At 35.4% G+C, this 72,089-nt stretch overlaps 2 protein-coding genes across 6 annotated transcripts; one reads left to right on the top strand and one right to left on the bottom strand.

Moving 5' to 3' along the window:
* The first annotated feature begins 26,377 nt into the window (after positions 1–26,377).
* Positions 26,378–35,702, top strand: LOC114185334 (transcription factor MYB3R-3-like). Of its 3 annotated transcripts, XR_003604781.2 has the most exons (11): positions 26,378–26,547; positions 27,000–27,169; positions 27,373–27,424; positions 27,655–27,712; positions 28,945–29,039; positions 29,116–29,219; positions 29,462–29,590; positions 30,192–31,299; positions 32,949–33,163; positions 33,283–33,431; positions 35,263–35,702. XR_003604781.2 is itself a non-coding variant. In XM_028073002.2 (9 exons), exons 2-8 carry the CDS (start codon positions 27,021–27,023, stop codon positions 31,285–31,287), a joined length of 1,683 nt encoding a protein of 560 aa, XP_027928803.1. In that variant the 5' UTR covers positions 26,378–26,547; positions 27,000–27,020; the 3' UTR covers positions 31,288–31,299; positions 35,263–35,702. The 3 variants fall into 3 exon arrangements, 1 of the variants encoding a protein (XP_027928803.1); XR_003604780.2 differs by having other exon boundaries at positions 32,949–33,431; XM_028073002.2 differs by lacking the exons at positions 32,949–33,163; positions 33,283–33,431.
* A 4,698-nt stretch (positions 35,703–40,400) lies between these two features.
* Positions 40,401–65,145, bottom strand: PRT6 (proteolysis 6). 3 transcript variants are annotated; one of them, XM_028070901.2, is made up of 19 exons: positions 64,778–65,145; positions 63,473–64,540; positions 62,091–63,259; positions 61,857–62,003; positions 57,433–57,676; positions 56,644–57,354; positions 53,488–53,682; positions 52,671–53,356; positions 51,249–51,300; positions 50,513–51,152; positions 49,677–49,882; positions 49,054–49,595; positions 48,870–48,974; positions 43,240–43,306; positions 42,972–43,049; positions 42,396–42,464; positions 42,200–42,306; positions 41,979–42,110; positions 40,401–41,031 (listed from the first exon to the last, which is right to left on the bottom strand). In XM_028070901.2, exons 1-17 carry the CDS (start codon positions 64,847–64,849, stop codon positions 42,232–42,234), a joined length of 6,126 nt encoding a protein of 2,041 aa, XP_027926702.1. In that variant the 5' UTR covers positions 64,850–65,145; the 3' UTR covers positions 40,401–41,031; positions 41,979–42,110; positions 42,200–42,231. The 3 variants fall into 3 exon arrangements, with proteins under 3 accessions (XP_027926702.1, XP_027926703.1, XP_027926705.1); XM_028070902.2 differs by having other exon boundaries at positions 40,401–41,028; XM_028070904.2 differs by having other exon boundaries at positions 61,857–61,997.
* Between the last annotated feature and the right edge of the window lie 6,944 nt (positions 65,146–72,089).

Genomic DNA, 72,089 nt, shown 5'->3' with positions numbered 1-72,089 from the left:
GGAGCTTGAGCAACGCGATTTGGAGAGCTTGGAGGAGTGCTAGGGCTTGTGGGAACAACTCCATCTTCCTCTTTGTATCTCTTTCTCTTCCATTTTCCATTTTGTAAGCTTGAGCTCTCCATGACAATGGAGAGCTAAACCCATTTTTGTTGGGGTTAGATGTAGCCACTGAACTTTCATGTATTTTTGAATGGTTTGAATATATATATGCTTCTTCCATTGATTTCTAGTATCTTTGTTTATGCATTTAAAGCTTGCTTTGTTTTACCCATTCATTGCATGATATTTGGGTCATTAGGTATTGGAAAATATCTCTTGAAACCTTGAATTGGAACAAGATACCTAATGGAACTTGTATCTAGGAATGGAACTTGACCCATTAGTTGTCTTAAACCCTAATTTGTAAAGCGAGTTTGTTTATTTAGGGATTCAAGGAATTGACTCTAAATAAGGAAACCTAGGCTCATTCAACTAAGGGATTAGAGTTTGAGTAAACTTGTGGGTTGACATTAGTAATTAATGGAGAAGAGTCTTATTGCTTAATATACATGAGAGTGAAGTAGGTGAAGTCTAACTCCAACAATATCAATCCATTGCATTTCTAGTCTTTACCATTTCCTAGAGTCTTCAAATATCCAAGTTCAATTTTAATTATTTAGGCAAAATTTATTTTCATACAAAAACCCAAATTATGAATTTATTCATTAGTTTAAATTAGTCACTAATTACGCAAATATTTAGTATACACGAGTCTCTTGGGAAACGATATCCCGGTCTTACCGGTTACTACTTGCGCGACTTGGTACACTTGCCAAAGTCTTAACAAGTTTTTGGCGCCGTTGCCGGGGACCCGTGTCTAATACTAGACTTTTGTGTGATTTTTGACTTATTTAGATTAAATTCTTTTATTCATATTTATTGCTTTCGGTTTACTTATAGATACACATTATTTGGGCTAACTTGTAGTTCGAGCTTTTTTTTGTGGTTGTTCTATAGTTTATGCAGGGTAGGATCCGTACAAAGATGACTGCATCTTCAGAACCACTCCTTGTTGATCCCGAGATAGAGAAAACTGCCCGCAGAAACAATAGTGCCACAAGGAGAAGACGAGCTCAAGCACAACAAGTTGCCCATCACTCTTCTACTTCAGACACTCTTCTGTCTACTTCTCAGAATCTTGACTCTTTTCCAGAAGAAGAAATGGCTGAAAATCCTAATGGGGATGGTAGAGGTCATGAAAGACACACTTTGGAAGATTATGCAGCGTTCACAAGCCATATCAACTTCAACAATATTGCTAGGCCAAACGTCAATGCCACCAACATGGAGATGAAGCCAACTCTCATTCATCTGGTGCAGAGTAATCAGTTCAACGGCCTGTCTCATGAGAATCCTTACACTCATCTGGCTACATTCTTAGAGATATGCAATATTGTGAAGATCCATCAAGTTCCTGATGAAGCCATACGAGTGAGTCTCTTCCCGTTCTCACTAGCAGGACCTGCAAAAGCCTAGCTGAATTCATTTCTTGAAAATAGCCTCACTAACTGGGATGATGTGGTTGCAAAGTTCTTGAGCAAATATTTTTCCCATTCCAAGGTTAATAAGGGAAAATAAGAAATCTCGATTTTTCAACAAGATATGGACGAGTCCTTGGGCCAAGCATGGGATAGATTCAAGGGACTGCTGAGGAAAACTCCCATTCATGGGTTCGATCAGCCTACATAACTCACTCTTTTCTTAGCAGGTCTTAAATCCCAATCAAAGCTGATGTTAGATGCCTCTGCCGGTGGGAGTATCAAGTGGAAGACGCCAGAGGAAGCTTATGAGTTAATAGAGAATATGGCAGCCAATAATAATGAAGCTTATACTGAGAGAGCCCATTCTCAAAAGAAGGGTATTCTGGAGCTTCAATCTCAAGAAGCTCTATTGGCTCAAAACAAGATTATGACTCAGCAGTTGGAGACCCTCATGAAGAAACTGTCACAACTTTCTCAAGAGCTTCAAAATGCCTCTATAGCTCAACTCCAACAAGTGCAAAGTTGTGAGTTATGTGGAGGAAACCATACCAATGGGCAATGTGCTATGCCAAGCACATCTCAAGAGGAAGTTAGTTATATGGGCAATCAAGGCCGACCAGGGAACTATAATCAAGGATGGAAACCTCACCAAAACATGGGCCAAGCAGGACCTTCCAATAGGCCCCCACATCAACAAACTTACCAACATCCCTCTTTGACTGACAGAACCTCAAAGCTTGAGGACATGATGCAATAGTTCTTGCAAATATCAATTCAAAATCAAAAGAACACTGATGCATCAATAAAAAACTTGGAGGTGCAAGTGGGGCAATTAGCCAAGCAATTGGCTGATCAACAAGGAAGTTCTTTTTCCGCCAACACCGAAGCCAACCCCAAAGAGCAATGTAAGGCCATCTTCACTAGAAGCGGAAAGGAGGTTGGACTAGGTTGTAAAGAAAAGGTGGGGGCTAGAGAAAAGAGAAAGAATGAAGAAAAGATTCAAGAGGAAGAAGTTGATGAAGAGATTTTTGAGGAAGAAGGAAAGAATAAAAGTGAAGAGAAGGATAAAGAGAAAAGACAAAAAGAGAAAGTTGTTTGAAACCCCTTCCCTATCCTCAAAATCCTTCAAGAAAAGAGAAAGAGAGACAGTTAGCTCGGTTCAAAGACATATTCAAACAACTTGAGATCAAGATCCCGTTCTCTGAAGCACTGCAACAAATACCCTTTTATTCAAAGTTCATGAAGGAGTTCCTTGGCAAAAAGAAGAAGTACATAGAAGAGGAAACCATTGAAGTGCAAGGGAATTGTAGTGCCATTATTCAAAAAAATCTTCCTCCAAAATTCAAGGATCCGGGTAGCTTCACCATCCCCTGTACCATTGGAAATCAAGATATGGGGAAAGCTCTTGTTGACTTAGGGGCTAGCATTAATTTGATGCCCATATCTATGCTTAGAAATATTGGTGGTCTCGAAGCCAATCCAACAAGGATGACCTTGCAACTAGCAGATAGCTCCATCAAATACCCTTATGGCGTGGTGGAAGATGTGGTGGTGCAGATAGATAAGCTCAAGTTCCCGGTTGATTTTGTGGTGATGGAAATGGAGAAAGATGAAGGGGTACCACTCATTCTTGGGAGGCCATTCATGAAGACAGCCAAGGTTGTCATCAATGTGGATGAGGGAACGCTGAAATTGAAGGACCAAGATGAGGAAGTGAATTTCAACGTTCTTGAAGCTGTGCAAGAACCGACTAATGAACAAACTAGTCTTAAGGGTGTCAATGAAGTCTTATCTGTGACTAGTAGACCTTGGCAAGCTTCAAAGTTGCTTGAAAACTGCGCCAATTGCTTCTCTGCGAAGGTGAATGAAGAGAGGGAAGAGAAAGATGATGCTCTAGTTCACCACCACTCTTTGATGGGGACTAATGGGCTTAGACCCGGCCAACCAATTGTGATGAGAAAGGAAAATTTGAAGATTTCTCCTAGAAGATTCAAATCAAAATGGTCAAGGTTGTGGGTTATTAGAGACATCAAAGTTGATGGAAGGATTGAAATTGAAGCTCCTTATTCTAGAAGGACTAAATTGGTGACTAGTGCTCAATTGAAGTTGTATAGGTGTGAGGTTGGGAAGGAGCACACCAAAAGCACCAACCAAGCTTAAGCGCCTTATCTGTCAGGCTCGTGACGTTAAACAAACACTTCCTGGGAGGCAACCCAGTGCTCTAAACTCATTTTAGCTTTTAATTTTCTTTTTTAAGATAGCTTTGTGTTTTTATGCATGTGTGAAGTGTGTTAGCATAGATTGTTGTGCTTGAATTGATGTTTGAACTTTGTGCTAATTTTGTTGCATGCATTTGTGAATTTGTGGAAGTATAGCCTAGAATGTTGTTAAGCATGTTTAGTTTTAGGATGTGATAACATGTGCTTGTTGTTGCATTTTAGATGGAATTCAACCTTTGTGCATCGTAGAATGTGGTAGTCTAAAATTGGTTGTTTGTGAGAATAATAGTAGCATAGCTTGTGTAGTGAATTTGTGTTTTTAAGTTAAGTGTGCATGTGTTATGTGAATTGAATGTTTTGCTTGAGTGTGAATGCTTGATTTAAAGTTGGAAAAGTTTGAAAAAGATGCTTGCAAGAGTTAAATGTTGGGTGGAGTACAATAGAGTCAAAACCAACCCAACCAATAGCCAAAAACACAAAAATCTCCACCACTGCAGTAGTCGCCTGGCGCTACACTCCCTCCTGCCTGGCGATATATATGAAATTGACCACTGGAAGCACTGCAGAAGCATAGCGCCTGGCGGCTCCCTAGCGCCCGCCTGGCGCCACACCAGAAAACATCCCTAGAGTGATTTTACCGGTATACCGCCTGGCGGCTCGTGACCTACCGCCAGGCGGTAACGTTGCGCGAGGTCTGTTTGGGCTTTTTAATCGTGTTTTTCAACTGGCCCAACCCCTCACCTTAACTTCCACTCACGCTTGGCACCATTGCCCTCACACTCTCACCTTGCAAAACCCTAAGTCTCTATCTCACTCTCATTTTCCCAACTCCTCTCCTAATTTCAAATCGCTAACCCCCAATCTGAACTCACTCTCTTGCCAAACCCCATTCCCGTGCCTTACTCACTCTCACTCACACTCCACCTTTGCTCTCGCCAGGCGCTGCCCTACACAAACCACGACCCAATCTCTTTCACGAAAACTCCAATCTCTCTTCTTGCAGCACTTCCTCTTGCACTCCACTCAAGTAAAATGGCTTTCTTGCGCTCTCTTCATTTTAGCATTTTTGCTTTTTGTGTTGTTACTCCTTTGTTGATTCATCAGCTTAGGGTTTATTTTGCTTTCATATACTTGTTGTTTCTGTTGATATTTGTCATACATGCTCTTGTTTTCTGTTCTTGTGCTGCCATTGTAATTGTTCCTTGTTGTTCTGTGCTCGTTGACCACATTTTATGGCTGTCCTGTTATGTACTGCCTGGCGGTGGTCATTTTGACCTGTTTTACCGCCAGGCGGTGGCGCCTAGCAGTGCCCACTGCTGCAAGCTGGCGCCTGGCGGCTGTTTTGGAAGGGCCAGGCGGTGGCCCCTGTTTTTGCTCTTTTTTTCCCATTTTCATTCAATTTCTTTTTAGATTGTCAAACTTTAGAGCTGCAATAGTTTTGGCATCTGAATGAATCTATGTTTTGTTGTCTAGTTTAGTCTTTAGATGCAATTAACTCTCTTTTTGATTGAATCTCTCACTCCAATGCTAACTTTAAATTGCCTCTTTGTACCAATGTTTATTTTGCAGATGGCATCCTCCTTAAATCCCAAAAGAATGAAGACCATCGTTGGCAACCCTTCAAAAGGGCAAAAGCGAAAGGAGAGAATTTACTCTCACTACTTCCTCACAAAGGATAATGAGGACTGCTTCCAAGTGGTCATGCAACGAAAGTTGGTGGTAGAGAGGAAAGTGATTCTCAAGCCCGGGGAGGTCAACAAATTTCAATTGGAGTTGATCAGGCATGGCTGGGAAATGCTGGGTAGCTATCCTAGCACTTTTAGTGTAACCTTGGTAAAAGAATTCTATGCTAATGCCAAGGTTACCACCTCACCAGCTCCCACCTTTCTCAGCTATGTGCGGGGGAAAAGGGTGCCCTTTGATGCGGACATGATCAATGAATTTTTGGGCACCCAGCTGGCTGATGATGTGGAGTGCCAGTTTTCAGTGTTGGATGATGAGGGCGTGGCGTCTGGAGAGTTGATCCAAGCACTCTGCTTGGCGGGTGAAGGATTTCACAGGGGCACGATTCTGAGAGGTTCCCTTCACCCCTTGGCCCGTTTCTGGTCAGCATTTGTGCACGCCAACATCTCCCCGTGCTCCCATGTGTCTGATCATACAGAGGGACGCGCCACCATTATGTATACCATCCTGACAGGTCGGGTGATGGATGTAGGGCAGTTTATTGCAAATGAGATCCACCGGTGTGCTAACGCCGCTGGCAAGGCCGCTCTTGGCCATCCCTCTCTCATCACCCATCTTTGTAGCTTGGCAGGGGTGGATATTTCTGTACCCCCGTTGGAGAAAGCAACACAGGACCTTGACTTTTCATATTTTTAGAGGTTCTGTTCAGTTGCTCCCAAACCAAGGAGGCGCCATCAGCCAGAGCCAGAGCCTGAGCCTGAGCCCGAGGCAACTCCCACCATTGACATGAGGCTGCAGGCTTTAGAGGCCAAGCTTGATCACCTTCAGCTCCTGGAACCCCAGATGCAAGCCTTATACCGGCTGGGGATGGCTAATGCAGACATGCTTAAGGGCATCTCCCTAACGATTCCCGAGTTGCACACCCCATCAGCTGAGGATTTTTCTGGCACTGTTGCTTGGCCTGGGGCCTAGGCCACTACTACTGGAGGAGGTGGAGCCTCAACTGCTGCAGATGATGAGGATGATGATCTAGACGAAGAGGGCGAGGATGAAGCCTAAGCACTTGGAGAGAGTGATTCACTTTTTGCAGGACTTGTTTTGTTGATAGTCCTGATTTATTTATGCTTTTAGTTTTCAGTCTTAACTTTCTTTTGATAGTATTTAACTTTGTAGCTTAGTATAGAACTTTGTAACTTGGTTGTGGTGAACTAATCTTTTGCATTGAATTAGTACTTTTCATGATCATCTTTTGTGCTTGTTATGAAATGATGTTGAATTGGCTTGTGAGCATGAGCTTGTGGTTGTTCTCATTTTGATATAGTGATGCTTGAGTTTAATTGTGATCAATGATTTGGCATATGTTGACAATTGTGGAACCCAAATACCCTGTGAGAGGTTGTGCCCCATAGTTGAATTGTGTGAATGCTATCAAGGAATTGACTCTAAATAAGGAAACCTAGGCTCATTCAACTAAGGGATTAGAGTTTGAGTAAACTTGTGGGTTGACATTAGTAATTAATGGAGAAGAGTCTTATTGCTTAATATACATGAGAGTGAAGTAGGTGAAGTCTAACTCCAACAATATCAATCCATTGCATTTCTAGTTGTTCCTGCAGAAGAACAAATAAGATAGGTTAGGCACAAGCGTCACCTTATCATGTAGTCCGTTATCTCTTCAGTTGGCCTCTTCCCGGTCGATACATGTCAACTTGAACCCAGGAGGGGTTACCTGCAGAAGAGTCTCCGAAGCTCAAGTAAGTCAAAGCTCTTAGAGAGTCAAATCAGTGATTAATGAATGCGTACCTTTAAATGATGGGGTCCACGTGTATTTATAGAACATTAATGACGTTTGACCATTTCATGGGCTGGGTCTTGACCTGGGCTCTAGTTTGGGCCATGAGTGGGCCTGGGCCCTAACCCAGGCCCTTGAGACCTATTGAATGCGGGGGCTTCGATTTTCGCTTAAGTTTATTGGAGTAGTCGGCCTGGGCTTTAACCTTACCAAATATGCTCGAGTAGTCGGTCTAGACCGACTACTTGCCTAGATGGCTTATGTTGGTGATATGAAGTGCTAACTCGGCCTAGCCTGGGTACTTGACGGTCTCGATATGCACACTGTTTACTTGGTCGAGTTTGGCTAGGTACGGTACACCAGTCCCCAGCCTTGTCCGATATGGGTTGTCGGTCAAGGATGATATGTGTTGATAAGCTAGCAGAACCGGCTAGGTGTGATACACCAGTCCCCCAGCCTTTAAGTGTGGTGAACAATGTTAAGGCTTAGAATTTGTAACCGTCAGAAGGTAGGTGAAAGGGTGCCAGTTGGTCAAATCGAAAAAGTTTTGGCGCCGTCGTTTTGAAGTGTCATATCTTTTGCAATGATGGTGTCTATTGGTCTGTGGTATGGTGTTGGCGGGAAGAGGTTCGTCGTTTGGGATTGTGGGCTATAAATATGTGTTTGCAAACAGATGAGGGGTTACTTGTTTCATTTGTGAATTCTGAATTTAAAGACCTTGTGCGCGTAAAAGTGTCCGACTAGTCCTCAATTTCGACCGGGTGCGCGTAAAAAATGAAATCAGGTATGTCCAGTAGTGGTAGCGTGTCTTCGTCTAGTAGTAGTGAAAGTACTGAGTCAGATAGAAGTAAGGATGGACGACTTGGCGGAGAGGGTACAAGTTCTGGAGTTGTTACGAGCGGGATGCCGATGGAGGTAGTGAGGGAGGTTTGAGAGGATTCTCCCAAAGAGTTGGAGGAGAGTAACTGGCCGGCGAAAGGCGGTTATGGGTGGGTTGCTGCTGATGTCCGTGATCAATCATCTTTATTCAGGTGGTCTCGTCTGTTTAACTCTTGGCTGAACTGCACACCCGTCATGTCCAAGGGTGTCAGTGGAGACATTGTTTCGCTGGAGAGGGTGAGTGTCGTCGACCGGGTATGCCACGGGCAGGAGGGGGCTACCGAAAAATTCTTCTACATGTATATGTACCACTTCTCTCAGCTTCACGTGCGACTGCCTTTAGACGATTTCACTATGGGTGTGCTGCGGGCGTTGAATGTGGCACCTACCCAACTACATCCTAATAGTTGGGCCTACTTGCAGGCCTTCTGCATTCTGTGCAAGTCCTTATATTTGGAGCCTACTCCCTATGCTTTCTTATATTTTTATGACACCAGACCCCAGAGACCGACTACTTGGCTCTCTTTAATCAGTCGCCCCAACATCAGCAGAATGGATGCTTTCTCCCAGTCATTCAAGCATTTCAAGGACGGGTACTTCAAAGTCATCGTCAAGGAAGGGGGTAAATCTCATTTTTTGAATGTGGATGGGAGTACCAAGTTTCCCTTTAGCTGGACCAACAATCCTTCTCGATATAAAGACATGGGAGTGGAGGAGTTGTCGGCTAGTGATAGGGAGGTGGTGGGGGTGTTGTTGAAGTTTGTGGATAAGTTGCCCACTAAGGGTCTAGTTAGGGTTTATAATTCGGTGCATCCGATAATAGATATTGAAGGTATATGTTTATTACTTAAGTTGTGTTAATAATGCTAAGTTGTTTTGATCTGAGTTGTGATATGTTATTGCAGGGCATATGGCGCAATCTGGCAAGAAGAATTTGACGCTCTTTCAATCACTGAGGAAGGAAATGGCCGCTAAGGCCAAGGCGGCTGGGAAAGCTGACGTTCCCAACCTGCAGGAATCGGTTGTGGAGGTGCATGTACACGGCGGGACGAAAAGGAAAGCTGAGCTTCCGCCTCGACCCGAGAAGGGCAAAGACGTGAAGAAGATAAGGGCAGCTCTTCTTGGGACGGCTAGCGGGGCGGGGTCAGCTAGTGGAGAGAAGTTGCCTGAGGCCGGGTTGATCGAGTTGTCAGAGATATCCGTTAGGAAGGATATCTCGATCGACCTTCCGGATACCGTTGTTAACTCTATTGATAACATGGAGGTGGATCATATTGTGAGAACAATGGTAGAGTTTGGAAGCAAGGCCTTAGTCCTGAGTCGTCGTGTAGGGTCTCTTTACAGAAGGGAAGTAAAGGAGGTGGGGGAGTTGCAGGGTAAGGTGGATAAGCTTGAGGAGGAGAAGGCGGCTTTAGAAAAGGAGAAAGAAGGCTGGGAAGCGGAAAGGAAAAGGTTGGCAACATGGAAGGTGCGTTGCTTGGACTCTGAGGAAAAGCTAAACAAGCGTATAGGGGAGTTGGAAGAAGACTATTAAGATTTGAAGGATAAGTATGATGGGGCTGTTGGGGAGCTTGACGATTTGAAGAATAGCGTCATCCAAGAGCATATTAATGGTTTCGAGAAGGGGTTGCGGTAGGCGGCCTTCTTCCATCCAGATGTGGATGTCTTGGATTCTAGATTTGACGTAGATAAGGACGTAGTTGGTGGGAAGTTGGTGAGGGAGGATGAGGGGGATGTTGAGCAGGTGGAGGAGAAGGCGGCAGAGGAGGAGAAGGATGCGGGAGCTGCCATGGGGGGTGATGAGAACAAGGGGATGTAGGAACTTCATATTTTTATAATTTGGAACTTGAATTCTGTTTGTAATAATGCGTACATTATTTTACTTTGCCCTTAATATGATGAATGCCTTGTGTATGCTATATTTGTTATTAGATGCCGATAACTTGTATGATAGTGTTGCGTTAGCGGTATGGTATAATTATGAGCGGGTGTTTTGATGTATGTGATGTTTGGCGAATTCGTTTTATTATTGAGGTTGTTCGACTCTGACCGTTTTATTTGAACTTAAACGAATGAACCAAGATTAAAGGGTGTTCGACCCAGGCCGCTTACCTGGGGTAAGGATGGGGAACTTAAACGAATGAACCAAGATTAAAGGGTGTTCGATCCAGGTCGCTTACTTGGGGTAAGGGTGGGGAACTTAAACGAATGAACCAAGATTAAAGGGTGTTCGACCCAGAACGCTTACTTGGGGTAAGGATGGGGAACTTAAACGAATGAACCAAGATTAAAGGGTGTTCGACCCAGGCCGCTTACTTGGGGTAAGGGTGGGGAACTTAAACGAATGAACCATGATTAAAGGGTGTTTGACCCAGGCCGCTTACTTGGGGTAAGGGTGGGGAACTTAAACGAATGAACCAAGATTAAAGGGTGTTCGACTCAGGCCGCTTACTTGGGGTAAGGGTGGGGAACTTAAACGAATGAACCAAGATTAAAGGCATAGAGTCATAAAGTAGGGAACCCTTCTTTTTATTTATTGAATAGGGGTGCCTCGTTAAAACCTCCTTGGCCAAAACCCTCCTTAGGGAAAAAAGACCAAGTGAGGAAAAAGAGTACACCCGTGGTTACAAGTATTGGTTCAACTATGATACATATTTAGTTGAAGTAGAACTTGAGGTGGGATACATTTCATGTGTTGGGAATCTCTTCCCCAGATAATTGTTCCAAGCGATAAGCCCCTCCTCCTGCGTCTTCTTGTATGCGGTACGGGCCGTCCCAATTGGCGGAGAACTTGCCATCCTTCTTTCTAGCACTGCTGGCCATTCTCCATACTAGGTCCCCGACGACAAATGATCGTGGGTGTAGGTTTGCATTATATTTCCTGGCAGCTCGTTGTTTGGCGGCTAGATTGCGTATTTGGGCTTTTTCTCTGAGTTCAGGAAGGAGGTCGAGATGTAAGGCCATGTTTTGGTGGTTGTGAGTTGGGTCGTATAGTTCTCGGCGCAGGGATGGTTCGCCAATTTCTATCGGTATCATGGCGTCTGCGTCGTAGACTAGGCTGAATGGGGATTCGTTTGTTGATGATTGAGGGGTGCATCTGTAAGCCCATAGTACTTCTATTAACTCTTCAGGCCATCGGCCTTTGGCGGTATCCAACCTCTTGCGTAACTCTATGAGAATAACTTTGTTTGCTGCTTCCGCTTACCCATTGGTTTGTGGATGTTCTACAGAGCTTGTGATGTGTTTGATGCCTAAGCCGATGTAGAATTTGGCTAACTCCTTGTCGATAAATTGTCGGCCATTGTCTGTTATGATGGTATGTGGTACACCATATCTGCATATAATGTCCTTCCACACGAACTGCTGGACTTGCTGGGCCGTGATGGTGGTCAATGGCTTGGCTTCGATCCATTTGGTAAAATAATCAACGGCTACGATTAGGAATTTTACTTGCCCCTTGCTGGGTGAGAAGGGGCTGAGGATGTCCATTCCCCACTTAGCGAATGGCCAGGGGGACAGTATGTGGTGTAGTTGTTCTTGTTTCTGATGGATAAGGTTGTCGTGCTTCTGGCATGGCTTGCACTTCCTGACATGATCCTGGCAGTCCGCTTCTATCGTGGGCCAGAAGTATCCGGCTCTGAGAACACTTGTGGCCATGGTGCGTGCGCCTGAATGATAACCACAAATTCCTTCGTGTAGTTCTTTGATGATATATTGGGCTTGCTCTGCCGTGACACACTTAAGTAGGGGTTGGCCGTACCCGCGTTTGTAGAGGTCATTGCCTACCATAGTGTACCTGGCGGCCTTGGCCAGCCAAGTTTTGTCCGCGTCGAGGGGGGTGGGTTGCCGGTTTTGAGGTATTGAATGTAAGGGGTGGTCCAGTTTTGGGTTTGGGTGGGGGTGATGTTGTTTGATGGGGTGTGGGTTAACGTTTGGCAAGTGTGTGTGATGGAAGGTGTGGATAGTGTTTGTTGTAGTAGGGATCGATTACGGTTTTTGAGTTTGGTACTGGCTAATTTGGAAAGGATGTCGGCCCTGACGTTGTCGGTTCTGGGATGTGTTCAACGCGGACTTGTTCAAAGGCGGATTGAATAATCGCGCGGACTAGATGGTAATATTGTTGAAGGATGGGGTCTTTGATTTGGAATTCGTCGTTTAGATGACCTACAGTGAGTTTGGAGTCGGTTTTGCATGTTAACTTCTTGACGCCGACTTCACGGGCTAGGGAAAGGCCGGCGAGGATAGCTTCGTACTCGGCTGGGTTATTCGATGTTTTGAAAGCAAAGTGAAGAGATTTCTCGATGAGGATGTCGTTGGGGCCTTCTAACATGATGCCAGCGCCGACACCCCTTGGGTTTGAGGAGCCATCTACATGAAGTGTCCACTGGTCCTCAACGGGTGTTTGTTGTAGGTCATTGACGAAGTCTAAGAGACACTGGGCTTTGATGGGGCCGTGGGGTTCATAGCGAATGTTGAATTCTGACAGCTCCACGGCCCATGATGACATGCGTCCGGCTAGATCCAGCTTTTGTAATATTTTTTAGATTGGGTAATCGGTCTTGACGGTTATGGTGTGGTTTTGGAAATATGGGCGTAGACGGCGTGCGACGTGGACCAAGGATAGGGCTAGTTTTTCTACCATTTGGTACCTGGTTTCAGGATCTTGTAGTGTTCTGCTCACGAAATATGCAGGATGTTGCGTGCCTTCTACTTCTTGGACAAGGGCTGCGCTGACGGTATGGTCGGTGGCCGTGATATATACCAGCAGGGGTTGGCTGATGTCTGGTTTGTGGAGTTTCTGAAAGATCTGTTCACAATCATCAGTCCACGTGAACCGGGCGGATTTCTTTAGGAGCTGGATTATGGGTTGAGTTTGTTCCGCTAGTTTGGGTAGGAAGCGAGAAATGGCCGTGAGGCGGCAGATTAGGCGTTGGACTTCTTTGACAGTAGTGGGGCTGCGCATTTCGATGATAGCCCTGCATTTTTCAGGGTTAGCCTCTATGCCGCGTTGGGTTAGCATGAAACCAAGGAATTTACCCCGGTCGACGCCGAATACGCATTTATCGGGATTTAGGCAGAGGTTGTATTGGCGCAGGGCGGAGAACACTGCCTCTAAGTCTTTAGCATGTTGATGATGGCTTGGGGACTTGACGACCATGTCATCGACGTAGACTTCGACACAGTGTCCTGCTAGATGGCTGAAGACTTTGTCCATTAGTCGCTGGTAAGTTGCCCCAGCGTTTTTAAGGCCGAAGGGCATGACTCTATAGAAGTAGTTGGCATCGTCTGTGATGAAGGCGGTTTTGTGCATATCTGTTGTGGCCATGGGGATTTGGTTATAACCTGAATATGCATCTAAAAAGCTAAGCACCTTGTTTCTTGCTGCGCTGTCTACGAGTCGATCGATGTTGGGTAAGGGGTAGGCGTCGCGAGGGCATGCCTTATTCAGGTCTGTGTAGTCTACGCACATCCGCCATTTGCCATTGGCTTTCTTTACCAAGACAACGTTAGAAAGCCAAGTGGTATATTGAGCTTCTTCTATAAACCCTGCGCTCAGTAACTTGTCGGCCTCTACTTTGGCCGCTTGTCTGCGTTCTTCCCCAAGCTTGCGCTTTTTCTGGGATACGTAGCGGGCTTCTTTATATATCGAAAGCTTGTGGGATGCCACCTGGGGGTCTACTCCAGGGAGGTCGGCGGCTGACCAGGCGAAAAGATCTGTGTTATTGATGAGGATGGGTGTGATTGTGGCACGCTCATCAGAGTTTAAACCGGTGCCTAAATTGATGGAGTGGCCATTGGGGAGTTCCAGGGGAGTGGTGTCCTTGACTGGTTTGAGGCGGACATCCCGGCCTATTCTGGGGTCAAGGTCCTCGCCGGATAGGGCTATGCGGGAATTAGGTGGTCGTTCGATATGGTTTGTTTGTTGGATTGGGAGTTGTGGTCTTAAGCTTGCCATATAGCACTCGCGTGCCAGGCGTTGGTCACAGTGGATGGTCAAGATGTCGCCGGATGGGGCTGGGAACTTCATGGCCAAGTGAGGGGTAGAGACGACTGCACCAAGTGTATTGAGGGAAAGACGGCCCAGGAGTATGTTGTAGGATGTTGGCGCATCGACTATAAGGAAGCGGATTGGGATGGTTTTGGTTTGGATTCCTTCCCGAAAGACGGTATGGAGGTCTATGTAGCCCCGGGTGGATACTTGTTCGCCGGAAAAGCCGTATATGGGCTCATCATATGGTATCATGGTGGTGTCAAGAAGTTGTAACTTTTGGTAGGTGGCCCAGTAGAGGATGTCAACTGAGCTGCCTTGATCCACGAGTACTTTCTTAACGGCATAATTTTCGATTTCAACGGTGATGACCATGGGGTCGTCCTGCTGGTGGTCGAGGTCGTGGAAGTCGTCATCCGTGAATACGATGGGGGGCATACGACGTCTGTGATGGAAATGAGTGATATGGTTGATGGATTGTATATAGTCGGCTGCACGTAGCTTGAGTTCGTGCATGGAGGTGGGTGGGTGGAGGTAGACGTTGTTGGCGAAGGGGCCGGGCTGTAGGGTGAGAGTCATACATTGGAGTATCATCTCCTGGTTGAGGTGTGGTGTACGAAGGGCGACTTTACTGAAGCGATCGATGAACGTTTTGAGTGGTTCATTGGGTTCCTGTCTGATACCCAGTAGGGATATGGTGGTGGTTTGATGTGGGCGGCTTCCAGCGAAATGGGTGGAAAACATGTGGGAAAGGATGTCGAAACTATCAATTGAGTAGGGCGGGAGGGTGGTAAACCATTCTAGGGCAGGGCCTTTGAGGCTAGTGGGGAAAGCTTTGCAAAAGACTGCGTCTTGAGATGTGTACAGGGCGACGTGGGTGATGTAGACTTTCAGGTGTTCGTCAGGGTCGGTTTCGCCGGTATAGCGATCCAGGTTGAATGGTTCCCACTGGGTCGGGAGAGGGGTGTTGACGATAAAATCCGTGAATGGGTGGCGGCGTCTGGGCTGGTGAGGGGGGGGCATGTGGGGTGGGGGTAGGTGGTTGATCATAGCAGGAAAGGTGGAGGTGATGTTGTGAGGAGGGATGTGGGTTGTGGGAAGATATATTGGGTTGTAGGGTGGGATATGTGTGGTATGGAGGGCGGTGGGTATGTTGTAGGGGGCGTGGGTGGTTGGGATGGTGGGGGCGGGAGTTGGGGGTGCGGTGAGCCTTGGTTGACCGGATGGAAAGTGATGGGGATGGGTAGAGGTAACGGGTGTCTGTTGGGTGGTGGTGAAGGTGTGGGGGGTGGGATTGTATTCACTTTCTTCCTCTGTAGGCTGGAAGGCCGGAGACTTCACAGCTTCAGAGGTTTCTTTGGCTTTTCCCTTCAGGTTGGCGTCTGCCTCGATCCTTCTCCTGAGGTGAGAGTTCTCTTGTCTTAGCGCTTCCATTTCCTCAACACTGCGCTTCTTTAGGTCTGCGAGTTCCTTTTGCATCTTTGCCTGGTCGTCTAGGATGGCGGCCAAGTCAAGGGTGATGCTGGGAGGTCCAGAGGGACTAGCGTCCGCTTGCTTGTTCGCTCCAGCTCTACTGCGGGTAGAAACCATCTTCAGAGAAAAAACGAGTACTAAAGGTGTTCGTCTCGTGCCCCACGGTGGGCGCCAATTGTTCCTGCAGAAGAACAAATAAGATAGGTTAGGCACAAGCGTCACCTTACCATGTAGTCTGTTATCTCTTCAGTTGGCCTCTTCTCGGTCGATACATGTCAACTTGAACCCAGGAGGGGTTACCTGTAGAAGAGTCTCCGAAGCTCAAGTAAGTCAAAGCTCTTAGAGAGTCAAATCAGTGATTAATGAATGCGTACCTTTAAATGATGGGGTCCACGTGTATTTATAGAACATTAATGACGTTTGACCATTTCATGGGCTGGGTCTTGACCTGGGCTCTAGTTTGGGCCATGAGTGGGCCTAGGCCCCAACCCAGGCCCTTGAGACCTATTGAATGCGGGGGCTTCGATTTTTGCTTAAGTTTATTGGAGTAGTCGGCCTGGACTTTAACCTTACCAGATATGCTCGAGTAGTCGGTCTAGAGCGACTACTTGCCTAGATGGCTTATGTTGGTGATATGAAGTGCTAACTCGGCCTAGCCTGGGTACTTGGCGGTCTCGATATGCACACTGTTTACTTGGTCGAGTTTGGCTAGGTACGGTACACTAGTCTTTACCATTTCCTAGAGTCTTCAAATATCCAAGTTCAATTTTAATTATTTAGGCAAAATTTAATTTCATACAAAAACCCAAATTATGAATTTATTCATTAGTTTAAATTAGTCACTAGTTACGCAAATATTTAGTATACATGAGTCTCTTGGGAAACGATATCCCGGTCTTACCGGTTACTACTTGCGCGACTTGGTACACTTGCCAAAGTCTTAACAACTATTACAAATCTTATCAACCAATGACTAAAACAAATTGTGCCTTATGCACCCTCACAAAAATTAGCACATTCAAATAAATAAAAGGAGGAGATCTTTGATTACAAGAGAGAAACCTCTTGAGACATTTAATGAAAGAAGAAGAAGCGAAGAAGTTTTAGCAGTGTAAATGTGGCTTTTAGTAGAACTCACCCATTGGCAAGAGAAAATGTCATACTCATGCAAGAAAGATGTCAATTTTGCAAGGTTCTTGTATCTATTCTACATAAAATAAATATATTATCAGCATAGAGAGTATGGGAAGAAAATTGCATCCTAGAACCAACCATGAGGAGCATAAGTTTCTTAGAAATAATATTTGAAATGCCCCTACTCAAAACCTCCTCATCAAAACAAAAAAAATAAAGGAGAGAGAGGATCCCCTTGTCTAACCCCTCTACCACAAGCGAAGTAACCAACCAAACCAACAGTAGCCTAGATATAAAGATGAACAAATTACAAGATATGAAGAATCCACGTCAAAAAACCTTCATGAAAACCAAAACAACGCAACACTTGAATTAAGAAATGTTAATAAATGGTATCAAAGGCCTTAGTTATATCAATCTCGATGATAACATTATTTCCCTTGATCTTTGTTGTAAAATACACATTATAACATTTCAAAAGTTTTTTTTTTACGTTACTGTAGTCATAAAATCTTTGCATTTCCAGTTTGGATATGGTCATTTATTCACAAACCGTTTTGATTTGGTTTTAATTTGTTGCCATTGCTTTCTCAGTTGGCCTTGGGTTTTGTACCATTAGTAAGTTCCTCTTCCATTTATAAATAGATGTCATTTGCCTCCTCTAAAACACACCACTTGAATTTTTTTTTTTCTCTTCTATATTTTCTAGCTCTTCTTTCCTCTCTTTATTTTGAGTTTAATTATTCACTCTTCTAAGAGTACATTGCTAGTTCTGATATCCTCGAGGAAAATTCAGGAAGTTCTTGTTGTATCCTAGGGGGCTTGTGCAATACACCGCAGATAAGTCCTTAAGGGCAGTGAATATACACACCTTAAGAAGTGCTATTATTCACGATTTGTCAGCATTTGCAACAATCTTAAGGACTTATGGCTGACAACAACCACAACTCTACTACTCTGGAGAATCAAAATATTTATGGAACTCAGTCCCTCTCTAAATTGAAATCAAATTTAATTTCTATATAAATGTACACAAATATTTCTAGCAAAATTGATATTTCAAGTAAATATTTTTAACAAAATTAAGTTTATTTAATTAATATTTTACATGGAACTTTATTTAATATTATTATAAAGTTGTTAATAGAAAATAATGTTAATAGAAAAAAATCATAAATTATATTGACATTTTATTACATCCTACTTTAGTATTTTTCTTATTTGAATTTATATTTCAAATAATTATATATTTTTAAAATGTGTAAAGTTCAATAATTTGTACACAAAGGTTTGAATTGGTGTAAAAATAACAATAACAATTATAAAAATTTTAAAAATAATTTAACTAGTTCATGTAACAATAAAAAACATATAAATTTAAAACTTGAAAATAATTTTAAGTAAAATTGAATGTGAAACACAAATTTAAATAAACTTAGTTATGTTAAAAATATATAATAAAAATATCGATTTGAATAAAAATATCAAATTTAATAAAAATATTTGTATAACATTTATATAAAAATTATTTTTTGTATCAATTTGGAGAGGGACGAAATTGCACTATTTTTACAAAAATAAGAACTAAATTGAGACAAAAATTAGAATTGAGGGACCAAATTGAGAATGAGGAAATGACATCTGGCATAATACTGACACATGGCATTATCACTGCCACATCACTCTATCACTGTCACGTGACAAGACGACAACTTGACACGTGACAATTTAAAAAAAAAATAAATTCAAAAAAATAAAAAAAAAATTCAAAAGTAAATTCAAAAAATTCAAAAACTGACCCGTGGCATCCTATTTAACGTTGTACTGTACCACTAACAGAAATGACTAATTTGAGATCAAATTTCCCAAAACAGGGACCAAATTGAGATAAAGAAAAATAGAGGGACCAAATTAAGATTTTGCTATAAAAATGGGGACTAAAGGCATAATTAAACCTATTTTTTAATGTGCTAAAATTTAAAGAATACATTGTGCATGTCATAGTATGAATATGAATATGATGAAAATGTTGAATTATCAATTTATCATCCAACTCCCCAAAGTCTTTACTTAATTTTGTGAATTTCTTAAAGTTTCCTAATTTTTAAACATTGAAAGTTTTATCATAAAAATTAAAAAAAAAAAAGCGGACCAGCCCACAGGCCATGTGATGTGCGGGGCGGGCCAGTGATTGCAGCCCGCATAAATTTTGCGGGATGGGCCAGCCCACGACGTGCAGGCCTTTATGCGGGCTGGGCCTAAACAAGTCGGCCTGACTCACATTGCCATCCCTAATTATTTTCCACATTTAATATAAAAGACAAAATTACAAAGAAAACTCAAAATTATGATCATTCAAGATCATATCATGAATACTATAAGGACATGGAAACTACCATGTCCAAAGCCACAATGCAAAAAATGTCTAGATTTTTTAGTGGTTTTCATAAGGACAACAAGATTTAGTAGAGTTATACGAATATCACTATTTGAAAAACTTGGTTCAGTAAGCAACTAAAGATGTAAAAGAAAATCAATTTTTACGAAAAAATTAGTTGTAATAGCTACTATAACTCATATTGGAAGGACCAAAGTAGAGACAAACATCATCAAAGTTCTTTCAAGTCCTATAAAGAGATCACTTCTAATTCCTCACATAAATCATATAGTCCTAATGTTTCCTTGTATTAAATGTTTCAAATTCTTAGTGTATGGACATATTATTTCTAATTATTCTACCAAGATAACTGTAATCTTGAGAAAAAAAATGATTAGTTTATAATAAACATTATTTTCCCTCCTATTCTTTTTCACCTTCTTGTGATGATAAAGACACTACAAAAATTTTATATATTAGCTACGGACAATTTCGTAGCTGATCCGTAGCTAATCCGTAGCTAAACCATTTTGCGATAGATTAACTATCAATTTGTTAGGGAATTTTCCGTAGCTAAATACAGGTAGCTAATTAGAGAGGGATAAAATTCGTAGCTAATCTGTAGCTAATTCATAGCTAATCCATCTCTATTCCCTCTCTAATTAAAGTAAAAAAGTTTTACAATTTCTAGCTAATTCGTAGCTAATTCATAGCTAATCCCTCTCTATTCCATCTTTAATTGAAGTGAAAAAGTTTTAAATTTTCTAGCTAATCTGTAGCGAATCTGTCGCAATTTTGTTGTCGCTAATCCGTAGCTAATCTGTCGCAATTCTATTGTCGTTAATCTGTAGCTAATCTGTCGCAATTTTGTTGTCGCTAATCTGTCGCAATTTTGTTGTCGCTAATCCGTAGCTAATTTGTCGCAATTTTGTTATCGCTAATCCGTAGCTAATCTGTGATTTTAATTTGTGGTCATGAAAGGATACTACATGATAAAAATAAGAATGTGAGTTTAATTAATGGTGTTGATTTGAAAATGTTGATGATGAAGAGTGCATTAACATGTTTATGAACATTTTCAACCTTAAAAGATATCATGAATAGAAGTTAGTAAAAAATTTAAATAAGGTATGGAATCATGTGCAATGTCAGACTGCAACCAAAAGCAGGGAAGGACCATATGCAGATCATATGACAGAGGTAAAGTGTGTTTACTGTCTCACTTATAATTAATTAACAAATGACTCACTTATAATTTTGTGTGTTTACTGTCTCACTCTTATATGGAAAGAGACTGTACCATCGCACACTCACTCTAATATGGAATGACGAAAGAAGACCAATGAATCATACAGATGCTTATTAAAACCAAACTCTATCAGTTTCTATAGACTATACCAACTTTCACCTCCATTGGTTCATCCACAAGAATGGTAATATGGTAAAAGCAAGGTTATTTATAGAGAGCCACTTACTCTGCGCATCCATTCTTCCTGGTATGTAGAATCCAATGCCTAGATATTTGAAAAGTGACCGCAAGAATTCACTTGAAAACATCCAATGCCTAGAAATCAAAATGAGTTAAAAGACATGAAACTACAAAACTGCACTAAAAATTAAAATGCAAGTATAAAATCCAAAAGCCCCATCAACACAGGTAGGGATAACCATTCAAACAGTATAAGGTTAATTACTCCAACTTGTACAGAAAATCAAAGTAAATGTAAAATAGCTCGAAGATTAATGATCCAACCAGTAAGAAGGAAGTTAATGAGACAAAACTAGGAAAGTTGAGCGACAAGAATCCACAACAATGTTTCACATGCAATTGTCCCTGACAAATCCAAAACAGCAGGAAAGTTAACACTAAAGTGAGTGTAGTGTAGAATAATTCACTCAAGATTTGTTTCAAATCCAATCAAGAATAGCCAGAAATAGCAGTAAGTGATTGATGCACATCTACTTACCTTATGAAATGTAAAAGATACTTTCATAAGCAATCACATAAGAAAACACAATATCACTACTATTAAATAAACTTACGTAGATTCATTCATAGCCACTCATCATCTGAGTTATCTAAATCATTATTTGAATCATCCAACTCCTCGTCTAAATCATTTAACTCTATATCTTCATCCAGAAGCTCATCATTATCATTGAAAAATTGATCATTATGCACATTGTGTATCGGATAATGAACATCATCCATGTTTACCTCTTCCATTGGGGCATTATCATCAAACAATTGTATTTCCTCGTCATCCAAAACAATATTTGTCATTCCCATTGATCCATCATCTTGAAAATAATCATTAACAACTTTCTCATTTGAACGACCCCATGAGCTCTTAAACGAAAATTATTGTCATGAGTGATGGAATATTGAAGATTGAAAAGCAAATAGAAGAGTAAATTACCGATTATAGGAGCAAACAATAGATGCAACTACTCGAACGATGGTGAGAGGAAGAACAACAGCGAACAACAGTGAGACGGAGATGATCGAACGGTGGTAAGAGATAGAACCCACAGTGAACAGTATGAGATGGAGATAAACGAAACAAATTCTACATTTTCTTCAATCAGCGAGGAAATTTCTTCTTAGATTTCCCCATACGAAGGTGATGCTACGAAAAGAAGATGAACAAATTCAAGCAGCGAGGAAAAACTTAAAGAGAAAGAGAAAAAAGGTTGCAGAAGGAAAGTACTGAAAGCTTTTATGAAAGAGAAAGAGTTTTTATGAAAATACTTTGAAAATTATATTGGATACGGAGGTACTGAAAATAAATTAAACTTTTACTTAAGAAACACAAATAAATTTTAAATTATGTTTTACAATAACGATATTAAAATTAAAAATATAACATAACACTAAATAATCAATAATTTAATATTTTTTAAAAGTATATAATATATTATATTATAATTAAATTATTAATATTTATATTTATCATTTATATTTCAATATATATAATTATATTTAAAAACTGGTAAAAAATACTTTTTTCATGAAAAATAACAAATGATATAGTAAATAACTAATTATAATTAGTTTCTCGATAAGTTTATATTTAATTAATTTCTTATAATGTTAATAATATTTTATTAAAGTAATATAATAAATATAAAGTAATTTATATTTATTTTAAACTTTTAATTCTTTTAGTAAAATTGAAATTTGTATATTTAATCTCCTATCTTATTTTATTATATATTTTAATTAATTTATTAATATTTATATTTATAGTTTATATTTCAATATATACCATTATATTTAAAAAAATAATTTTAAAATATTTAAATTAAAAATAATTTTAAAATATCTAAACTAAAAATAATTTCAAAAAATTTAAATTAAAAAATATATATTTATATTAAAATTAAAAATAATCATAGTATATTTTAATTGAGAAGGATTAGCTATAAATATATTTTTTTAGTAAATTTGTAACAATTTTGCTACGAACCAGCTACAATTTAATTCATTCGCTATTTCATCGCAAATTAGCTACATCTTAGCTACAAATATATGTTCTAGTAAATTTGTAGTTATTTTACTACGAAAAAGCTACAAATTATTTCCTTCGCCATTTTCTCGCAAATTAGTGAGAGATTAGTTACAAATATATATTCTGGCTAATCTGTAGCTATTTTGCTACAAACTTGCTACAATTTTATTCTTTCACTTTTTTCTCACAAATTAGCGAGGAATTAGCTACAAATATTTTCCCTCGCTAATTTCTCTAGCAAAATAGAAATTTTCTTGTAGTGAGAATACTATTTCATACAAAGAAGACTTATTAATAGTCAAACATATGATTAAATCCAAAATAACTATGATGATTTGAGAGATAACTTATAAGGTTTTTAATTAATGATGATATTTGTTTTTTCATTATGTAATAAATATAAGAATAGTAAATAAATATGTTATAAGAAAAAACATAAAAATTTATAGATAAATTCACAAATTTGTATACTCTATTACTTTAATAAGTGATTTTAGGAATTAATCGTAAAATTTAGTAAATTGTAGGATACCTAATTTTAGTCAAAAAGGTTTCAATTTCAATATTTTAATTTTTGATATTTTAGATACAAGTGTCAATAACACATCATATTTAGTATTTTCTTTTATCAGCACAGTATATTTAGTATGGTTGACTCTATTTTTTATTTTCAACATAATTTATATATTTTTATTTTATTTATGTTCTGATATAATTTATCCATTCATTTATTAATCAAACTATATTTAGTATTTTCTTTTATCAGCACAGTATATTTAGTATGGTTGACTCTATTTTTTATTTTCAACATAATTTATATATTTTTATTTTATTTATGTTCTGATATAATTTATCCATTCATTTATTAATCAAACTTATCTAGTCTTATTAAAATGTCAGCTTTATGGATTCAGCCATTAAAATGGTTAAATTAGTTCTAGTTAGCTTCTACTTAAATTTAAACTTTAGAGATAAAAATAAAATGACCGAGAGATAATATTTTATTAAAAATGCTATTTTAAAATTAATTGTCAGTAAAAAATTTATAAGTCAGTAAAAATCGTATATACTTTGCCTTAAAAACATGGTCATAAAATGACTTTTATAAGATTAAGTCGCACATTTCAAAAATAAAAGAGATTGGTTCTTAGATTTTTTGTATACAAAATTTCTAATAATAACATTTTGTGAACCTTATTTTTATCAAGAAAAACTTGACTGATTTAGTAAAATTCTCCTTTTATTTATGTTTTACCATCCATGAACTCAAATTCCCAATAACATATCAATAAGCCAGTTCTTAGATTTTGATGTAATCAAATAAATAGTCCCTTAAAAGACCAAATTAATTATCTATAGTTTAGATAATTTTTTTTGGTGTTCATATTTCATTTACAATTTTATCCTGTATTTTAAATTAAAATAATTAATTTACTAATTTTATTTTTTAAGTAATTTTTTATTTGATCATTTTCTTTAAAATTTAATATTTTTTAAAATTAAAATAATTATCTATAATTAAAAAATCATGTATAAAATAAATAAAAAAACAATTTTTTATTATTATATTTATTTTTATAATTATAACTTTATTATGTTTTATTATTATATTAAAGTGAACACATGCGTAACATCATGTTTCCATTAATCTAACTTTAATTTAGTTTGTTAATTTTGATTAATAAAATATAAATTTAAATTTATACAAGAAATTAAGTTAAATGGTTTAAATGTTGACTAATATAATTTCGTGTCATCTTTTCTTGATAAACTTTCCTAATAAATAATTTTCATGGTATGACTAATTTTACAATGTCCCAAAACTTATAATATTTAATTTATGCTTGTGAAAGGTGACTTTCACTAATAAATAGTGAATATTTTAATGATAATACTTCCAGTTTAAGTAATTTTTTTTTCATCATAAATAGTCACATGCATGGAAAATGAGTGAATTATTGTCTCCAAATTAAACCTCGTAATAAATAGTGCATATCAATATAGGTCTTTAATTGTTATAATCTATAACAATATATAAAGGGGATTCCCCTTTTTGTGTCCACATTTCAAAATACCCATTTTACCCTTTAAATATAATAATTTATTAAATTTTTAAAAATTGACCGTTACTTTTACAAGATTTTTATAAAATCGGATGTCTTTGCTTCTTCTCTTCATCTTTATTTATTAATGGTTATTCTTTCGTCTTTTTAAAATAATTTAACATGTAACTGTTATTCTACCGTTTGTTTTTCTCTGCAACAACATCATTTCATTACTGTTCGTTTCATGAAGTTGTCTTACCTTGCTTATTGGCTTTGCTTTCACACTCACTTTGTTGATGCTATTTATCTTTATTGGACAAAACAAAAAAGGTATTTTCCATTGTTCCTTTTCATTTATGATTATCTCTATTAAATCTTTATTGAATACCCAATTGTCCAATTTATGATTATTCACTTTTCATGTTTTTTTATTGTTTCATTTTTTTTTCCTATCCTTTTTCAATTTATTATGGTGGAAAAGTAATCAACCAAGATATTCTGGGCAAGTCCGGGAAAATTCCTCTATCGCAGTGGAAACGATGACAACTTACTTAATAACCAAATATTCAGATATGTTCTTTATTCATTAAAGAGCGTCCTGCGAATCAATCATAGTATAATCTTCCAACTACATCTTAAGTAGCAGCTGTATATGGGTCTTAGACATCAATCTTTATTTGGCCTCCCAATTAAAGAAATGGTTAAGGATGTAAATGTATGATACTTTCATTTACTAATTTTTTTCTACATCATGTATGTAGTAAATATATATTTCAGTTTTTTAACGAATGTATATTTATAGACACCTACTAAAGTAGTTTGTATATTTATAGACAACTACCATTGACTCCATCACATATAGCTCATTAACTCAAATCTTGATCAAATGTATTAAATATTAGTTCATATGCAATCTTACGAATTAGTAATTTACTGTTTTCTTATTCAACCAATCTATGTAGTATACTCATCATAAATTGTCATTTATTATTCTTAATATTATATATATAGCTACATAATAAAAAAAAAGCAAACACACAGGCACGGAAGCGCCTGTGTTTTCGCTAGTTAGTATAAAAGTTATTTCTCATATTAAACATAAATATGTAGAATAAAGTATGCAAAATATAATACAATTTGTTAAAAATAAGATAGAAATAAAAGGTATTATTATATAAAGTATTGCATAAATGACACATTAATATAATAACCCCTTGCTTTTAGCCGTTGCTGTGTCATCCCAACCTAATTAATTATTGTATTAGTTACTAATAATTAATACATTGTTTTAACCTTCCGATCAGGTAGAACGTTTCCTTCTCAAACCTCAAATCTCCACCCCTCCCTCTCATCCTACGGTTCAAAATCACCAAGACACAAATCTGGTTTCTAAACTTGTTCGACCTTTATCGCCGCCTTAAGTGCCGTTTGAGTTTCAAACTTTTGTTTCCCTAAGTAACGTTCAAAACCAGCCGTTAACTGACAACTCTGAAACCACATTATGCACAAGTAACGGTAGTTCACGGCAACTTCACGTCGGTGCTCAAACATTTATTATGATATACTATTATTTATTTATAATCATATTATTATTATTCTTATGTATATATTCCTTACACATACTCACATTCACAAAGTAAGTAATAAATAAATATAAATTCAGTTTTTATATTTTAAAACTAAATTTTAATTATTATTCTTATGTATATATTCGTTACACATACTCACATTTACGAAGTAAGTAATAAATAAATAAAAACTCCGTTTTTATATTTTAAAACTAAATTTTAATTTCCATTGTTTCAACGTTCGAGGATTTTTCGAAACCTTAGCTCAGAGAAGAGAGAAAGAAAGGGAGAGAAGCCATCGTGGTCTCTCTTCTATGAGCTTCACTTCGATTCCCGCCACTTCTCTGCAAGCATAGGTACTTCACTGTTAGGAAAAGTCACGATTCTTTTTTGTTTTTTTTTTCTCGATTTATTGTTATTTCTTATCTGTTTCCGTTTTTTTTTATTTACTCTGCAAAATTCGGATGTTAATTTCCTTCTATTGATTTGATCGAAGTCTTTCAGTTTTCTTTTGCTACAAAGGACTCCTCCGAATAGATTTTGTTTGGGTGGGGCGTTACCATGTTTCATGGGAGATATTTTTTGGGAAGGGGTGTTGAAGGTTTTGATCTGATGATAGATTTTAAGATCTGGGTTCTGTTTATATTTGTGTTTCACTGTGAAAGTTTAGAAAAAATTCAATTTGAGCTGGGTTTTTAGGATGTTTTGACGGTTGGCGTATGGTGGGGTTGTTCTGAGAATTTGTGCTTTGCTTTTTCTTTTTTAACGAATTTTCTTCTAAGGATGTATGCTATGGTTTTTTTGTTAGGATTTTGAGCTCTTGAAGCATATGGCTGAGGTGGTGAAATCGGAGGAGTGTTGCCAGGAGAATAAGCAGTCCACTGCTGCTTCCTGCTCCTCTGTATCTGAAGGCAGTGGCAGTGCAATTCACAAGTCTCCAGGGATATGTAGCCCTGCATCCACATCACCTTCCCATCGGTAACATCCGTTAAGTTGTTTACTTTTTCATTGCAGTAACAGTCATGAACTGTGATCATTAAGCTCTACCTTGATGGTAGTGTTCTTTGCTGCATATCTATGTGGAGTGACTGTCCCTTCATACTGTGGAAAATTTTCTCCACTTTGATCCTTGCTGTGATCTATATGCATTGACTTTCGTTACATGAATGTTTTTGGCACAGGAGGACAACTGGTCCTATCAGGCGTGCTAAGGGTGGTTGGACAGCACAGGAGGTTAGTTTTTACTCATTGGAGACAGCCGTGCTTGTTTAATTATCAATTTTTTGGTTAAATATTTGGTTGTTAGCAAGCTGATTAAATAGTGAATTCAGTTCAGTTGGTTTTATTTGTGCAAGTGTAGTTCAAAACTGTTATGCCTATCTTTTCAATTATTGCTCGTCTTATAGAAATTAATCATCATAATTATTATTATTTTTCTTAATATTCTATTTAACATGATACAGGATGAAACATTAAGGAATGCTGTGGCAGTTTTTAAGGGAAAAAGTTGGAAGAAAATAGGTATTTGTTAATATTTACTGTAGGTAGAGTTCTGACATAACTTGTTATAACTGCAATGCATGCTGATTGGTACTGGAGTGAGTATTTGAACGTAACCAATATATATGAATGAAAAGTTAGGATTTGGATCTCCAAACTAATTTAACTAGCATGAACTAGAATCGTGATAATATATTGTTTTGCAAAGTTCTGTGTCAGTGTTTTCAATATGTAAAGCAGGTCCATCCATCATCTGTGTTGGGATAGATTGAGCTGGCGTTAGGAACATGAAACGTTACACAATGAAACTTGTTTATATTCAAATTATGTTATTAGTATTGATGCTTTTATTGTTATAGCAGAGTGAAGCAAGAGAATGCTGAAAAAAAAATAATTATTCAACTTAGGCACAACTCTTGAGGATAATTTTAGTTAGGCTTGAAAATTAGGATGGGATACATATTTCTTTGGCACTTATACCGGTTACTAACTAATTGCATATTAAAAACTAGTTATACAATAACAAAGTGCATACATACATGCATATATATATATATATATATATATATATATATTATATATATATATAATATATGTATATATATATATATTATATTCTTTAAACAGCATACAGATTCTTACGGTCCTGAGCAAGATAGTGAATATGTATTCTTCATTCCCATCTTGGTTACAATTCTGTCAAATGTGGAGCTGCTCAACCTTCATGAGATTTGTGCAAGCTGTTCTTGAGTGGGTTACATGTAGAGTAATTGTTAAGCCAATATCAAGTTTTTCCTAGCTAAGATGCCTATTTACTTCAACGTTCTTAGTCTATCATGCTTGACAGTGTTATGAGCTATGTTGATTACTGATTTATTGTCACTGTAGATTTTCTCAGGTCCTTTCTAAGTGGAAGAATACCCAATAAAACAGATCTTAGGGCTCTAATATCAAGTTTCTCTTGTCTTGGTTATGTTAGAAGAAATGAAACACACTCAAAGATTGATTATGCATATGAAGAAATGAAACAAATTCAAGCAACATGGATTCCCGATGTTTTTCACTTCTTTAGAGCTCAAAAAGTTAGAATGAAACAACTAAACCTTTCAAACTTGTTTTTGGATCTTTCAATATATTCATTTTTTGTTCTGTGATGGACTATTGTCATATATATAAACCTAGGAATTTGGTCATGTGGGTTTCATGAAAACACTATGCTCATTTTGGTGACATATTTAAAATGTGGAATGCAGCTGAGTTTTTTCCTGATAGATCAGAAGTCCAGTGTTTGCATAGATGGCAAAAAGTTCTTAATCCAGAACTTGTTAAAGGACCTTGGACACAAGAGGTGGAAACTTTGTCCTTTCCTTCTTTATAAATTTTCCTACAATTTTATTCAATTAATAAGTCCTCTTGGTTTACAGGAGGATGATAAAATTGTTGAATTGGTGACAAAATATGGGCCAACAAAATGGTCTTTGATAGCCCAGTCTTTACCTGGTCGAATAGGCAAACAATGTCGAGAGCGGTAAGTTAGCTGAAGATCATGTGCAAGTTTTTGTATCTTTTGAATGTTTTTTTGATAAATAAATGTTTCCCTCTATATCATTAAATGTAAATTTTAGATTTGTTTCTTGCATACTACAACTTTTGAAGATCTTAATTTCATGTGAATGTCCTTTTGTTTAGACTGACAATATGAATACAAAGACTGGCTTTTAAGATGGACTACTCAGATTATACTGGTTTTTTCTTTTAAACTGTTTTCAGGTGGCACAATCATCTTAACCCTGAGATAAAGAAGGATGCCTGGACTTTGGAGGAGGAATTAGCCCTGATGAATGCTCATCGCATACATGGGAACAAATGGGCTGAAATAGCTAAGGTCCTTCATGGAAGGTCTGTTTTCTTTCAATTCGGTAGTTGTTATAAAGGAAATTGAGGTCAATGGTCATAGAAAAAGTCATGGAATGTAATCTTTGAGTTATTCGAATGGTGAAGTATCACCTGGGCTAGTGTCCAAAGCAGCTTTGTTTTTCTGGTGGTGGTATTCTGGATGTATTTCAGTATTAATATCTTGAAAGGATATATTGTTATACTTTTTAAAATAAAAGTAGAAATTCATTAAGATAAGAAAATATTACTGGGAAATATTCCTATATTTTTCTAATGTAAGACAAACAAGAAACAAAGAATAAAAATAAAATAAAATAGATGCAACAAAGCTACCTAATCCGGAACATAAAGTTCTGAAGATTTGTCCACCTTTTAAGGAGTTGACTAAGCTGTTAATTTTTTTTTTTCAAAACATATTTAGAGTAAATCCCTGCAAAAAAGAATGACAAAAGATACTTCAGTGAATATATAAGTTATGTAAGAGGGATGGCACTCGATGTTGATTTTAGACGTCCAGGTAGAAGATAAATTTTGTGATGGAATGGCATGCCATTTGATTTATTGCGACGCATGCTAATATTTGCCTGTGATTTTTCTTTTGCAGGACTGATAATGCAATAAAGAATCATTGGAATAGTTCTTTAAAGAAAAAGTTAGATTTTTATTTAGCTACAGGAAGACTTCCACCAATTCCCAAGAATAGTCCACAAGTTACTGTTAAAGATACAATTAGACGTTCTGCTAGTAAATCAATACTTGTTTATTCAAATAAAGAATTAAATGCAGCTGTTGAAACATCATCTGAAACTACAGCCATTAGCAAGCTAGATGACAGTGGCAGGAATCAATTTGAGTCCTCGGTAACAGTTAGAGAAGTTGGTGATTCTTCAAGTGTTCCTGCAAATGAATCTGCCGATTCTGACTGTGTAGAATGCAAGCCTGGATCTTCCAACATCGATCTTAGCTGTAGCAACTCAGAACAAGTGTCAAAAGCTAATTGGGCAATAACTTATGGGCCAAGACCTGACAATTCTGGACTCAATGGAAACTCAACTTTTGAGCATTGTACAAACAATGGTAACATGAGCACTACGAGGTTAATTGGAACATCTTTGCAAGAAAGTCCAACCTGTGGTTCTCTGTGTTATGAGCCACCACAGTTACATGGTTCAGTTCCCATAGATTCTCTTTATTTAAATTATATCTGCCAGCAGAATGAGTTTTGTTCGAGTCCAACTTTGTCACCTCTTGGTTTCTTCACCCCACCTCGTGTAAAGGGTGATGAATTATGCACTGAGACACCTGAATCAATTTTGAAAAGGGCTGCCAATACTTTTCCAAATACTCCTTCCATATTGAGGAGGAGGAAAACTGGGTTCCAAGCACTCACTAGTCCCAGTAAAGTTTTGAAGGTAGATAATGATACACGTTCTTCTAATGAAACAGAGAGAACCAATGATGATTCTGGTTCTAGGCATTTCTCCAGGAGTCCGGCAAGCCATGGCAATGTGATTGACATTCCCAGTAATAAGACATTCAATGCATCTCCCCCATATAGGTTAAGATCCAAGCGAACAGGGATTGTTAAGTCAGTGGAGAAACAACTGGAGTTTGCTTTTGACAAAGAGAAGAATGATGACAAGAGAAGCAATGTCATGACGGAAGATTGTCTCCATGAAAAAAAATTGGTTGCCACGTAGTGCTAAAAAATTGTAAGTCATTGCTAATTATTGTTCTTTAAATGTATTATATTATCTTTCTGCTTAAGCCTTAAGGCATCAGATACATGACTGTCTACTAGTGAATAACCAAGCTTTCTTGTAGGATGAAGTTGATCCAGAATAACAAACTCAATCCATTAGTTTTTTTATGTCAGAAAGTTTGCAACAGAAAGGATATTTTTGTTATCCGATTCATATAGTTGTCTTTCTTATACAATTTGTTGAAGTCTTATTTCTCCACCAAATGAGAGGACAAATTTTATGAGCTCAAACTAGATGTTATTTAATATGATTATCTCATTCTGTTTACTTGAAGTTGTTTATTTATGCCTTCAGTTATCAAAGTTGATTGTGATAATCTTTTTTGCATCAGATCTCTTCTTTTGACCTATAATTGTGATCTCATTTCAATCTCGCTTCTTTTTGCAAGACACAAAATGGTTAGATTAGCTCATTATGTGTTAGAAAATGTTTTTAACCAAAATGATACGAAGAGAGGCTTTGGTTGTTTTAGAATAGTTTGTATTATCTTATGAGCAAAAGCTATTTTGTACTATACATATGAACTTAGAATTTTAGGGGTAAACTTTATTATGTTTTTCTTTTTCTTTCCTTAAGGCTGGTTTTCTCTCATGCTTTGTTATGCACCACTTTTCTGTGTCTCACTTAGGTGCATGTAGACCACGCATTACCTTCCCGTCACCAAAATACCATTATGTTGCCTCCGTTAGTTTCAATAGCTTTTTTATCCATGTTCCAACCCTCATACTTACCCTGTTGCCTCCGTTAGTTTCAATAGCTTTTTTTATCCTTGTTCCAACCCTCATACTTACCCTTTATGGATCTGTGCAAGTGTTGGTTCTCTTGAAACCTAGCGTGCTTCTCTCCCTTTTTATTAGACTTTTGGTTATGAAACATCTATATGCTAGACCTACATGCTCATCTAGGTCTACAACAATCACTTCAAAAAGACTTAATGGTAAACATTATTAATTTTTGTCTGCATATGTTCAGCTTTGGTTTTCTCATCTATGTTTCTGTGTGTTGAAAGTTCCACATCGACTAGAGATAAGACAATTTCATAATATATAAGTGGGTGCAAACCTCATCTTATAAGCCGGTTTTGTGTAGTTGAGTTAGACATAAAATCCACTTCTTAACATGGTATCATAGCCATTGTTTAAAGCATATCCTAACAAGATTTGTGTTTGTTGGACATATAGTTCCACCCGCTATTGGGCCACTATCGGACCATCCATTAACATCTAGTCCTACGAATGAGATGTATATACCTCGGCATGAGGGGTGTGTGTTGGAAATTCCACATCGACTAAAGATAAGGCAATTGCATAGTATATTAGTGAAAGTAAACCTCACCTTACAAGTTGGTTTTGTAGACTTAAAATCCACTTTTTAACACTGTGATCACTTGGAAAAAGACAACAGTGAAATATTATAAAGTGTTGTACAACTTTGTGCCTTGTTGTGACAATATGTGGAACCCTTAGATTATTGAAAACATGTAAATACTTTAAGAAGACATAATATCTTTGTAAATGACATTTAAAGACTTTATGATTCTGCCCATAAATTGGCATCTATCAAACAAACAAATGGCATGACATTTTTCATCATTGAAGGTCAATCTCTTGTTGAGGAGTTAAAGATGTTCTTAGCTGACTCACAAGGAGAAATCAAGCAGACGTTGGACAAGTTATATTTTGTTGTGATCCTCTATATGTGCTACTTCTTGTGTCTTTGGTTGTGTTTTGTACATGGCATGTTTCCAAATCTGAACAAAGTCTTTGAAAGAGGCATTAAATTGTGTTCCTAGAACATTGTCGCCTCCAAAAAGGTACCATTGTTATTCTCTTGAAACAAAAAATACCATTTTTGCAAGTTTCACCTTTTTTAAAGAGACGTCTTTCTTCCCTAATCATTAAGAAGTTGACTCTGTACAACATGTCTTACTAGTGGTTCAACCCTTGTTACTTGCTCCTCATGACTGGTTCAGTCAACCCACCTGTCCCAGTTCGTGTCCTACTTTGGAAGCTAACTCACTAGAATCATTGTTGCAACCTATCATCACCGTTGGCCAAAAGTGACTCGTCCAATATTACATGGTGAGTCCTTTTCATCAATTCTTTCACCATCGTCACCTAATACCATGATCCATGATAATGAAGATTCCTATTGGCTCATTGCTTTTTGAAAATGCACTTGTTCTACCTTGGAATCCTCATCTTTTTATCAGTTTTCTAAGTTATTATTGGTTATTTCCTTCCTATGTCTCATTTATTTTCTCCATCTTTTATTATTATTATTATTAAAAATGTGACCAAAGCACTTTTATCCTGGATGAAAAGTCATGATTGCTGAAATTCAAACTCTTGAATATAATCAGACATGGACTTAGTTCCTCTTCCACTTTGGGCAGAAGACAGTTGGTTGTAGATGGGTGTACGCCATTAAAGTTGGGCCAAAAAAATATATTATATGGTTAGGATTTACTTAGATATATGGTTAGGATTACAGTTATATTGTCTCCTGTAGCAAAAATGACTATTATCCATTTTTCTATGCCAGCACTCGCCATTCACCTCCTCAACAAACTGGATATTAAGAATATTTTTCTTCATAGTGATATGAAGACACCTATGTGGAGCAATTCTTGGTTTTGCTACCAGGAAGTTTGAGTTGGTTTGTGAATTGAGATAGTCTCTCAGAGGTTTCAAGCAATCTCCAGTTGCTTGGTTGGAAAATTTAGTTATAGTAACATCTTTGGGCTAAAATGCAGTTAGCAAATCATTCAGTTTTTTTTTTTTGTCATACATCTCCTAGAAAATGGGTATTTCTAATTGTGTATGTTAATGATATAGTTATTAATAATGCTACCATTGGCATAACAAAGTGAGCTTTTCTAAGATCCAAAGAGATACAAAATATTTGTGCTGGCTTAAACTATCTTTTGCGGTTGGTGTGCTTAGTCATTATGCAGGCTTCTCTCATTTATCACTGGAATGTTGTCATTCACATTCTCATCTACCATAAAAAGAGTTTCGGGCAAGGTCTACTATATGAAGATAAAGAAAGTATCTAATATCTAGATATTGTCATGCTGTGAGTGGGCGAAGTTCTACTGCTTGATAATCTGTTATCATTGGAGGGAATATTATTTCTTTGGAAGACTAAGAAATAAGATATTCGATCAAGTGCTGAAGTTGAATATAGGACAATTACATCAATCACTTGTGAACTTATGTGGATAAAACAATTTCCTCAAGAGCTCAGGTTTTTTGAAATTAAAAAAATGAGGATATATTGTGATAATCAAAGAACTCTTCAAATGTTTAATGAGAGAATGTCAAAATCAATTATATGTTTTAAGCTTAGAACGTACAATTTTGTATGCTCGAGCTTGAGGTGTAGTATAGTATGAGAATAATTTATATTATCTTCTAAACAATGGTTGTTTTGTAGTGCATCTATTCATAAACTAGAATCCTAGGGTAAACTCTATTATATTAGAATCCTAGGGTAAACTCTATTATATTTTTCTTTCTCTTTCCTTAAATTGTTTAAGAGCTTAAGAGATCTTAACTTAGATCTCTCATTTAGTTCACAAATACACATACGCCCACCCCGCCTGTGTGCATGCACACACATGAATTTATTTACGCATTTTAGTATATCTTTTTCTTTGATTTGTGCCACACACATGAATTTATTTACGCATTTTAGTATATCTTTTTCTTTGATTTGTGGGATTGAGTTAGACTTAAAATTCACTTCTAATAGTTTTAGCAATACGATTGAACAGGTTTATTTATTTACCTTTATCTCTTTTGGTAGGAGATAGTATTTTTCTTGCAGTTTTTGTTATCTGATGGTCAATCAATCATCATCAGTCTCGTAGTTATGAATCCTAATAACTCTTTCTCTGAATTGACGCAGGGATCATGATTGGACTTGGTGTTGAAACTGGCTGATTGTTTTCTAAATTGTTTGAAATGCTTACCAATTTTATAAAGAATTCAGTGCACAGGTCAGAATGACATGCACTTGTCCACACCTCAACAACATAATTCAGCAACAGTAGGGGTCTGGTATGTGTAGAATAAGAATTGAAAAGTTCCATTTACTTGTGGATACATATAGCTAGTTGTATTTATCATATTTGTACAGTTGTCTTAGGAAAAATAAATTTTCTCAAGTGTCATCAATGTTCTTAGATTCCTTCAATCATTTTTCTAAATAATTTCTGGCCCGAGCTACTAATAAGTGTGTAATCCTTACTTTATCGCACCAGCTGGTTTGATGTACACTTTACATTGAAATTACTCTGATAATCACTGAGGTGCTGCATATGGAAATAGAACATGCTCAACCTGAAATGCAATCTGGGTATTTTAGAAAAAAAAAAAAAAAACTATTTTGTTGGCGTAGTTTGTCTGATAAAAGAAAAAGAAAAATAAATGTTGCAGCAAACTACCAAGCTCCTGTACGATAAGGACAAAAGGAATTTTCAGTGGAGTGGCAAAATGCTTATAGATAGGAAAGAACACCAACTCTATTTGGCAGTAAATGAGATTAAATACTTATGTAGTTCTAGCACCGAATGATAGAGATACTAGCCGATAATGTGTATCTACCTAAGAATGTTGTAATTAGACCTTAAATTGATGTTTAGTATGAGTTTATTCTGAATAATATATAGATATAAAAAATTTATAAATTTATTGTTTTTAAGGTTCGAGTTAGAGATGATGTTTAAGTCTTTTATATAAATTTGTTAATGACTCGTTCATATTACATATGTCTGTATCTTTTCTTGAAGTATCTGAATATTGTTAGCTATTTTTGGATGTTGTCATTCTAGTTATTGATTTTTAGTTTTTTCTTTTAATTTATCATTTATTTTGCTTGGTTTAATTTTTGATAATCTTAAATTGGATTGGTTTTGATTTTAATATTTTTTAGGAAGTATTAAATAAATGGTAAGATAAATAAAAGCAATTTAAAATGTATAAGACTTTACTATCTTTTATATGGCTAATGATAGTATAACATTTAAAATATAGTAAAAGTAAAAATTTCCACCTCTTGACAATTATAACTGAAATAGTTAGAAAAGAAAAGTTTATTCTAATTAAATAATTATTTGTAAATAAGTACGAATTACGTTATATTTTATACATAATATAAAATATAAACATAAGTGAGATTACAAATTTTATTTTACTTTAAAATAGTTTGCTCCTCAGAGTATTATTTTGAAATTTTATCTAAATGTGAATATGTTTCATTTTTAATTTTCCAGAATCCTTAGAGTAACTTGTCTTAAATCAAAGGAAATAGTGTAAGTTGTTTTTCATTTTAGCCAATTATGCTTTTTTGTGAGAATAAATTGGTAGTTCATACATTAATTATCAGAATAATTTATTAAACTTAATTAATAATATATTTAGATTTTGATATTTGGTTAATAGAGTGTGTAACAAGTAACAATCATTATTTAAATATATAGATATTTTCTTATATTGTATTAGAAATATGTAAATTTGAAGAATAATATTTGTAGGTATTAGTTATTGTTATGTATTGGATATATAGCTGATCGTTTATCCTATATACTATAATTTTTAAAATACAATAAACAAGAGAAATAGAAATTAATAATGTTTTGGAGGTAATAATATAACTAATTATTATGAAAAAATATTTCAATCAATAACAAATAAGACTTCCAAGTTACACTAATTTTCTTTTACAAAATGATATTTTTAAATCAAAATCTAAATTTATGTGACGTGTGTCATGCACAACACAATTTATAGATAATTCTGTAAAATATTTGAATTTTTTTTATATAAAATTTAGTAAAAAAATTAATTAGAAATTATGAACTAAAAATTGTGTGCTAGATATCTCTTTTTTTTTTTTCTCTTAACCAATTGATTCAAATTCAGGTAGTATTACTTTGTTATGGAAGAAACTATTTTGAGAAAAGATTACTTGTGCGTTCAAGGCTTCCAACGGTGTTAATTATTAGTTACAGCGAATCAACGATCGACAATTTGCACCAATATAACGATTAAACACTTTTTGTATTGACAAAGCACAACCAATTTTTTAGTAGATAAAATACAGCAATTTAAGTTTTTAGTTATTATTGTACAATATAAATAGTTTGGCGAAGATCTTATTAATTATTATATTTAGAACAAAACATGGTTCTTTTAAAATAGTAAAAATTATAATTAATATTTCATATGTATCACATAATATAACATTACTATTTTGTTTTAATTTTCCTATTTTCTTTTTCTCTTGTATTATTAACTTCTAATATTGGTGCAAATTGTTGATTGTTGTAACTAATAATTAACATTTGATTTATCGGCATTTCATTTGGTATGAATAGTAATGTCAACAACTTTAAAAACACTTCACAAATACGAAATTTAACACAGATCTAAACGAGCTTAATTGATAAACGAACACAAGAAACGATTCACAATAGGATTTTCGCAATTGAAATTGAAGTGGCGAGGAGAATGCACTAAGATGCAAGCACTAGAAGATGAGTCCCAGAATAACATTGCACATTTCTTTGCAATGTCGAATATGTAGCATATCATGCTTCTAATACAATGTCATAAAGAAATTTGGGAGTCCTTAATTTTCACTATTAATCACAAAAGGATAATTTTAAACATTCAGATAAATGGTTTTTCTGATGTCCCATCTGTAATATCAATTCATATGTAGGTTTCAGACTATCATATGTATGTTTCTGAATACATGTTCTAAACATAAAATAATTGATCAAAATAGCCTAAAAGAATTGTTAGAACAACACTTAAAAACACCAAAACAACAATAATGGACCCAAACTTTTGGGTTTTGATTTTACTAAACTGATAAAAGGATATATACATGTAGATGCCTTCTCAAGGAGTTTCATTATTAGTTTAAAGTTTTTAATTAACACAATGTCAACTAATACAAAAATAATCTAATCTATCTAATATTCAAAAAAGTAAAAAAAATAGTAATCACATAAATTTTTTTCCTTATTTTTATAATTATAATAGAAATTTATGTAAAATTTACAAGTTTATGGGTTTTTTTTGAAAGTCATTGAATTTATGGTTATTAACATTGTGTTAGAGTCATACCAAAGACAAAAAAATATCTTTGAAAGTGAACACTTTATTGATATGTATATCGTACAAATATGTACGCGTGTTGGTATTTGATACATGTCGGACACGGAACACGTCATTAATATGATGTGTCCGAACTTTATAACTCACCATTAACTCACACAAGTTTACATTCCTAGTCATGGATGTCAAATCAATTTAAAACCACACTTGATTTTAAGTGAACTCGATAGAACAAGTACGAACTCTATACAATCGAATAAACTTGTAAGTTTGGGATGATTTGACAATTCAACATGAATTTATTTTATTTTTCGTGAAGAAAACTTAGTAGGATTAAGGTTTCTGGGTCTGCCATATCTCACTACCCTCATTTTTTCTCTCTGCCTTAATTTTAGGGTCAGGGGCATAAAACATATTAAGGTTTCAAAATCACCTCTTATTATTCTGGACCATTGGGTCTCCCTTTTCCTATGTTGAACTATTAAGCTAACATTTAATTTCAACAACTTTTTATATAAAGTATAAAATATAATCAATTAGAATTATGGTAAAAGAATAATAATATTAGAAAAAAATATTAAAAATATAATATGATGAATTAATAATAATGTAAAAATAAAAAATTATAACATTATAAATATTAAATTATTATGTTATTTATAAATATTTTTTATATGAAATAAATTCTTATTTACATTTGATGTCAGGAAATTTTCATAAGTATACAAAAACTCTCGAGATTTAAAAACCCTTACATTTGAGTTTAGGAAATTTTCATAAATATACAAAAAGTTTCGAGATTTAAAGATCTTGCAAGTGTGTCAAAGATTATGACTAGAATTACTGATGAATCTAGGGATGCAACAATAAATTCACAAGTTTGTGCTTGAATGCCATATTTGCTAATAATGGAACAAGCGTACCCATTGGATTACTTCTACTAATTCCTCAGCATGTTTGGGATGATATCTCAATAGATTTCATCACAAATTCACCTTTCTCATGCTTCTTTAGTATTATGGTGGTGGTTGATAGAATTTCCAAATTCATATTCCACTAAAAGATTTGACAAGATTGTAGTTAATGCTTTTGTTAACAATATCGTAAAGTTATATGGAATACCGAGATCAATTGTTTCTGATCAAGGGAAGATTTTTATCAGTTCTTTTTGGCTGCATCTCTTCTAAGCCTAAGGGACAATGTTGGCATAAGTTCTTCATATCATCCATAATCAAATGGACAGACAAAAGTTTTAAACGAAACATTGGAAATGTATGGCAGGTGTTGTGTTTGAAAAAATCCAAGAACTTGGTATTTAATGCTACCATGGGCTAAATCCTGATACAATTCTTCTCTATATCAAGGTATTGGTTGGTGGTATGTCTCCATTCAAATTCAAGGCATTATATGGCAAAGATCCACCCACCAATTGTGATAAGATATGAGTGTTCTGTGTCAGTTCAAAAACTAGTTACTAACAGTGATGCTTTATTACAACGCCTCAAGTTCAATTTGCCTAAAGTTCAACCATATATGAAAAATCAAGCCCGACAAAAAGGAGAGCTTTACGATTTGCTATTGGCGATTTAACGTTAGTTAAACAGTAACCATACAGGCAACCCTCGTGGCTCTGAGAAAGAAACAGAAGTTGAATATGCACAATTCCTTCGATTTCCACTACTGCAATTGTATCTACTTATGATACCTAAACGCAGTAAATAAAAACACACTCGTCATATTTTAGAATTTCCTTTTAAACAGTTGAAGTCTGCTTTTTTCATCTGATTCTAAAAACAACTTCGAAAATTTCTTTCAGCAAACGAGCCTGCACTGTACAAGTAACGCAGATATGAAAATTGATAAAAACATTTGAACACAGTATAGCCCTATTTGATTTACATACCTACGAAAAAGCTCAAATTGAAAATCGCTTCAAATGGCATTCCAGCAATAGCTAGATAGTGTATATACTTATCTAGGCTTACACTCCAATCCAATCAATTCTCTAGTTTATTTAATTCACCAAAATACGATACTATTATCACAAGCGACACTTAAAAATGAAAAACAACCCAAATTTTACAATCAGTCTATTATTAGCATTGTTCTTCAAATATACTAAACAGGAAACATAGACAGTAAAATTCGGAGTATATATACCCTGTATCAATATGCCCATAAATTGGCAATTGTCTTGTTTCCCCTACCTGCGTAGAGAGGGGAAGGCCCAACCAACATCCAAACTTACGAGATGGAGAAGAATAGACACAGAACCAACATGATTGTCCTCAGACATTATAAACCACTGATGAGTAAGATAAGCCCATAATTCCACGAAGTATACCTTGAAGCAATTGCTCCTCTCACTAGTATGATGATATATGTACACCAGAGCACCAACTTCATGGAAAACGAACTTTATGGTAAGCATGGAGCAGAAGAAAGTTGCAGCTATGTCAGCACCGACCAAATATGTACAGCCATGACCAGCAGGTAGATTCCCAGACAGAAGCCAAGTTTTAAATCTTTACCCAGCAACTGTATCAATCTACTGATATGTGAAAAGAAATAGTCATATAAGTATAAACTCATGAAATTTGCAGACAACTTTACTTCGGTGCCAAGTAAAAAGTGTATAATAAAAAATTAATAAAGGGACTAAAATACAACTGATAATCAGCGAGTAGGACTAAATATAAGAAAGGATTCATGTTTGGCTCAAATATAGCAAAGGAGAAAATTAGTTACAGCCCAAAATGGAGAAGGATTGCCTACTTGGATTACCAAGAACTATTTAAGAACCGTAAGGACTACCGGAATATAGGTTTTCCTGATTGCTATATAGGTTTGGTGTTGCCCCCTATGGTTGGTTGTAATATTTTGTATCTTTTTATTTTTTTCTTTTTAAAGCATATTCCTCCAGAAGCACATAACATAGCAGACATTTCAAAGCTTCATAATAATGCTTTCTGAGGAACTCTAAATCATAATTGCTATGTTGATATAGTAGCAGCTTTAGGCTAGGGAAAATACAAAAATAAATTGTAACTGGACATTTGAAAGACCCGGATTCTCCCCTCACCCCTCTTAAGGAGTCTATCCTTGTCACAAATGACTAGATGTCTCAACCTCCCCTCTTAATTATAGTCAATATGCCTATTATATTTTTCTACCATCTCAGCACCCTCAACTAAGTTAACTCCTTCACTAACAGACTTCTAACTAATTTATCACTGAATTTCTAGGGATATATGGATCACTGGATGGCATTCCTTCCTATAAACCATAATGATTTTGAATTAATTGGTGTAATAAACAAGTAGTCTCAGTCCAACAACTATTAACCTTTATCCAAATAAGAAAATCTGAACTTTTTCTTAATCATTTGAGGCAGTTACAAATATTAGTGAAAAGAGGCCATCCAATTATCCAACATCCTTCCATGGCAAAGATGACATTAAAATTGCTACAAACAAATTTCAATTACAACATGCACACCTTAATGGGCTGTATATTTCTAACAGAAGACACAGAATGGAGTAGTGATCTTCGGATTAGTCAGAGTGTATGACATGATAAATTAGCATATCTAGAACCAATTTCCATCCTCCACAGGTCCAGTAAAAAGATCTGCATGCACAAGGTCACACCACCAACAGATTTAGCAGACAGCAAAGGAGGAAAAAGAGGATTTTGAACTGCAAATTCAAACATCAGACCTTAACACTATAAGTAAACATGTGGAATTGAATTAAACCAGGAACAAGGAACCAATGGTAGTCTGACCCAGAACCTTGGAACTCCGGTCCAGACCATGAGAAGCAACCTAAGCAGATAAAAAACCATTGTTTAAAATGTTAATTGATAAGGAAAATTGAAAGAAAGATAAGGAATAAAGACAGAATATTTCCATACCATATAAGTTAAAGCAGCATAGCGTTCCTCTTTCAGGTAAAGTGGCTTGCCTCGTGACATTTCAAAATCCTGAAGCAAAGAACATGGCAAATGGAGAAATTTAAAGAAAGTAAATACGGTAAATTTGAACTTCTTAGGTTCAGTTACATATCAAGTGCCAAAATCCTGACAGCTTAAACAGAATTCCAAGACAAGAATTTCAGACTAAAGCAAAATTTCAGACTGAGCTCCCGTTCTTGTAACCTTTTCACTCTTTGAGAGCCTAACCTTACGATTATAACTAGCTAAATATTTCTTTAACTGCTTTCTAAATAATTATTGTTAAAAAGTGAACTTTAAATCTAACTCAATCATAGTAAGGTGAGATTTACACTCACAAATATAATATGATTTTGACCTTATTTCTATTAGATGTGGAACTTCCAACACACTGCTCTCACACCAAGGCATACTCATCTCGAGCATGGGATTTCTTAACAATTATACATAACTTTCTAGGTTCTACCAGCTTCTTAGTTGCAGAGAAAAAATAATAATGTTCTGTATGTCCGTAAATTTGACAAAAGGTAAACTTACCTCCTCACCAAAAGCATCTAAGTAAAGAGAAGGCCAGGGGGCTTGACGTGCAGATCTCTGTAGTAGGATTGTTGTTCTCTGCCAAGCACAAATACAACTCATTATATATTCAGTATCCAAGAAAAATAACTACTTAATAAAAAGCAAGAGATGTGTCAAGATAGCTCAAAAAGAAGATTCAAAGGGCAAGATGAAAAGCCAAAAAGAATAACAACGGAAGCAGACAAGTTATTCAAAACTCAATCAAGTTCAAGTAAGAACATGATACCCGAATCAACAGAAACACTCCAGTACCAGCTCCACATGTTACTGCATGAGTTTGGCATCCACTTTCCCTAAAGATTAAAAAAATCCTTTAAATTCACACAAATAAGCAAATGCACTAGAAAAATAGAACCAAGGTCAAGCGAAAATTTCTTATTCAGAATAATACCAAAACTAAGAAATAGAATACAACTACAAAAGCTGTAGACCAGTTAATTCTCCTAATTTGACCGTTATCATCATGCAACATGTATATATCACAAGACTACATGAAATGAAAGTTACGTTAAGCAGCCCATTGACAAGGGTCTCCAAAAAATTACTTTTATAATCCTTGCGAACCAGTCAATAGCAGAGACTAGATATAACTACAAAAGGAGAAAGACCCGATCCTCTTCATTGCGACACCAAGAAAAAGAATCATCCTAACAAAACCAAATTAAAAATGCCATCAATTTCCAATACCTTTGAACATTATTTCACCTTGAACACCTAATTTTGTATTCCATAAGTAGTCGGCAACTGATAAATAGAACTCACTCCTACGATGATTGTTAGATATATCATTAGATATCTTATCACTATCTTTATCTTCAATCCATTTGTTATTATTCTTTACATGTATTTTGGGCTTAGCAATTACTTCCTTTATTACAAATAAAGTACCCTATGTGTATTTTCAATACAAGGAATATTAATCTCAAACCTATTTTCACTATATTTAATATGGTATCCAAGCCTAAGGTTCTTTTCAAAAAAATTTCCATCGCCTCTATCTCTACACCCATCGTTGCCGCCGCCATCTGCCGTTGTCACCATCGCCGGAGCACCAATTTTGACAAACGACCACACCATTCTGCTCATCACGGCTAGGCGACTCCAACATCGTCAGTTTCGTCGTCATCAAAGGTCTAACACGCTCCCACCCGCTATTCGATAGTCTGCAGCATCAATCACCATCGATGAACTCACCTCTATCTCGACTTCCTGGATCTGTGCTTGGTTTCTTCGTTGGCGCACTTTGGATTTTTAGGGTTTCTCCCTCTCTCCTCTAAGGGCGTCTTCTGCTTCATTTTCCGCTTCAACGGTTTCTTCTACCTCCATTGTGTCTGACCTATCCGTCTTTCCTAATCTTGTCAATGTGTCCTTGCCCATTGATATGTTAGATGGAAAGAATTATGCGACTTGGGAATCAGACGTTAAACTTTGGCTTGAGTCATGGGTAGATCATCTTACCGTCAAAAGAACTAATGTTGCTTTCGATGATTTCTTTCGTTGGAAGCGAATTGAGGCTTACTTATACATGGCTACCAAGAATACCATCCACTCTTCTCTCAAAGCAATGTTTCGTGCATATGGTACTTGTTATGAAGTCTGGGAACATGCCAAATTATTGTACACTAATGATACTCAACGTCCCTATGGTTCTTGTCACGACCTGTTTGATGTTGTTGCTCCTCGCACTCGGAACACTATGGCTGAGTATTTGGGTAAGATGAATACTCTTTTTCATGAATTTAATGAAGTCTTACCTTCCGCCTTTACTCCTGCAGAAGAAATAGAGCAACGGTTAAAGTTCTTCATGGTTTTGACTTTACACGGACTTGCTGATAAATATTCTCATGTTTGTGATCAAATTTTGGGTTCTCCTGTTATACCTAATTTTACTTCTCATTGTTCCACCCTTTGGTGTGTGCCATTTAACCCTTCCAAGGATACACCTGGTTCTACCACTGATTCTTTGCTTCGGCATCTCAACATGATGATCGCAATCGCTCTCACAAGTCAAGCAAAGGGCGTCACAAGTGTGACCATCGTGGCAAGCTAGACCACAAAATTGAAAGGTGTTATGTTTTACATGGTCGCCCTCCTCAATCGGCTGCAAACTGATCCTCTTTCAAAATCATCTGCTTTGGATCCCCCTTCATCTGCTCCTACCGACAAATCTGCTCTCTTCAATGAATTTCTTCAATGGTGTGAGGATTGTAAGCCCTCTATTTCCATTGCTTTTGTTGCCCACATAGGTACATCATTCGCTGGTTTGACTCACTCTTCATCTATTGGTCCTTAGGTATTTGACTCAAGAGCCACAAATCATGTTATTGGTAACAAATATTTGTTTTTCTCTTTGTCTTCTCCGGATAATTTACTTTATGTTACAATGGCTAATGGGTCCAAGGTTTTAGCTCGTGGTGTTAGGCTGTTCATCTTTCTTCCTTTTTTGTCCATTGATAATGTTCTTTATGTTTCTGGGTCTCCTCTTAACTTGTTATCCATTAGTCGTCTAACTCGTTCACTTGATTGTGTTATTTCCTTTACCTAAACTTTTGTTTGTTTAAAGGACCAGAGTTCAAGACAGGTGACTGGCACCAGATGTCAGTCTCATGGTCTTTATCTTGTCCGCCCTTCTTCACATGTTCATGCAATTATGGTGCAACTTGTTCCTGCCTTATCCAAGTTGTCCAATTTCGTGAGTCGTGTCAGTTAAACATAGTCGTAGTTCCTTTCCTCGTAGTGTCTCACACGGTGCTTCGTCCCCTTTTACCTTAGTTCACTCTAATATTTGGAGACCTAGTCGTGTTACGTCTACTTTAGGCTTTTAGTACTTTATTATTTTCATTGATGATTATTCACGGTGTACCTGGTTATTTTTAATGAAAAATCGTTTTGAATTATTTAACATATTCCATTCTTTTTTTTAATGATATTAAAACTCAATTTGGTGTTCCTATTAGAATTTTGAGCAATGATAATGGCTGTGAATATCTTTCTCATTCTTTTAAACAATTTATGGCTCCTCATGACATTCTACATCAAACTTCTTATGCGTATACACCTCAACAAAATGGGGTGGCTAAGCGTAAAAATAGACATCTTATTAAAACAGCTTGCACTCTTTTAATCAATGGTGAGGCTCCTCAATATTTTTGGGGTGATGTTGTTCTTACTGTGTTATCTCATTTAATCGCATGCCTTCTTCGGTTTTAGATAATAAAATACTCATTCCGTTTTATTTCCTCGTGAACCTCTTCATCCCTTACCTTTAAAAGTTTTTGGGTCTACGTGTTTTATTCACAATTTTAATCTTGATCTTGATAAGTTGTCTCCTTGATCACACAAATGTGTTTTTTTAGGGTTTACCCGATCAAAAAAAGGATACACATGTTTTTCTCCTTGTCTTAAACACTATTTTATTTCTGCAAATGTCACATTCAATGAATCTTCTTTTTACTTTAAAAGTGAATCTCTTTCCAATACGTCTGCATCTAATACAATTCATATTCCTAGTACTGTTACTATTCCCATGATTTGTGGTCCTCCAAGGATGTTTGTCCAACACCACTTCAGGTTTATAGTCATCGTCATCATTCTCAACAACCACCTAGTGACTCAACTCAAATGCCAACTACTTTGTCTCCTCTAGCTCCGACAACCGAGTCTGACCTGCCAACACCTAAGCTTGACCTTTCAACATGTGACCTTCCAATTGCCCTCCGAAAAGATATACGTTCTACACGTAATCCCTCTCTGCATTATGTTGCTTTAAGTTATCATAGGTTGTCTTCACCTTTGTATGCTTGTCTTTTGTCTATTTCTTCTACGACTATTTCAAAATTTGTTCATGATGCCTTAGCACACCTTGGTTGGCATCAGGCCATACTAAATGAACTAAGTGCTCTTCATAATAGTGCAACTTGGGAGTTTGTCCCATTACCATCGAGGAAATCTATTATTGGTTACAGGTGGGTTTTTGTTATCATGTTGGTCCTGATGGTACTATTGAATGTCTCAAAGCACATCTGGTGGGCAAAGTTACACACAAATCTTTGGGTTGGATTATGATGTTCCTTTTCTCCCGTGGCAAAGATGGCTTTTGTTTGTTTATTTATAGTCATGGTTACTTTTCAACAATGGCCTCTTTATTAACTAGGATTTAAAAACGCGTTTCTCAATGGTGATCTGCAAGAGATTTATATGGAACAACCTCCTAGATCTATTGCTCAGGGGGGAGTCTACTGGGTTAGTGTGTTGTCTTCACAAATCCTTATATGGCCTAAAACAGTCTCTTAGGGCCTGGTTTGGAAAATTTAACAATGTTGTTAAACAATTTGGTATAATTCAGTGTGAGGCAAATCATTCAACCTTTTATCATCACTCAAGTGCTGGATATGTCTACTTGATAGTATATGTTGATGACATCGTTCTTACAGGCAATGACAACCATGGAATCTCCCAGATGAAACATCTTTGTAATATTGGAACACTCGGATATTTCTTAGGGATTGAGGTGGCACAATCCAACAACGATGGTATTGTTATTTCTTGAAGAAAGTTTGCATTGGATATTTTGGAGAAAATTGGATTGATGAATTCAAAACCTGTTGACACACCCATGGATCCTAATATTAAACTTCTACCAAATTAGGGGGAGCCTGTGTCGGATCCCAAACAATATAGAAGGTTAGTTAGGAAATTAAATTATCTTACAATTACTTGTCCAGACATTTCCTTTGTAGTCAGTGTGGTAAGCCAATTTCTTAATTTCCCATGTGAAGATTTTTGGAATGCAGTCATTCGCATATTCAAGTACATTAAAGGATCTTCTGGAAAATGATTGTTATATGGCTCCAATAATCACACAAGAGTGGTTTGTCATTCAGATGCTGATTGGGAAGGGTCTCCTTCTTATAGAGGGTCTACATCCGGATATTGTGCCTTCATTGATGGTAATTTGATCTCTTGTAAAAGCAAGAAACAAAGTGTTGTAGCTAGATCTAGTGTAGAAGCAGAATATAAAGCTATGGCTTCAACCACTTGTGAGCTTATTTGGCTTAAGCAATTGCTAAGAGTTACAATTTGGAGATGTCACTCAAATGACACTTATATGTAACAATCAAAATGCTCTTTATATTAGTTCTAATCCTGTCTGTTGGAATATAATCAGCTGTTACATATTTCTAGGAAATCAACCGCTACGTAATCTTGTAAATTAGGGTGATTGATTCCATATTATTATGTGTCTTTATTGTAATTGATTTTATTCAATAGTATAAATACATATTGTGTGGTCTACATTATACACACAATACATTCAGAACATATACAATTCTATACGGTCTTTCATGAGAGGACCAAACACATTGAAGTTGATTGTCATTTCATTCAAGAGAAGATTGTATCTGGAGACATTAAGACTGAATCGTTTACTCAAGAGATCAATTAGCAGATATTTTCAATAAATCGTTACGGGGACCGAGAATTAATTATATTTGTAACAAGCTTGGTCTCCTAACTCGAAATATTTACCACATTTGTAAAATGTAGTCGAGAGAATAGTATAGAAAACTACAAGATAACATCATAAAAATATAAAAGGAAACTTCAAGTCTAAAGATGAAATGGTGACGGAAACAAATCTGCAAAGGTGGAAAAATAGAAAATACACTTTCATGCATAGAAAGTTATGTTAGAGGCCCGAGTTAATGACATTCCAGCCACCAATAAGCTTGAGAAAGTAGTTCAGTTCAATCTGAACCGATGTAGAAAATTAAAATAGAGACAAAACATTAAATGCTCAAAATGCATTCTTGGCATAAAGAGTTCAATAAATGAAGAAACTGGAAAGAAATGAACCTGCAGCATGATTTCCAACTTGGAGAACATAATCTACCACATAGTAGGCACAAAGCAGGGTCTTCAAGAACGGTTTTGCATGCAAGGCACCGCTGTTTGATACACCTGCTTGTATAGATGTTGTAAGAGTAAATGAAATAGGAATATGGTACCCTACATAACACAACATAATAATTAAAAGTACCTCTGCAAAAGATCCTGATAAATATTGGGCAATCTCATTAACTCAAACGGAACAGCAGGTGTTACATGCATATTTTGTTGAATTCTACCAGATTCAAATTCCTTGCAAAAATGACGACACCAACTAGAGACTGTAGCTCTTGAAAGTTCATCCTTGAGAACCACATCAAGAGAGGGAATTTTAAACATGTTCTCGAGTTCATGAATTTTAGTGACCTCAAACATCTCAATGTTGGCATTGCCCACTGTGTCCTGTGGGACACTCCACGATCTATCCAATATATTTTCCTCATCACAAAATGGTGGTGGAATAAAAGAATAGAGTATCTTCCACAACAATGCACATCTTCGCAAATATGGAAAAGTAAACCTCCGAATAGCATCTTTAATATCAACATTAGGATCAAAATAATTTGATACAATGTACTGTGAGGCATTTGCAGACTCATTCATAACTTTATATATGTCAGTAATCAGACAACCTGAAAGATCTGAATCCCTTGATGATTTATGCTTAGATTTCTCATGATACAAAATTATAGCCTGCATCCAAAAGAAATTGTTTAAGAAATAGACACACCGAAAGAGAGCACATTTAATTAAGTTGGAAGTAGTGTGACCAACCTGGGTTACAGATACTGTATAGAAAACATGAACTAGGGACAACAAGGATTCTTCACAAGACAAAAATGGGTGTGGTAGACAAAAGAGAACCCACATCAATGTTGAGAAAGGGTCATGGGCAAGTACAGGATCTGAAGCTTGCCTCCAAAAGCTGTCGGTGTTTGACAGATCCATTTCAATATGCTTCAAGATACTTAACATGTCACCTGTGGATATATAGTAGATATGAAATGATAACATTAGTAATATATAAATACAGTTATGAATGGAACAAGAGTGGAGCATTTTCTTTTTAATAGAAAAAGGAACCAAGGAGAGCAAAACAAAACCACTCCATTTAATTTTGTCTGCAGATCAAGAACTACCTTACTGTAGAATAAAAAAGAATCAAAAGAATATATTTAAGCAAATTTCAACAGGGTGGATTGCATATAATGTGCACAAATAGATGGATCATAACTATTATTAGCATTAAGAAACTAAATTAGAAGCTTACATGAAAAATAAGGGCCCGTTTTTGGTAGATACAATACCTATTATCAATTTAAGTTTATAAAGATACAATTCTATTCATGTAATAAGTAATTGAGCTGCGAGCTTTTTAAATTCCACACGAGTGGAGAGCTTTGAAGCCTAACAAATTTCAAATTATAAAAATTGATCTTAATCAACTAATAAATTTATAAAAAAGTAATCCTGTTAAATGTGAGAACAACAAAACATTAAGTTGTATTCTTCCAGTTCCATATTGAAAAGTAGTATAAAATTAAATACACTAATAGTATATCATTTTGTGCTTGAAGCAAACAAACTAGGACTAAGAACAAGAATCATACCTATCCCAGAATTGTCACTATTTGCATAACTTGGAGAAAACCCAGCACAAATTGATTCTGCAAAGAGTTGAACACCTCTAAATCTTTGCAGAATATGAAGAGAATTTTTACTTCGTGTCTTTTGAACAAGTTTCAACATCAGGGATAATATAAAGCCACTTGAAGATTTGAGTTCTTCATACAAGGCACTAAGAGCATAGTTTGGAGTAAAAGATGTCTTTCCACATCGTGCAGCAATTTCCATAGATGTCAAAGAGTACTTAAGAGTGTCCCACATCAACATTGAGTGGTTTATTCTTGAAAATCTTGATAACTTTTCTTCTTTGCAAGGGGAATACATTTTTGACAGTACCCGCAGGAAGTTTTCAAGATTTGTCCTAGTTCTGTCAATGTGATGCAAAGGAATAGAATTTAGGAATTTAAGTTTCCCCACTGCAGTGGCAGCAGATTGCAGAAGCTTTAAGCCAGACTGCAGGCGAAGTGAATAAGTCAATTCACTTGATTCGGCCAAGGGGGGAGCAGTATTTATTGAACCAGCACTCAAGATGATAGACTGCTTCAAAGGCTTCTTTAATTCTCCAGGTAAAGTTGGCAAGACACAATTTGCAAGTCTGCGGCACACAGGGCAGAGAAACTCTCCCTTGAAAAAAGGAATGAACATTTCAAAAGGCTGAGAGTGAAAAGATTGTACAGGCATCATAACAAAATGAAAATAGGTATTTAAAAAGACTTAAACCTGATCTGGGTCAACAATATGTCCTCCTTCAAAAACGATTCTTCTGACAGATCTGTTAGTCACAAAAACAATAATTACTCCAGAGCAAAACAAGAAAAAATGACTATTGACTCATTACTTTGTAATCTTTTCTGTATTGCCTATATATGTGTGCAACATTTAAGTTCATCAGCTTTGATTTGACTGAAGAACTCAATCATCTGTACAAATAATGATTAATAATGACTAAACTTAAATTCTCAAACATTTTTGGTAGGTTGGTACATAAAATTTATGGTGAAGGAAGGCTCTATTCATTCCAAGGCCCCGAGGCAAGAACTTACAGTGACATAACACAGCATACCACCCAATGAAGGATATGAAAACAATTGATCCTCCAACAAAAAAGAAAATACATATGAGAGAATACACGAAGGTAATAATGAACTATAGGGATCCTAACCCCTTAACATGACAATAAGAGAAACCACTCAAAGAAACACGAGCTCTACACCAAGTGGGTAGATGCTCAATGCATTACGTACAAAATATAACACAAAGAGCAGTTTTCTACATAAACTTGGCTTCTATTCAGTTAAACCAGTTATCAAAATATGGTCCAACGGCATCACACAACACTCCAAAAGCTTGTTATAGCTGTTTCAATCCCAAAATCCTCTTTTAGTTCTGTGGTAACAAATCATTACCATTATCCACCTATAAAAAATGCGTCAACTACAAATAAAACTATGCAACGGATAGAATAGCAAGTTGGTGGGCAAGTACAGAAATTTAGGCAAACAAGCCAAATTTCCGAACATGACCATTAATTTCCTTCTCCCCATTTTCTTGTTCTGCTTCTACAACCCAAACCATGCGACTGAAATTCTGGTGCAGTGCAAATTTAAGATTTGTGTTTGATCTGGAGATCACATGTTGGCCTGTATACCAGAGTTGAAATACAGTTGGAAAGTACAAAACTATGGAGGATAGTGGCTTCAAAGGTATACATTTTAAGGTTGCTTCTTTCTAGGCTTTAGATATCATATTTCTAAGTGCTCCATCACGTGAGAAACCTTTGGCCTTGATGTGTGGATTAATGCACAGGCCCATACCCTGAATTAAAATTAAACATCTTTACTGGAAATGAATTAATCTTAGATACGAAGTCATCAAGGCTCTGATACGAAGTTAGAAATGAATTAAATCTTCCTCAACCTTAAAAGCTAGCCCGGTGGGGTTGTCAACTCAAGCCTAGAATAAGGAGAACATATTCTTTAACAGCATGGGACATCTGAACACAACCTCATGCCCAAGGACTGGACATTTGTAGGTAACATCAGGAATGGAGACACATATATGGATTTACTTTATATTCTTTACAGTCAAAAGTACACAGGACAAACCTAATACGATATGCTAATAAGTCTAAAAGAAACACACCTTTCTCTCAATGAAGATAAATATCGATCAAGACACCCTTGATGTACTGCATGCCCACAAGAAGAAAGATGAACACCATCACAGTCCATAGGGCCAAATTCATCATATGTTGAATGCTGTGACGTAGATTCCACAGAAGCAGACTCGTTAGAAGTAATTCCAGACATAGAAGAAGTTTCTGACATCTCTAGCACAAGATCAGCTGTATATTTCCCAAGCAACACAGATCCAGTGTCTATTACAATATTTGAATTCTCCCCAGCAGTGGAAGCTCTGTCATCCATATTCATCAAAATCGAAGATAATGGAAGACGCATTTCATCATAAATTGAGAAGTACATACACTGCTCTAAAGTCTCAAAAGAATATGGTGGTGCCTTTTCTTTTTCATCATAATATGTGTCTGGGAGCTGAAAATTTACCAGTGCTGGGTACTTATTCTTGACATATTGCAGAAAAGTAAGAACTTCCCCAGGCTTCCCAGAAGAAGATACTTCTTCTGCAGCAATCTGTACAAATTGATTTAAGTGGGAAGATGAAGTTGTTTCTGAACTAACTGTATTCCAGTTCATTGTCGATGTATTAGTCTCCTTGGTGTTGATAAGAGGTGTGTGTTCTTTATCTGATTGGCAAAGCTTGGCCCATGATGGGGGGCCCCTGTTAACAGAGCTCACAACCCTAGATTTCTTATACACCAAAAATACATCAATTAGGCCAGGTGATAAAATAAGCGTAAATGAAGTTTTAAAAAAGGCAATGCAACAGACTACAACCTATGCTTGATCAAGCCTATAGTAGGTATGACTACCAGACGTACCTGAAGAAGTACCAAAAATGAGATGGGAAGTTCAGAATTGTGGTCATGACAAAGGGAGCAAACAACTTGCTTAGTATCAGGTTCTTCAGAATCTTGCTCATTGTCTAAATCACCTTCACGACCAAGTTGAGAACCATCATCAGCAGTGGTATCAATGCTGGCCAAAAACTTAGTCTGTTGGGCTCTCATCTTTTCCTGCATTAGAAGCAAGGAAAACATGACCAAAGGGTGAAGACAGACAAATTGGCAAAATAGAACAGATCAACATGTTTAGATGAGAACGTATACCAAAGCATGTTGAGCTCTATACAAAGGATTGCTTGTAATTGCATTGCATGCACATGGGAATTAATATTTATAATGAATAACAGATACAACAAGAAACGAAATCGATAATTAAATATGAAAAATATTTGCCTTCATGTAACCAAATCATATCTTTTAACACTCTCCCTCAGGCTGAAACATATGTATGGTATGGTCTAGTTTGTCAATTATGGCAGTCTCTATATGGACTGAATTTATCACCCAAAGTATGGTTTGGTAAATTTAGTAAAACTACGCAGATTTTTGGATTGAAATAAAGTGAGACAGATTGTAAAGTCTTTTATTGTCATACTTCCCTTGAGAAGTGTGTTTATCTAATGGCCTATAATGACATAGTTATGACAGGTAAAGATGTCCCTGAGATTTCTCTACTAAAAGACACTTATTCAGCCCTTTTCAAACCAGATACCTTGACTGTTTAAAATGTTTTCTTGCTATTGAAGTGACTAAACAAAGGGAAGGTGTTCTAATTTCACATAAAAATATGCTCTTGACATTCTGGAGACAAGTTTGACAAATTGCAAGCCCATTCATAGTCCCATGGACCTTGTTGAAAGGATTACTTATAAGTCATGAAGGATGGCATCGCTCTAGTACCATGCTGAGAGGAGAGAAACGAAGGAATATAATGAATTTTGTGTGTTGTGTACACACATGGGCATTCGTATTAAAATGATGGTAAGATATTTCCCTACCAAATAACATCATATCTCCCCATTTAATGCAATCAAATTATATCTTCAACACTCCATCTCAAGCTGGAGAATATGTATCATACGATACAAGCTTGTTACAAATGTCAATAACACAAGACCCATTGAGAGAATAATGTCGGCCAATTGGTTGTTGGAGCTATAAAGTAAATAATGACAAATGATATATTTAACACTTCCTATGTGAATCATGAGCAAGGTTATCAAACTCGAGAGTTTACGTAAACTCGTGGGAGTCTAGTAAACTCAAATCGAAAACTTGAATCATAAACTCACAAGAGTTTACTTTAAATAAAATATATACATATATATATATATATATAAATAATATAATATTTTATTGTTATATGATTTTATAAATAACTATTTAAAATTTTTTAATGAAATATTATTATTAGATCATGAGCAAGGTTGTCAAACTCAAGAGTTTATGCAAACTCGTGGGAGTCTGGTAAACTTAAATTGTAGACTCAAATCATAAACTAGCAACAATTTACTTTAAATAAAAAAAATTAAAATATATATAAATATTATAATATTTTATTGTTATATGATTTTATAAATAACTTTTTAATTTTTTTAAGGAAACATTATTATTAGATTATTATATTTTTAAATATTTGTATATGTTTCTATATTATATATTATATTTTATATTTTATGTAGAACAAAAGGTGGTTGGACCAGGCCCAAAAGCCCATAATAGAACAAAGAACCCTAAACTTCATCTTTAACCAAACTTTCCTCCAACCCTTGGCAACCCTACAATGGCGAGCGAGTGAAACAGTGAGCAAGCACCACAGCGAGAGGGCACTACGGTGAGAGCGAGCGGGCGTTACGGTGACAGCGAGCGGGCGCAACGGCAACAACGAGTGACAACAATAGCGCGTGACGACAATAACAAGCACGAGGTCGATGGCAAGCACAGTGACGCGAGTGCGAGAGAGGGTGATGTAGTGCAAGAGGCTGCAACTTCGAACAAGTGACATTGGAGCCCTAATCAAGTGAGCGTTCTTCAAAAATGCCCTCCATACAAACTCACCAAATCGCTTGCAAACTCACGAGTTTGAACGAGTTCACCAATTCTACACTCGATTCTACCGATTCTACATGAAAAACAAGTTTGCTTGTGAGTTGACTCGGAAGCCTTGAGTGGACACGTAAACTTGTCTGAGTTAACTCACGAGTTTGATAACCATGATCATGAGTCAAGGTTGTAACTAATGTTGACCTGACCATATGTATCATGAGTCAAGGTTGCAAGTAATGTTGGAGGATATGACTGCTTCTATTGAGTAAAACCTACTTGGATAGCACAACAACTGCCATAGAGAAAAAATGGTCAAAGGACATGGTAGTTTTTGGAAAGAAAAAATGCTCAAAGGATTTGTGCCAGTTGATCAACTTCTAAAATTGTATTTTCACCACACATGATATTGTATTTTCATTAGAGGGAATATTATCTCTTGAAAGAGCTAGAGACGTCATGTTACCTACTCCGGTCAGAAATTGAATATAGATTTGTGGCTTTGGCCACTTTTGAACTTGTGTGCATTCAACAACTCCTTAAAGACTTGAAATTTTGTGAAGTTCTTAACATTGTCTCCAATCAAGTGCTTCATGAGAAAACCAAATACAAAGAAAAATTGTCATTTTGCTAGGGAGAGTTGTCTAAGAATCTTAGGATCAGATTTATCAGCTCTAATAATGACCAGCTTTGGACATTTTAACCAAGTCTTTTAAGAGGACTTAGAATTCAATTTATATGTTCCATGTTTGCTAACAATTTATATGCTCCAACTTGAGGGGGGTGTTAAAATAGTTTATTATTTGTGCTACAACCTAATTAAAGCTGTTTTTTGTTGTATCTAGCTTAAGGGTTAAGGGTCAAAGGTTGTATCCTTTTTCCTTTGAATGCACATGTTCTCACCTTTTTCATATATATATATATATATATATATATATATATATATATATATATATATATATATATATATATATATATATATATATATATATATATATATATATATATATATGTATAAGAATACATCAGCTAAGGTAATACTGCATCCTTTAAATCCATGTATTAAAACAGAATAACACAATAGCCTACCATTATTGCAGCCTGCCTATCTCGAGCTTTTGCCTTGCGTTTCTCACTTTCAGAAGCCAATGATGAGATACTTGAGTCTCTACTTGGAAAACTTTCAGAAATATGACAGACAACTTCAGGGGCAAGTTTTTGTAACTTGGTCATGCATCTGTTGTCAATCTCAGCAAATTTCTTCAGTAAGCTTTCAATTAGAGTAAATAGACTACAACCACCTGCTTCTACAAAGTTGTCTACATTCTCCCTCCTATGCATTTCCATCAATAAAACAAGAAGTGTCAACAGGCTTTGTTCACCAAAAGAAGTTTGAATGAATTCTCCAGACAAGGCTATAACAGGAAGCTGTGCCACATCATGGCATGTATCCTCACTAGATTCCTTTTGCTGAAAACAGATATCTAATGATAGTGAAAGTAAATGTAGTGCAGGTAGAAGAACACTATCAGGAGCACGAGAATCAGATGATTTAAAAGTGGAAACAGCATAAAATATTGCAGCCCGGATGATATGTAGAACAACTTTGCAAGTCGCTATTCTAGCTATCCCCTTCAGTGGAGGATGAATTTTGGTCCACTGGGGCAATTGGGTGGTTAGTGCAGAGACATTGCAAAAGCGCAAGTATCTTTCTTCTGCAACTTGTAAATCCTTTGAATTCCAACGTAGATGATACAAATCCAATTCTTTCCAAAACGTCCATCGCAATGAGTACATACCCTAATATAACAAATAAAAATATCAGTACAATCAGGCTAATAAAAGAAAGTGATAATTTTTTACAAGAGTTAAACAAACCTGATTAAATCCAGATGGATTCGAATACACGGCTACTGCATCTAAGATGTCTTGAAGTTGTTCAAACTTGGAGAGATCACGGGGAAGAGACTTCACCAATTGACTATGTGTGGCATCACCAGTGGACAACTTATAAATTAGTTCTCTTTTCAAACTTTCAGCAGTAGTTAGCCCACAAAAGCGTCGTTCCTTTATTATCTGAATAATAAGAGTAAGCATTTCCTGTACTAAAACAGGTTCATATCTGAAAATAACAAAACAATCATTAAAAAAGCTAAAGAAGTAAATCATGCAAGAGCAAGGAAAAAGGGGAAACAATGCTAAGAATGAAGCATAAATCAGCAAATGTCCCTGTTTCCAAATAGAAAATAAAATTTTACAACAGGTAGGAAACATATTCAGGTGAGATGGACACTCGTCAGTCTTTGACAGTTTCAACATAGTACCAATTATGTATAAAGATCAAACTATTGATGAGAAAACATGCGACGAGTGATGCATGACAATGGCAAGGAGGATACAACTAAAACACCATTATCACTCATTCGGGTTCTTAAGATTACCATCATTTGATCCTAATCAAACTCGGATAAAAACAAGACGAGCTTATTAGGAATGGCAGCGGGACAAGGCAAGGGCAGGTTTGACTATCCCCATTCCCATACCCAACAGATATGAAATTTCTATTTCATGTCTATCCCCATTAAGTAATAGGTATACATATATCCACTCCCTTGCTATTTCAAATATGAATTAAATAATCTTTTTACAAAAAATAAAAATCATAGCAAAGGAAAAATGTTATTTTCAAGGATTCAATGTAAAAAGGACACATTTTAAGGGTTTACACAATTGAACACTTCAAATTGAAAGCACAATATTCTCATGTGCCCTAAAGATATTAAAGGAGTAGAAATAATCAAATATGTGCCCTAAAAACTATTTGATTTAATGAATTGATGTTTGTATTTCCTGAAATACAATTCATCAATTGAACAACACTGAGGAAAAATTGTGTAATTAACGTTGTGACAAGAAAGAAAGAACCTTAAGGGATCTAGGCGAACTTTGTGAATATTGAATAAGTCAAACATCAATTGAATGAGAGAACGAAAAATTGGGGCAAAAGAAAGAAATAAAGGTTTTACAAATGAAATGAAACGAAGGATAAGAGTGAACAGTGAAAATAAGTTTTTTGGACTACTTAATTAACTATATAATTTAAACCAAGGACAAATATAAGGACAGAGGTGGATATGTACATACCCATCGTCATCCATATCCCCATCTTCAATTTAAAAATTGTGTATTACTCATACTTATACCCATCCACGATCAATATGGGGATTTCTAGTTAAAATTGGGAAACGTTTGGACAATACTTGTGAGAACATGTTTATGTGTCATCTCTAGAGCTTATAATTATGTATATATGTATGTATATATATATAGACACCGACCATTTTTTTTCTCATTCTTCATAATTAAAATTAAATTTCAACACAAACTCAAGTGGGGTTGTGAATTGTCGATACTTCAAACCTTCGAAAGGTGCTGGAATTAAGGGGAGTACTGTATTTATTATGAGTCTCCAACTAACAACTAAAGCTTTTAAGAGGGTTCGCCATTCACTATTTTGAACAATATAATGAGACAAGCAATTTGTTGAATTGGTTGTGATTGTAAATGGAGCCATTTGATTTTGTTACTCAACTTGCTCAAATAAAATTTGAATACATAAAATTCCAAAGATACAAAGGACAACAATGTTTGTAGACAACATTCACACTTAGTTGTTATTGCATAACTGCATATGGGTTTGGCATTCCTGCAGCAATAAAAGCAAGAACTAAAATGGCTCCTGATAAGTGGGAAAACTCAGTTAACTTGAATTATTATTTGATAATCAGCATAAATCCCAATGTATATGAATTGTATTACAATTGAGTGGTGGAATATGTGGAGGGTGTGCACCACACTTGCCAAAGCTTGCTATTAAAGTTACATGAATTTGGATGTGATGAAAAATCAGTTAGTTCCAATCTCAGTTCCTCCAAAAACTTCACATGCCATGGATCCTTCTCCATTAACCCCTTCACATGACTCCACTTCAAATTGCCCCATTGCTCTTAGGAAAGGTATTCAGTCTATTCATATTTCACATCCTATTTATAATAACAACACATGACAAGAAATCCAATTTCTGCAACTACGTATTCAACTAACTGCCTTATAAACAACACATGACTAGAAATCCAATTTCTGCAACTAGGTTTTATCTTTTCATTCAGAATAGCACTTACTTCCTTCTCCAAATGATCATGGTAAATTTGACCAAGAAATCACAACTCAACAAACACAGACCGAGATAAGTAGTTATTCCAACTGAGTTTTGTCGTGGTAATAGTCGTAGCAGCAGAATAAGGAGCATGTAGAAGTCATTCCAGAGACACAAAAATTAAGAAGGGAAGAAACACTAAGTCGTGAAGGGAGTGCCTTGACTAGCTATCTAAGTGTAATGAACCAAAAGAATAAAGACAGAAACATGTCCAAAAGACAACAAAGAGACAAACAACGATAATCTAGAATGATTCTAACATCAGAAAGGCAGCGCACGAGACACATGCCTGGTGAAAAGCTGAAAATGATCAACCAAGTTTGGGTTGTGCTTCACATACCAAATTGAATTTGGAATGTGATAAAAAAAATAACGAGTTCCAAGCTCACCTGATGTATATTTGCATGAAAAAATACGAAGAGTATATTACAAGGAAAAAAAACATATCCTATCATTAGACCAGGTACATACACCCAAAAAAACATATTTATGAAAGTTGTAAAGTACAATAACAATCATAGTGTTAACAAAGCTCTTACATTGGATGGGAGCATAATTGAAACACCTTTGCGAATGCAACTAAATCTATTAATGTGAAAGAGAACAGTTTAAAGTTGTGCTTATAGTCTGATATCATCATTATAAAGCATTGAAAGTTGACAGTAAAATTCCTATTTTTAAAATCACAAAAGATTTACTTAAAGTCATGACATGATTGATCCTACCTTTGATTGCCAATGATGATAACAATAAATTGACGCTGCTAGACTTTGATGGAGATGATAATTTTTAAGATAAGTTGGTTTTTATGATGATGTTTAGACTCGGACAGATGTTGCTAAGGAACTAGGGGGCTTTTGAAATACACTAGGAGACAAACACAAAAAAGAAGGCCGTTAGTGCACACAAATGTAGGGAAAATTTGGGGAAGAAGAGAATGACAGTGAACCAAGTGAAGACACCACGAACGAAAGGGTACAATTCTAATAGATGAGGAAGACAAGATGATTTGGATCTTTAAGAGGTTGAACATTCTTATTTTCATTTTGCATTTGTCTATTTGCACTTTTAATGTCTTTAGTTACTCGAGGCTTTATTTTTTGAGGGTTAAGGGAATTAAGCACTTTGTTTCCTTGGCCTTCTACAATATATTTGTTTTAAGAACTATGAGTTCTAATTAATGATGATTAGTGAATGAATTTTAGATTATTTTTCTATTATACAAACATACATATATATTATTGATTATTTATACATACAAAATATTAGAGTAGTGGTCATCCCTCTATTTTCTATCCCACTTTTGGGGTCGTCACTTTGCTCTGCTATCCAGAAATAACAACTACAACAAGGCTACAAAGTTTCCTAAGTAAACAACTTTAATGACTGTCTCAGAGAATTACACTAAAATCCCAGTGGGTTCCAATTTCTATAGGAAGAATGCATTGCAATGCTTATAGGACAGTAAATGAAGATGAGCCATGGGATCCGGTTTCCACAATTCCAAGCTTGAGGCGCTGAATTTTAGGACAGGTGTATTATTAGGGTATAAAGGAGAAGTTGGTTAAGACGTTTGAATATTAATGGGCTAGTTAATTAGTTAGGTAGTTGAGGTGTTAGTAAGGTGTAAATATGTGAAGAAGGACAGAATAGAGGTAGAGTTGTTTGTTTGTATATTAAGCATTAGCTCTTTGTAAATGGAAAAATCCTTTGTAAAAGGAGAAACGCTTTCGGAAAGGAGAAATCCTTTGTGAAAGGGTTATCCTTGGAAGAGAGACCAACATTTATAAAATGATGGTAATTAGATGAGTTCAACAAGATAGATGTAGTAAAGAAAGGCATCCCATACAAGGACAACGAAATTCATGAGAACATTTTTACATTCAGAGTTAGCATAAAAGAGCTGCAAAACAACAAAGGACTGACTAAAGTTACAAAGGGCCACAACAAAAACGGGTCAATCCAGAAAAACATTATATTGTTTATGAACTTGCATACCATTAACTTCCAATAGTACTGCAAATTTAAGGATTTCAAAATAACAAACATGCATGAAAAGTTTTCTTTGTTGCAAGAGACTACATACTCGCTAGATCGTTCAAGATTTAGACTTAAGTAGTTTGACAGCCCAAAGCGCTCCAGAATTCTACTGACAAAGAGATCTTCTGGAGCAAGTGCAGCACAACACTGAAGAAGAAATAGATCAAGCTCCAGACCTTGTTCAGACCTGTTGCTTGTCGAAATAGCAAAACAATATAGTATAATGAAATGAATGAGTTTCAACCCTCATAAAGTATATAGTAATACAAGATGGACTTACCAGCGTACTGATCGATACAATTCACATGATAGTAAAGCAGCATCTCCATTTTTACGCCACATTCCAGCATGGACTTCAGCACAAAAGACCCTAATCCGCAATGGATGCTCCATTATATTGGCAGAGAAACCAAATGGATGGCTTCCTCGTAAAGCTTGTTCAAAGAAGTCATTGTAACTAGTTGACAATGAATTAGAAGGAGAAGCATGAGTCACGTCTGAGACTTCTGATTGACAAAAATATTTTTTCATTGCCTTTTGTAACAGCATGGAAAGCAATCTATGTAACGGAATGTGCACAGATATATCTTGTGAACTAACATCATAGACTATTTGTGGCCAATCAGGTAATGATAGAAAACGTGGACCATCTGATTCCACGAGAAAATCTTCTTCCATGGCATTATCATCAGAACTAGCACGAGTACAGGTATTTTCCGAATCCATTTCACTATTTTCAGAACATTGCTTACCATGATCTTCACTTGTACTGGCAAGCCTACCAAACGCATATTTACCCCTTCCAAACTTAGATATTGTTCTCTTAAATGCTGAAAAATTGCTATCACAGGCACTACCACTGTTTGGAGATAATAAATTAGGAGGTACAGCATGGATATTCTCAACTCTAAACCAATTCTCAATAGCCCTTAAACACTCACACATCAACCCAGTGACAGCACGTGGAAGAGGCAGATTTGAAGATGCATCAGTTTTTATCTCACAAAGTTTTGGAGCGGCAAAGACACTACTCCTGCTCGTAACATTACATGCAGAGCTTTCCTCGGATCTCCTCCCTACCTTTGCAAGCCTTACATTATCCCCATCATCTGAATCATTAATTTTAGAGTTCCAAGCAGTTTCACCATCTATTTCCCCCTTGCTAGCATCAGAAAATGCCCCATCCACCAATACAGAGTGAATATTGGCAATATAATGCCCTAAAATAAAAGGGTAGTGGACATTCTCATTTTCTTCTTCTATATGTTGACCTGTTTCTCTCTTTTGAGGGTTCATTCCTTGTACAAAGGACAGAAGTCTCATCCATGTTCTCGAGATATCTTGCTGGTCATTGGTTACATATTTGGACACTACTACATGGCTCATAACAAATCGAATATCTTCAACAACACGTATTGTTGTCTCAAATATATTTGCCCACCTGGATACCTACAAAAAAATCCTATTTTAATGAAATGTCATGAAAGAAGACTAGAAACATAATAATCTTGAGAAGTATACCCACATTCATTAACATAAAATTCTTAACCAACTTCAATACCAGAACAACTTAAAAGTTTATAGAAGGATGAAAACCAGACAGACATTCTTTATCCTGGCACATCTTGACATTATAACTACGAAATTGTAACAACTCGTTACCTGTAACCGTCCATCATCAGAGCAAGAAACGAAAATATTTTCAAGGCATCCCAATAACATGGTTAGTAGATTGATTTCCTTCAAAAGGCGTGGGATAAGAGTGGGCACTGTAAGTATCTGCACAGAGAACGTTGGTAGTAGTGGGTACTTCTTAAGAGGAGAGTCACTGGAGTCTTTTGTGGCCTCATTTATGACACTTGGATAGTAAGCGAGAAAAACTTTAGCAAAATCATACTTAAAACTTTGTTCTCCCAACAATTTCAAGAGTAGCTCATGGAGTTTCTTTACAACAACCTCAGTTAAGAACCTCTCAGCTCTCACCAGCATGTTAATTAAACCATCAGAAGAAAGCAACAATCTAGCAACAAAACTGAGCAAACTCTCACTGTGCTTGCAAAATTCTAGAAGCATATCAACCACAGCATAGGTTAGCTCATTTGCTGGCTGCTTTCTTTCAGTATATTCACTCGCCAATGTTAGCTTAACTCTCCAACAATTGAAAAGAGAACCGAGAACAGGATCAACAGAGCTCGCGAATTCCTTCGGAAGCGGTTGTATCTGTTCAGCACCCTTGTGCATTGAGCAGAAACCCTCACGCTTCCATGCAGTCACATCCCCACAATCACAGCAACCACCACCCGTGTATATAACACAATAATCATGACCCTTGTGATCCCCTTTCTCAAAACAAGGAACACAGATAGCACATGTTGGGTCGTGCTCACATGTTCTACACCTGTAAGCTATATCATTGTGGCCCCAAACAGCCCCACAGACACCCCTCTGCCCAACAGACATCTCGGAAAGCCTTCTCAGAGCACCACCAGGGTCACCCTCAAACATCAACCACTGCAACCACACCATGCTCTCATGAAACCTCTTTTTCATTATCACACCCGACATCTTTTTAGAAGTCAATCTAGATGCTTGAAAGGCATCTGCCACTTCTGCATCAGTAGGCAATATAACAGACACCAGCTCAGGTATCAAAGCCCTCTTATCCTTAACAAAAGCAACCAAACCAGGCTGGTCAAGCTGCTCCTCAGGAACACCAAACTGGGCAAGCCTCTGCAAACCAAGCCAAAACCACATATCAAACACACAATTCAACAGTCTGTATCCATTAACCAAAAAATTCATCCAATCCAAAACGACAGAAATATTTCAAAACAGCTTAACCAATCCAAACAATTCTTTAGTCAAATGCAAGGAGAATCAAACAGTCACCAAGCCACCAAGAATATGAATCTTGATAAAGTAAAAAAAAAAAAAAAAAAAACAGGTGAATCGTAGAAGAGGCCTTACCCGAACGACACGATCGCGAGGTTTGAGGGGTTGGCAATCGGAGGGCGAATCGATTTCCATGTTATCGGCCATGAGGGAGCGACAAAACCGAAGGAGGCAACAGCACAAGGAGCGAGGATCGAACCCGGAACCTTCACTCCCCAGGTTTGATTTTCTTTCACTTTAATAATTCCGCAGCAAAACGAGAAATTGAACGGTGAGAAGAACGAAGAGACAATACGCGCTGGTTAAAACCCTAATGGAATTTCAAGAAAGCCCCAAATTTTTGTGCGCAACGAAATCCCATGAATCATTGTGATAACGATGATGCTGAATGCAGCAACTCACACTCGAACACTCTTTCCTCGTGTCTCATGTCTTCTATGTATTACTCTATGACGTACATAAAAATAAGGATATTTATAGGTAAACACTTACTTTAACTTATCTGTCATCCATGTCATTAGTAATTAGATTTGTTTCTTAGTTTTAATGAATAGTTTATATTTATTGCTTAACTCTTTTATTTTTATTATCTAAAAACATGACTATAAAATATTAAGAGTATTTTTACTGCATGATTATTATGCTTAATCAAATTAAAAATAATTTATAACTATTATTTTATACATCTTATATTATAATTTTATAAAAAGTTATAGATATTTCTATTATAAAATTGTAACATTCTAAAGTTAGCAAAAAAATATATATTTGTATGGTCATTTTTAGGCATAAATTTTTTTATAATGTCTATAAAAATTAATATTGCAGATTGGAATGTACAGCTATTTTTTGTGTCCACTTATTTTACCTCTTATCTTTTATATCCTTATATTTATTTACCAGTTTTTAGTTTTAACTATTTAAAAAAAAAACTACCCGTAAAAACTAAAAAGGCTTTTATTGTATAATTATAAAAATTGATAAAAAAAAATTAAAATATTTCATAACTATTTTTTAGATGTATTTTAGTATAATTTAACTTTTTTATTATGAAGAAAAGTTATAAGTATTCTTATTATACAATTATTATAGTGGGAACCTATAATGTTTTACACATGTGTAATCAATTATTTATGATAAAATAATAAAATCATTATTATTATTATTACAAATTAAATATATAAATATATATATATATATATATATATTATATTAACAATTTTGCTATAAATAGTTTTTATTTTCTTCTAAAAATATTTTTTTATAACAAATAATGATTTTAATTTAAAAAATGATTAAATTTAAAATTAAACTTGATAAAATAATTATTTTAATTTAAAAGAATGGTCATTTAAAATATATAGGTGTGTGTATATATATATATATATATATATATATATATATATATATATATATATATTAGTATAATGGTATAGATTTAAAAGAATAGTCATTTAAGAAGTATAATAAAAAAATATAAAAAAAACCTTCTTTTATTATAATGATATAGATAATAATATAAATATTTATATAAACAATTATTTTTATGCATACGTTTTTTAATTCATCCACTGATATTTTCATAATAAAGATGACTATTTTAATTATTTACCATTTATTTTTAGTAACTTTATTAAATATTTTTAGATTAATTATTAAAATAAAATTCTCAATAAGGAAAATATTAATAATTAAAAACTATGTAATATATAATTTTATAATTTATGTTTTATATTTAGATTTATAAGATTGAAATTCTATTTAAATAGATTAATTTGATTTATATTTATACTTTGTATAAGAAACCATTTATAATTTTAAAGAAGGAAGATAAGTTAAATGTAGAATAAATATTTTAATATATAAAATTTTTAAAGGTTATATATGGTATAGAGTCAATTTATTTATTTTTTTTAAATATAAAACCATTTAGTTTTTTGTTTTATTTAAGATTTTTTTTTATCATTTATTTGATAGAAAGGAATTAGAATTTGTTAAAGTAATGCACGTATACTTTTTTTGGACATAATTAATAATTATAATATATATATATATATATATATATATGCGATGGAGTTTTTATTTTCAGAAAGATTTAATTGAATCTCTATTTTTGTAAAAAATATTCAATTATATTAAATTAATATTAACGTTATTTGAAAGTGTTTCGTGTTAAAATCTAAGTTTATCATGTCATAGGGATTCTAAGATACAAGATTATCTAAATTTTTATATATGATAAACCTAGATTTTGACACATAACATTTTTATTGGGTGTTAACGTCAATCTAACATAACATTAATTTTTTTTTTTCATAAAAATAGAGACTCAATTAAGACAAAAACAAATATAATGACTAAAACAAATCAAATATCTAAATAAGGGACAAAATTACTTATTAAACATTTTCGTTTTGAATTTATTTTTGTTATATATATATATATATATATATATATATATATATATATTTTTTTTTTTTCTTTTTAATTTTCTTGCATGTGGGAGGTTTAGTTATTGTATGTGATATTTCCGCCAAATAAATGAACTTTTGTTACTTTAGTTCCCAGTGATATGTTTAATTTGTGAGTAAGATCTGCACAGAACAAATTAGAGTTTTCTTGGCTTTTGTAAGTTTTTGTATCAATTTCTTAAAACATATAAATATTAAGATAAAAATAAGGTTAAAATACCTTTTTAATCCCAATTTTCGTCAAGTTTTTTCAAATAAATCCTAATTTTGGTTTTGTGTTCAAATAGGTCCTAATTTTCGTCAATTTTATTCAATTGGATACTTTTTTGCTAACACCGTTTAAATCATTAACGGCCATGAACAGTGACTGCCACGTGTCACTTCGTGGTTTTTTTTAATTTTTTTTAATTTTTTTTTAATTTTTAAAATTTTTTTTTAAATGTACATGTGTCAACCCAGGAATGTGTCACGTGTCACTTTGTGGTTTTTTTGAATTTTTTTTTTGAATTTTTTTAAAATTTTTTTAAATGTCCACGTGTCAGTAGTGTGCCACGTGTCAAAGTCAATGTTCTAAATTCAATTTGGTCCCTATATTTGTTATTTTTGTTCAATTAGGTCCCATTTTTTGTTAACATTAACCAATTTGGTCCCTCTCCAAATTAAAACCAAATTTAATTTTTATATTAAAATTCACATTTTTTATTAAATATTTTTATATAATATATTAAAATTCACATCATTATAACTTTGATATAAAAATTAAATTTGGTTACATCTTCGATAGGATGTCAAAACGATATGGCGATGAAATCAGTTGAGAGATTTAAATTGGAAATGGAATAACTCGGTAGGGAACTTTGTATCCTTGGTTGAAGCCAACAAAGGAAGTAAGATGTTATGAGTATCGTTATGCGTAAAAGGGGTCAAGAGTGTTGATGGTGAGGCAGTAGGCCAAAACTCAATAATGATCAAGTCAGTGGAGTGAGGCCTAAAGGAGTAAACAAGGTGATGGGAAGTGATAACGAACATGCTTAGTTTGAGACTTAAAGTCATCTGAGACTTTGATAAAACCTACAAGAGGTAGTGGAGAGCATATGATAGACGAATCGGTATATCAAATACAAGTTGGTTGGGTAGGTAAGGAGGAGCATCCCAGTTTTAAGGTTGCAGGTTGGAAGTTACTTCGAGAGTAGTGACTAAACCAATCTACACAGTTGCACACATATCGCTTAGCACAAAGGCAAAGTTTCCAGTGACTATAGGTGTTGGAGTCGTTTTATTAGTCATGTCTAAGTGGTGGTTGTCGGATGAAATGGGGAAAACGTAGTTTTCTTCCCATCTCGCCTAGGTGAAGGGAGCTCGCTTGAGCGAGAGTCCCTCTCGCCTGAGTGAGACCCTTATGCCTGAGCAATGGAAAATTGTTTGAGGAGTCATAACATGTTTGGATGACATATACTACTTGGATTGTGAAATAGCATGTAATTACATGATAAATTGTTTTCTACTTTATCTTACCCTTTGTTTGTTTGATTGCTTTGTATGTTGTCCTTCTACCTTTACGATGATCATCAATTTATTGATGGAACAGATGTGAGAGGTACTCGAGATCAACAAGGAAGAGATGATTCTGCTGCATAGTCTACCTGGGCTGGACTTCATGTTTTATTTGGGGCTTTTCTTTAGCGCTATGGCCCATGTACTAGTTTGTCCTTTAAATTCCTATCTGATACTATTAAACTTTATAACTTGTTTCTTTTTGGCATCGTGGTGTGCCTTGGTTATTGTAAGGAGTGGTGTTTAAACCCCAAGATTGCGCTTATGTATTATCCTATGTAACGATACCTTTAATTATGATTATAAATTAAATGGGGTGTTACAATTATGAGAGTAAAATTTTCTGCTAGTCATTTTGTTTTTTAGTAGGCATATTTATCCGTAGGGGTTTGAATTTAAACTTATATGTTCTTGTAACTTTCTTACCAAGTTGTTGTGACGTTTATATTCTATTTAGCAGGTTCTTGGTGGTAGGGTCTACAAAAAGGTTTAATTTTTTATTACTAATTCTTAGAACTAGCATTGTAGGTGGTAATAACTTCCTACGGGTAACCAACTCACACACTCAAACTATGATTTTTGCTATGATTTTTGTATACCATGTATAATTTAAGGTTTTTTTTAAAATTTTAAAAACAAACATGGTGGTGACTCCAAATTTTGTTTTTCAACCATTTAATCCTTCTGTCACCATCCCGTCACGATTTATGTGGCGCAAGGGTGAATAAATAAACAAAAATAAGCTTACCATACATAAGCTTCTCATTCTCCTCGATTAAGGAGTGCATCTCCTTGAAATCCTTTGATTATAAAGAGCAAACTTTTACGATAATCATATTGATGGTGCTCATATGATCAGTTTCCTAACCCAAAACTATTTATACATCTTTCATCTTTCATCTTACCTCTTTGAGCTAGGAGCTCTGTTCCAAATTTTGCAAGCTCATCCATTACTTACTTACCATACCTCTTTTTTTTTATTAGCAACTTATTTTCCTTTGCATATCCTCATGTTTTCTTAACCTCAGTTTTATTTAGTGGATTGTAAGCTCACTCCATATACCCACGCTTTGTTTCATGCACCCCTTATGATTTATTCTTTGTACCACTATTTTGTTTGCGAGACAATTCTTTTCAGGTTCACTTCCTACAAAATCCAAAATATTTCAAAACCATTTTCATATAGTTTTTTTTTATTTCGAACTAAGTGGCCTTGATTTTTCAATTTTTAAGACAAATACGTCAGAGTAAGGTGAATTATTATCGAGTCTAAAAATTAAAATAATTTTTTTTGTTTCTTTTATGCATTCTTTTATTCTTATGTTTGGAAAAAAAGATAAATACCGTCTTAGGATGAATGTTGTAACACCCTTCGACTCACAGACCCAAGATCTCCAATTTTTGTAGATCATGTCTTATTTAATGATTTTTTTTCGTAGTTTTTCATAACAAAATATGGTGATGACTTCAAATTCTGTTTTTCAATCATTTAATCATTTTGTCACCATCCCATCACAATTTATGTTGTGAACAAACAAAGAAATTAATTATTTTTTATGAAAAAAATAAAGAAGAAAAGAAATCATACCTTTTTTTTTGTTTATGTTTCTTGGCTACTTATTAATTTACTTTGCATGTCCTCATGTTTTTTGTTCACGTGACACCTCATGAGTTTTATTTAGTGGATTGTAAACTCCCTCTACATACCCCACTTTTTGTTTCGCATAATTCATACGATTTACACTCTGTATCATTATTTTGTTGAGCAACCGATTCTTGTCGGGTTCACTTTCCAAAAAACAAAAAATCCTTCAAAATCATTTTCATACTGTTTTGTCGAATTCGAACTACATCACATCTGATTTTTCATTTTTGAAGCGAAATATGTAGGAGCAATAACAACGTGAATCCTTGTCGGGTCTAAAAATTAAAAAATATATTTTTGTTTCTTTTATGCACTCTTTTATTCTTATTTTTTAGAAATAAAAAGCATTGAAAAAAATCACATTTGTTTCACATATTTAACTAAAGGTACTAACGGTCTTACGACGGGTGTTCTAGGATGTTAAATTGTCCCTACGGGTAGCCACTCACAGACCCAAAATCTGATTTTTGTAGACCTGTCTTATTTAATGGGTTTTTCGTGGTTTTTCAAAATAACCTATAGTGGTGACTCCAAATTCAGTTTTTTCTAACATTTAATTCTTTTGTCATTGTTCCATCGCGATTTATGTTGCGACTAGGGTGAATAAACAAAAGAATTAATTATTTTTTATGAAAAGAAAAATAAAGAAAGAAATCAATCTTACTTGACATAAGATTTTTAGTCTCCTCGATTAAGCAATTAAGCTCATTGAAATGCTATGATCGTAAAGAGCAACTTTTTTCAATAATCATAATTGATCTCTCCGTATCATGAAGTTCCCAATCCAAAATTATTTTTGCATCTTTTATCTTTCCTCCTTAAGCTAGGAGCTTTATTCCAAATTTTGCAAGCCCATCCTTTAGCTACACAAAGAGAAAGTAAAATTATTTATGCATATGCAAAAGTAATTTGTAAGACAAATATTGCACGATCAAAAAGATAATTTATTTTATTGACAAAACAATTACTCTCTTAAGAAAGTAGAAAAATTCAATGGGAGCAACCAAACTCCTAAGGAATAAAAAAGATCTCCTAAAATCCGGTGACATAAGCTTTTCATTCTCCTTAATTAAAGAGTCCATCTCCTTGGAAAGCTCTGATTGTAAGGAGCAAATTTTTTCAGTAATCATACTGATGGTGTTCTTCATATCATCAAGTTCCCAATTCAAAATTATTTTTACATCTTTCATCTTACCTCTTTGAGCTTGGACCTCTGTTCCAAATTTTGCAAGCCCATTTTTATCTACACAAAGAGAAAGTAAAAATGCTTATGCATATACCAAAGTAATTTGTAAGACAAATATTGCACGATCAAAAAGAAAATTTTATTTTAATGACATAGCAATTACTCTTTTAAGAAAGGAGAAAAATTTGATTGGAGCAACCAGACTCCCAAGGAATAAAGAAGACGACTCCTTAAATCCTATGAGAGCAATTAGTCTCTTATGGAATGATAAAAATCTGATGGGAGCAACCAGGCTCCTGAGGAATAAAGAAGACGACTCCTAAAATCCCATGAGAGCAATTAGTATATTAAGGAACGATAAAAATCCTATGGGAGCAACCAGATTCCTAAGGAATAAAGAAGATCTCTTAAAATTCGATAAGAAAAATCAGTCTTTTAAGCAAGGAAAAGAATCCAATGGGAACAACCAAAATTCTAAGGAATAAAGAAGATGACTCCTAAAATCCAATAAGAGCAATTAGTCTCTTAAAG

Source organism: Vigna unguiculata, chromosome 5 (genome assembly GCF_037176805.1).
Source record: "Vigna unguiculata cultivar grain cowpea cultivar isolate G323 ecotype 2 chromosome 5, ASM3717680v1, whole genome shotgun sequence".
Lineage (NCBI taxonomy): Eukaryota > Viridiplantae > Streptophyta > Magnoliopsida > Fabales > Fabaceae > Vigna > Vigna unguiculata.
The sequence above is the reverse complement of the archived record's forward strand: the minus strand, read 5'-3'. Positions and strand labels throughout refer to the sequence as shown.

Bases quoted from the DNA above. Each gene is read 5' to 3' on its own strand.
- LOC114185334 (XM_028073002.2), top strand. From the start codon at position 27,021: ATGGCTGAGGTGGTGAAATCGGAGGAGTGTTGCCAGGAGAATAAGCAG. The intron at 27,170-27,372 runs GTAACATCCGTT...TTTTTGGCACAG, and splicing joins TCCACATCACCTTCCCATCG to GAGGACAACTGGTCCTATCA. The intron at 29,591-30,191 runs GTCTGTTTTCTT...TTTCTTTTGCAG, and splicing joins GCTAAGGTCCTTCATGGAAG to GACTGATAATGCAATAAAGA.
- PRT6 (XM_028070901.2), bottom strand. From the start codon at position 64,849: ATGGCCGATAACATGGAAATCGATTCGCCCTCCGATTGCCAACCCCTC. The intron at 62,004-62,090 runs GTAAGTCCATCT...TATTTCGACAAG, and splicing joins TTGTATCGATCAGTACGCTG to CAACAGGTCTGAACAAGGTC. The intron at 42,307-42,395 runs GTATGGAAATAT...TTATCTGCTTAG, and splicing joins ATGCTGCTTTAACTTATATG to GTTGCTTCTCATGGTCTGGA.